The sequence below is a fragment of the Neoarius graeffei genome, chromosome 1, assembly GCF_027579695.1.
Source record: "Neoarius graeffei isolate fNeoGra1 chromosome 1, fNeoGra1.pri, whole genome shotgun sequence".
NCBI classification, from domain to species: Eukaryota; Metazoa; Chordata; class Actinopteri; order Siluriformes; family Ariidae; genus Neoarius; species Neoarius graeffei.
In genome coordinates, this window is record NC_083569.1 from 4,840,181 (window position 1) to 4,912,269 (window position 72,089).

The 72,089-nt window shown below is 42.2% G+C and overlaps 1 protein-coding gene across 1 annotated transcript; it reads left to right on the forward strand.

Annotated features, from left to right (window-relative positions):
• The first annotated feature begins 26,525 nt into the window (after window positions 1-26,525).
• htr5ab (5-hydroxytryptamine (serotonin) receptor 5A, genome duplicate b) lies at window positions 26,526-35,899 on the forward strand. The gene is made up of 2 exons (XM_060921170.1): window positions 26,526-27,322; window positions 35,470-35,899. The coding sequence occupies exons 1-2, from the start codon at window positions 26,615-26,617 to the stop codon at window positions 35,800-35,802; spliced, it is 1,041 nt and encodes a 346-aa protein (XP_060777153.1). The 5' UTR covers window positions 26,526-26,614; the 3' UTR covers window positions 35,803-35,899.
• Window positions 35,900-72,089: the final 36,190 nt, after the last annotated feature.

A 72,089-nucleotide genomic window follows, 5' to 3' on the forward strand; every position in this document is an offset into this window, starting at 1 on the left:
TACGACGAGCTCATGAATATTCCGGCAGACACGTGGCATCACATCATAATTCCTAACGTGCCTCGAGAGAGCGAAAAGATTGTTTAGCTACACTCTGTCTGATTGAGCTCTTCAAAGACTGAACACACACACACACACACACAGACAAACGCCCCCCCCACGTGTGTGCTTGGTTTGATCCGCGCGCAGCTCCCACAGCAGGTACAACACACACTTCACACACGCCGCTCAGTCTACATCTCGCGCAGCAACAACACTCGCTGAAGCAAAAAAGCTGATTATCACGGGAATTGTGAGTAAGTGATGCTTTATTCTTATTGGCCACACCCACTCTAACTCTTACATAATGCGTGCTTTGTGTTATTTTTTGCTATTTTGCGTTCTCGTGATTTGTTCACCAGGAAAACATGATATCATTAGCACGCCATATTATAATTAGGTCATGAGGTTAAACTGCAATAATGAATAATTGACGGATTTTTTTAAAAAATAATGATTTCAAAAAGAGGGAAGGATATTTGAGATGAATGAAATATGTTCAGTGCAGAACAGAACAGTGTGTGTGTGTGTGGGTCCTTTCAAATGAAATAATGTAAAGTGTTATAAGATCATGTAGAATGGGCTCCAAAAGTCTGAGACCATATTAAAATCTGGTGTTTTGTTTAAAAAAACCCCCAGAATTGTTTAGAATTTTGAATTATTCACGAGAAAAAAAAATTAAGCATTCTGCACTATTTCCAGGCCCCTATTTAACTGTAAACAAATCTGTGATATTGACCATGTGAAGTGTTTTTTGTCGAAAAGGTCAGAGTCTCTTCGTGTCTAATCTCTTCTACTGAAGCGTGCGATCAGACGACACCCCGAAGGATTTGATCTCAAGTGGATCATAAGGGTGTTTTTGCAGCTCGAGTGCACACTATCATTCAAGCAAAACAGGGTCGGACCAAATACTAAGAAACCCTCTGGAAGAAAATGTGTGTAAATATTTCAAAGATTCTACTTTTCACTCGAGTTGTTGTCGGTAATATAATACGTAAAGATAACTGGTGGATTAAATTAGAAAAAGGTGCGAACTAGAAACCTAGTGATCTCAGACTTTTGGACCCTGCAGTAATTTGGAAATAATAATAATATTGACTTTTTTGCATGACTGTAATAATGACTACTTTCAAGACTACGATCTTTTTTACACCACAGCACTGTAGGATTCCGGACTCTGATTGGTCAGAAGGTGTTGATTAATCCTCTAGAACAGCAGTTCTGACAGTCGTGCAGGTTTATACGGTATGAACGTGCTCGTTCTGATACGTCACGGTTTCTATTGTAACAGCTCGCTCACTGGCACTTACGATCAATCGGACGCTCCGTATAAACAGATTAAAAACGTGTGTCAGCGTCGACGTGGTGACGTTTATGGAAGGAGTTTCCAGTGTAACAGTCGGAAGTTACAAACATCTTAAAACGGAAACAGTTTCATGGTTTCTTGGTAACATGACACGATGCAGGGATTTTTTCTTTTTTAATTCATGCTAACTTCGAGAGAAAAGTCGTTCCAAGGCGAAGGAACGACTGAGCGTTTATAGCTGCTATAATGTAACTGAGAACAGGAACTAAATATGTCTCCGCAACATTAGGCGTACACTACCGTTCAAAAGTTTGGGGTCACCCAGACAATTTTGTGTTTTCCATGAAAAGTCACACTTTTATTTACCACCATAAGTTGTAAAATGAATAGAAAATATAGTCGAGACATTTTTCTGGCCATTTTGAGCATTTAATCGACCCCACAAATTAATGTGATGCTCCAGAAACTCAATCTGCTCAAAGGAAGGTCAGTTTTATAGCTTCTCTAAAGAGCTCAACTGTTTTCAGCTGTGCTAACATGATTGTACAAGGGTTTTCTAATCATCCATTAGCCTTCTGAGGCAATGAGCAAACACATTGTACCATTAGAACACTGGAGTGAGAGTTGCTGGAAATGGGCCTCTATACACCTATGGAGATATTGCACCAAAAACCAGACATTTGCAGCTAGAATAGTCATTTACCACATTAGCAATGTATAGAGTGGATTTCTGATTAGTTTAAAGTGATCTTCATTGAAAAGAACAGTGCTTTTCTTTCAAAAATAAGGACATTTCAAAGTGACCCCAAACTTTTGAACGGTAGTGTAACTATAAAGGGATAAATAGTATGACGTACACCCATCCACCTGCTGCTTGATGCAGTTCTCAAATCAGTTGATCCCTTGATGCATCAAATCATGCAGATACAAATCAAGAGCTTCGGTTAATGTTTACAATTTTCAAACATCAGAATGGGAAAAATTGTGATCTCACAGTGAAGTGTGACTTTCTTTCTTTCTTTCTTTCTTTCTTTCTTTCTTTCTTTCTTTCTTTCTTTCTTTCTTTCTTTCACTGTGGCATGGGTGTTGGTTTGAGCCAGATGGAGCATGAAGGTTGGAATATTTCAGAAACTGCTGATCTCCTGGGGTTTTCACACACAACAGAATGGTGCCAAAACAAAAAACATCAAGTGAGTGAGTGAGTGAGTGAGTGAGTGACAGTTCTGTGGGTGGAAACAAGAGAGGTCAGTGATCAGAAAATGGACAGATTTGAGGTGGTTTGAGGGTTTTTTTTGGGGGGGGGGGGGGGGGTTGCCAGGAAGGATATAGCAACTCATATATAATCACTCTTTACAACCGTGGTGAGCAGAAAAGCATCTCAGCATGCAAGAGAGAGAGAACACCACATTGGCTTCCACTCCTTCAGCCAAGATCTTAGACTCAACAAGAAGTTCCTATTAAAATGGCCGGGGGGGAGTGTACGGTATAATTCTTTACAATCGTTGCTGGCAATTTGCTGTGGCACAAAACAAAAGGAAAACAACTTGACAGTAACAGTAACGCCACTTCATCACATCACATCACATCACATCTCCGCTGATTCGTTTCCTATAACTGCCTACCATCGAGCTACAACGGCTCCAATTACGAAAGATGATGCGATATTTCTACCTGAGATATTTAATATTTGAATATTTTCCTTCAGTGGAAATCAACTAAATGTTTGAGACTTCCTGAAATAAAAAGCAAAAAAAAAAAGCGAAGGAGCAAAACGAAGTCTTGGCTGCTAATTAAGTCTGCACTGTTACAAATGAGTGGATTTTTACAGCAGATGTTCCACGGGCGAATGTTTTTATTTATAACCGTGTTGCTTGGTAAACAGGAACATCGTGCCAATTTACTTTCACACTACCGGATCGACTGCCTGCTCGACTCTGTGACAGATCTCATGGCTTGGAGTCATACGTTGTTGTTTTTTTTCCATCTATAACCTTATTTTTGACAGGTCTGGGCTCGTCTCTCAAGCTGTGCTGTTCAGTAAGCCTGCCTCTCACCAATGTTCCACTTTCGTCTTCTCGCTCTGATGCCTCGCTTGGAAAGCGTGAACTCCTTCCGCACGTGCTTTTATTTAGTGAATTAATCAATGAATCATTTCCTAATAAACAGAATGCGCCTCTGTGGCTCAGTGGGACATTTTTAACTCTTGGCTACTGATTATACAGATCAGACTTAGGGTTAAATTTGACGTTTTTCCATGTCAGACTTTCTGCATAAAAATGTGTCGGGGGCGGAGCAAAGTCTGACATCACAAAATCACCACGTTGCAATTCAGACTATTCGTTGACGACGTGCTATGCGGAGAAGTTTCGCGATAGAACCTGCGTAACCGAACTTACCGGAAATTAGCGTGAAACAAAATTGCCGTTGCTGTGGTAACCGTTTGGGCTGCGGTTAAATAAATTGCTGAGAAAGTGATGATGCAAAATCAGACTGACACTGAAATCCCCCTCGTGTTGATGTGCGCACAGTGTGAGCTAGTTAATGAGGAGGGACAACAGGCACGTTTGTAGCGTTAACAGCGTATTAATGGTTTTATTATTTTACACAGATTAGCTGGAACATCACGTTCAAGGGTACTTTAACTGTGAGGAGTAGGAGCCTGTATTGTACTTCATTCAAGAAGAGACAGCCAGTGTTGAAGTGTGTGTGTGTGTGTGTGTAGCTGGTATGAGCACCTTGTCAGTGGAATTCTTATCATTCTTATCAACCTTGAGTTTTCTTTCCTTACACTCAGCCAAGCCTACTTCATTGAGACTGATAGGCATTAATGTCACGCCTTCTTTACTCGGATTGACACTCACCCAGGCCACACATTGTTAAGTATGATTGACACTAACTGAAGCTCCGCCTCCTTAAGTAATACTGACAGTCACAAAAGCCACACCTCTTTTACTAAGATTGAGGGTCACACAAGCCACACCTCCTTTTCTAGGACTGGCACTCCCGAAGGCCACACCCTCTTTATTCATATCCACAGTGTCTTGCAAAAGTATTCATCCCCCTTGGTGTTTGTCCTGTTTTGCTGCTTTACAAGCTGGAATTAAAATGGATGTTTTGGAGGGTTGGCACCATCTGATTTACACAACATACCTACCACTTTAAAGGTGAAAATTATTTTTTTTTATTGTGACACAAACAATAATTAAGATGAAAAAACAGACATCTGGAGTGTGCATAGGTATTCACCACGGGCGATTGCTCTAAGACAACGAGGGAGGCTCAGCCTCCTCTAAAAATGGCGAACATCGTGTAGGATGAATTGCGCTAGGCTTATGTTATAGCCGACCTTATAACATTGCTATTTCAGATCCAGAATCATAGAAATATATGTGCTCAACCCAACTACAGTGCGAAATCAAGACGGTTATTGGACAAATACTGCGAAAACGCCCGCCCACCGGACTCCCAGCCTCAGTGGACTTCAATGGCATTTGGGAGCTCTGCGCTTTTCAATCTCAAAATGCAAGATGATTATTGGACAAATACTGCGAAAATGCCTGCCTACGGACTCCGAGCCTCACATGGGAGGGACATGGCAAAGCTTTCCGCGAGGAGACTGGTGATTGGTGAAAGCGGCCGGATATTTTCTTTGATTGACAGCTCGTTTCAAATATAGACAGGCAGCGGTGAATTTCAGTTCAGTCCCATGCGGATTCGCGAGTGCTGTGGTGTATTGTAAGAGATCAGCTTACATTTCTATTTCATTCATTACATACGGTTTCTACCAGCTTTTTTAGTTTGTATATATTTTCATTGTAAATAAAGTGTAAATATAGTGTTGTCAAGTTTGCTATCTTAGTTCCAGAAATTTCATTTATTTGAGTGACTGAACTTGAACTTGAGGGAGCTAGTCAGCTAGCAAGAAAGCTGCGCACGGATGCCAAGCATTGCTGATTTAATTTTGGCGAAGCCATTTGCCAGTCTTCCTTTCGAGGAAAAAATTAAAATTAAAGAGCAGGGTAGACCAACACCTCAAATTGACTTGGTGAAAAAGGTAGGGAATAATACTCGTTCCTTTCAGCTCTCCTGGTACGAGAAAGTGAATTGGCTAACAGCAAGTGACCCACATCAACAACAGTAAATAGGCTACTTTAGTAATATGTCATGGATGGACCAAAAATATAGAATCTATTTAAAATGTTTATGCTGAATATATTATATTGGAATATATATTTTTTCTGGATATGAATTAAACACAGCTACAATTTGGAAAACATTTTTAAACAAAAACACAGCCGAGAACATTTCACACTACAGACCTGGATTAAAAGTGAAGGGTTATCAAAATTGTCAATAAAACATTTCTCAGTCAAAATAAGTAAAATATAGGGAAAGTGTCATTGAATGAAATGTGTGGCACCCAGCTCTATGTTTGGCTCCCCAAGGTCAGTGCTTGTGCCTATTCCAGAACACTCTGCTGTTACTGCTGAGGTTCCTGACAAAGAGCTGCTTTCAATAATGATCAATTTTTAAACAACATGCCACAATTTTAAAATATAAAATGTTAAAATATACCCCCAACACCACCATCATGTATATTGGACAGTAGGCTAATGGGCCAAAAGAACCTGTTATTTCACAGTTTGTGACCCTGCCAACAATCAGCCAGATCAGAGGCAAGAGTATGGGCAAAATTTATGTTTTTTCTTTTTTCTTTTAAAATCTGGAAATATCGTAACCGACCAGCCTCCCCTGTTTGAAAGACTACCAGCCGCCACTGGTATTCACCCCCTAAATAAGAGCTGCTCCAACATTTCACTTCATAAGTCACATAATTAGTTGATTAAGATCCACCTGTGTGCAATCAAAGTGTCACATGATCTGTCACATGATGTCTGTATAAATCAACCTGTTCTGGAAGGACCCTGACTTTGTAACACGACTAAGCAAGCAACATGAAAACCAAGGAGCCTCCAAACAGGTCAGAGACAAAGTTGTGGAGAAGTATAGATCAGGGTTGGGTTATAAAAAATATCCCAAACTTTGAATATCCCACGGAGCTCCATTAAATCCATTATAGCAAAATGGAAAGAATATGGGACCACTACAAACCTGACAAGAGAAGGCCCCACCCACCAAAACTCACAGACCGGGCAAGGAGGGCATTAATCAGAGATGCAACAAAGACACCAAAGATAACACTGAAGGAGCTGCAAAGATCCACAGCGGAGATGGGAGTATCTGTCCATAGGACCACTTTAAGCCATACACTCCACAAAGTAGGGCTTTATGGAAGAGTGGCCAGAAAAAAGCCATTGCTTAAGAAAACACGTTTGGAGTTTGCCCAACAGCATGTGGCAGACTCCCCAAACACATGGAAGAAGATTCTCTGGTCAAATGAGACTAAAATTGATCTTTTTGGCCATCATGGAAAACGCCATGTGTGGCGCAAACCCATCACCCTGAGAACACCATTCCTACAGTGAAGCATGGTGGTGGCAGCATCATGCTGTGGGGATATTTTTTATCTGCAGGGACAGGAAAGCTGGTCAGGACTGAAGGAAAGATGGATGGCACTAAATACAGGGTAATTCTGGAGGAAAACCTGTTTGAATCGGCCAGAGGTTTGAGACTGGGACGAAGGTTCACATTCCAGCAGGACAACGACCCTAAACATACTGCTAAAGCTACACTGGAGTGGTTTAAAGGGAAACATTTAAATGTCTTGGAATGGCCCAATCAAAGCCCAGACCTCAATCCAACTGAGAATCTGTGGCATAACTTGAAGATTGCTGTAGACCAACGCAACCCATCTAACTTGAAGGAGTTGGAGCAGTTTTGCCTTGAGGAATGGGCAAAAATCCCACTGGCTAGATGTGCTAAGCTAATACAGGCATACCCCAAGAGAATTGCAGCAAAAGGTGGCTCTACAAAGTATTGACATTGGCGGGGTGAATACCTATGCACACTCCAGAATTCTGTTTTTCCATCTTAATTATTGTTTGTATCAAAATAAAACAACAATTTTCACCTTTAAAGTTGTAGACATGTTGTGTAAATCAAATGGCGCTAACCCTCCAGAAATCCATTTTAATTCCAGCTTGTAATGCGACAAAACAGGACAAACATCAAGGGGGATGAATACTTTTGCAAGACACTGTTTTCGAGAAAACTAGTTTTCGAGATTATCAAATGGCTACATTTTGATGAGTACATGAGCAGGGGTGTATCATAAATTCAAACTGATGAATCGTTACAGCTGATGCTGTGTGTGTGTGTGTGTGTCCTTAAAGCTCATGAAGTTGTGAGCGTTAACTGGATTAGCTGATTACCCGAAGGAGCTTATTAATTGTACTGTTGGACTTATGGAGCGTGGAAAGCACACTGTCTGCCTCTCTCGCTGTGTGTGTGTGTGTGTGTGTGTGTGTGTGTGTGTGTGTGTGAGAAACAGTGTTTTTTTATGTATTTCACTGTGTATGCACTGATGTTGCTCATCACACTGAGGCACTGGACTTTTCTTGTACAGCAACGTCTGTATCGAGCACATATGTGTCTCTCTGACCAAAAGTTTAACACACCTTGGTATGTGATGTAATGCTTCAGACACACACACACTAAAGCCTTGCCTGATTAATACACACATCCTCTGAAATCTGCAGTGCATTAAAACTGAACATTCTTCTTCTTCTTCCTATTGCTCCCGTGGCTGCAGTAATAAAGTGACAGGCCTCGGAGTGTGTTACATTGCCCGAGGGTAAGTGTCGGTACCCATTAAGGACAAGCTACTAAGAAATAGCAGCTCCCTAGTGAGTGTGTTTGGGTTTCAGAGCCCAAGGCATGGCAGAAGACACTGTGGAAAAGTCAGCGTGTGACATAAAGATGACTTTATTCCATCAGTTACCAAAAATAGCGACTAAACACATTTCTCTCTGAAAAGAATCCATAATTCTTTGCGAATAAAAGTCCCAAGCAGTGTCTTCTTCTTGGCTACAAGTGTGCATTCCAGTTTACCAGGAACGCCAGCAAACTCCACTAAAACACAGACGAGGATGAGAGAAAACGGGATAAGACCCAAACTATTGTCATGATATTGAGGTATTTCACCTGACGTCACAGGGTCACGTGACGCCCCGGTGTCCGCCATTTTGAAGGTCAAGCTAGCTAATGTCAACAACATAGTAGCTAGTATGTTACTGTAGCAATGTTTACGTTCGGTCATTTGGATGACTGTTAAAACCTTTCAGTCTCAAGTTTTTCCTTTACTGTATTTACTAGTTTACTGTAATTATGATCCGGCAGCTATTTACACCGGATCCAGTGTAAATAGCTGCTGGAGCGCGCTCCGGCTTGCTCCCCCTCAAATTAAGCAGTGCGCTCCGGCTTGCTCCCGGAGTGCTCCAGCCGAGGTTCCGGAGCGCGCTCCGGCTTGCTCCCCCTCAAATTAAGCAGCACGCTCCGGCTTGTTCCCGGAGTGCTCCGGCCGAGGTTCTGGAACGTGCTCCGGCTTGCTCCCCCTCAAATTAAGCAGCACGCTCCGGCTTGCTCCCGGAGTGCTCCGGCCGAGGTTCCGGAATGTGCTCCGGCTTGCTCCCCCTCAAATTAAGCAGCACGCTCCGGCTTGCTCCCGGAGTGCTCCGGCCGAGGTTCCGGAGTGCGCTCCGGCTTGCTCCCCCTCAAATTAAGCAGCACGCTCCGGCTTGTTCCCAGAGTGCTCCGGCTGAGCTTCCGGAACGTGCTCCGGCTTGCTCCCCCTCAAATTAAGCAGCACGCTCCGGCTTGCTCCCGGAGTGCGCTGCTTAATTTGAGGGGGAGCAAGCCGGAGCGCGCTGCTTAATTTGAGGGGGAGCAAGCCGGAGCACGCTGCTTAATTTGAGGGGGAGCAAGCCGGAGCGCGCTCCGGCAGCTATTTACACTGGATCCGGTGTAAATAGCTGCCGGATCATAATTACAGTAAACTAGTAAATCCAGTAAAGGAAAAACTTGAGACTGAAAGGTTTTAACAGTCATCCAAATGACTGAACGTAAACATTGCTACAGTAACATACTAGCTACTATGTTGTTGACATTAGCTAGTGCTAACAGCTAGCTGCTAGTACACTGCTACAACACAGACACCGACCCTAATAATACAGTTCTTGGTCATTGCCTGGTAACAGCAAATTTATAACGGGCCATGTCTCAACAGACTAAGAAGTTATTTCAATGACATTTAATAACATTTTGTTTATCCTGAGGACCGAAAGTAAATGAAAATGTGAACAAACCTTAGCTGTAATAAGATGGCGACCACCGGCTCCAGGGACGACCCGCTGATGTAGGCATGTTACCCAGCCTGACACAAAATATTTGTAGGCATCCAAACTCTTATACGCTTTCAGATCAATACCTGTGTATGGCGATGGGTTTTTAACGACATAGGTATACAGATCATGTGGGCCGAAGTCAGGTAAAGACGAGGGCTTCGTGTACTTCCGTACGTCACTGAACAATCCTGGTGGAAGCAGGTAAACGTCGTTCTCTAAGCCTACTAACCTCAATTTTTGCAAATACCTCTCCCTCTGCTCGCCCTGTAAATGCTCTACGTCGCTGGATAGTGAAGGTGTTTTCTGCATCTCGCTTCTTTTTCTTTTATGTTTTTCGTTTGTCACCTTCCTCGCATTCAAACTGATTCGAGCCGTGACGTCCAAAATGGCAGCCTAACGATGCATCACATGACTTGGTCACGTGGGTGAAAAACCTCAATATCTGATCTCGCATCAAACTAAAACACAGCACAACTGTAAACAACAGGATATGAATGATACCCATATAAAATTATAGCAAACAGTCTAAAACACCAAATTACCCATAAGAATTTGAGTAAACAGGCTAGAAATTAACTAACCTAACAGTTTAACACACCATTTCTTATTACCAGCTTCATTATCGTAAATAAACTACAACCCCGATTCCAAAAAAGTTGGGACAAAGTACAAATTGTAAATAAAAACGGAATGCAATAATTTACAAATCTCAAAAACTGATATTGTATTCACAATAGAACATAGACAACATATCAAATGTCGAAAGTGAGACATTTTGAAATTTCATGCCAAATATTGGCTCATTTGAAATTTCATGACAGCAACACATCTCAAAAAAGTTGGGACAGGGGCAATAAGAGGCTGGAAAAGTTAAAGGGACAAAAAAGGAACAGCTGGAGGACCAAATTGCAACTCATTAGGTCAGTGGCGGATTTAGCAAATTGGGGGCCCCAGGCGAAGGTATGTGTGGGCCCCCCCTCACCCGATCCGAAACAAAAAAAAACAAAACAATGTACCGACTGCATGGTGGATAGGCAGGTAAAGCTAATCTTTAGGGAAGTAAAGGTTGGAGAGGAGAAAAAAAACATTCCCCTTTAAACCCTGCATACACTTCTTTACTCCAAAATGAAGATGGAAAGCAGAGAACACACAAAGTGTCGCACTGCACAAACTAATAGTCATGATGGAACCCAACAGAGAATAAGAGTTCAGATAACATCTGTCTTTGCCAAAATGCCAGGAAAACCAGCACTGTTTATTTTTTTAAAGATCAGAACATTTCAAACATTCTATAAATAAAACTATGTACATGATTGTGTGAGTGAGTGAGTGAGTGAGTGAGTGAGTGAGGGGAGGTAAGAAGTGTGGACTGAGAGATGAGGTGGCATTTGGCTCTAAGCAACTCCATATCCATGTGAATGTATGTGTCAGTGAGTGAGTGAGAGAGAATGAGACAGTGTGAGAGAGAGAGAGTGTTGTATGTGTGTGAGACAGAGAGGGTGAGTGAATGAATGAGAGAGTCTATGAGAGAGAAAAGAGAGATTGTTCTCCACATCACAGAGTCCTACTTGTTGATGTCTTCTCACAGGTCTTCACACGTACATGATGCACAGCCAGAGGTAGGAAAATGTAAAATAATAATAATAAAAAAATTGTCACCAACTAACAATATGGTCATCATCATCGGTGTCAAAATGACCATCACTGGATAACTCTTCCACCTCATTTGTGTCAACGTTGACACTGCCGGTGATGGAAGGTGGCAACAACGTGTCTTGCTTGATGTTATCCTCCTCAGCAGCTAGCTGCTGCTGCTCTACCGGCATCATGTTCAACATTTTGAATGACGTTGACGTTGTTGTCACGGTCTCTATTGCTAACAGTAGTTGTAAAAAAGTTTCCCAACTTAAGCAGCATTGTCACATATTTCTCAGCGTCTTTTCGCTTTTTTCTTTTTTTTTTGATCCGCTTGGGTAACTCCTTTTCATTTTCGTGTTGTTCAGACTCTGGTCACTATGTGTTTACCTTTCGCACTGCACTGCGCAGCGTTATGGACTAGTCCATTTCATTGTGAAAGTATGGGGTGTATGTGTAGGGACAGATAACCATGAACTGGACATTTTAACTACTACTTCAACGTATTTCTTAGGAATATTAGTAAAATGTACCATACTTTTGAAGTGTTCATGAATCATGATAAGGGGCTTTTTCTTTTTTTTTTTGAGGTTGGTTGGGGGCCCCCCTATTACGACCGCTGGTGGGGGGCCCCAAGCAGCCGCCTACCTATGCATCTATGGTAAGACCGCCCCTGCATTAGGTCAATTGGCAATAGGTCATTAACATGACTGGGTATAAAAAGAGCATCTTGGAGTGGCAGCGGCTCTCAGAAGTAAAGATGGGAAGAGGATCACCAATCCCTCTAATTCTGCGCCGACAAATAGTGGAGCAATATCAGAAAGGAGTTCGACAGTGTAAAATTGCAAAGAGTTTGAACATATCATCATCTACAGTGCAGAATATCATCAAAAGATTGAGAGAATCTGGAAGAATCTCTGTGCGTAAGGGTCAAGGCCGGAAAACCATACTGGGTGCCCGTGATCTTCAGGCCCTTAGATGGCACTGCATCACATACAGGCATGCTTCTGTATTGGAAATCACAAAATGGGCTCAGGAATATTTCCAGAGAACATTATCTGTGAACACAGTTCACCGTGCCATCCGCCGTTGCCAGCTAAAACTCTATAGTTCAAAGAAGAAGCTGTATCTAAACATGATCCAGAAGCGCAGACGTCTTCTCTGGGCCAAGGCTCATTTAAAATGGACTGTGGCAAAGTGGAAAACTGTTCTGTGGTCAGACGAATCAAAATGTGAAGTTCTTTATGGAAATCAGGGACGCCATGTCATTCGGACTAAAGAGGAGAAGGACGACCCGAGTTGTTATCGGCGCTCAGTTCAGAAGCCTGCATCTCTGATGGTATGGGGTTGCATTAGTGCGTGTGGCATGGGCAGCTTACACATCTGGAAAGACACCATCAATGCTGAAAGGTATATCCAGGTTCTAGAGCAACATGTGCTCCCATCCAGACGACGTCTCTTTCAGGGAAGACCTTGCATTTTCCAACATGACAATGCCAAACCACATACTGCATCAATTACAGCATCATGGCTGCGTAGAAGAAGGGTCCGGGTACTGAACTGGCCAGCCTGCAGTCCAGATCTTTCACCCATAGAAAACATTTGGCGCATCATAAAACGGAAGATACGACAAAAAAGACTTAAGACAGTTGAGCAACTAGAATCCTACATTAGACAAGAATGGGTTAACATTCCTATCCCTAAACTTGAGCAACTTGTCTCCTCAGTCCCCAGACGTTTACAGACTGTTGTAAAGAGAAAAGGGGATGTCTCACAGTGGGAAACATGGCCTTGTCCCAACTTTTTTGAGATGTGTTGTTGTCATGAAATTTAAAATCACCTAATTTTTCTCTTTAAATGATACATTTTCTCAGTTTAAACATTTGATATGTCATCTATGTTCTATTCTGAATAAAATATGGAATTTTGAAACTTCCACATCATTGCATTCCGTTTTTATTTACAATTTGTACTTTGTCCCAACTTTTTTGGAATCGGGGTTGTAATCAGAGCACTATTGTAAATAGAAGGATGACAGAAAACAGCCTGGAAATGAACTAGCATAACAGTCCACACAAGGTAACAAACCATTTATCTTTATAGTAAAGAGGCTAACACACAATATAGCGTTATAGTAAATATTGGTGCTAAAACACCAACTAGCATAGCAAACAAGCTAAATCACAAACTAGCATTATAGCAAACAGGCTAAATCACGAACTAGCATCATAGTAAACAGGCTAAAACACAAATTAGCATTATAATAAACTGGCTAAAACAGTGATTAGCATGATAGTAAATAGGTTAAAACACAAATTAGTATGATAGTACACAGCTAAATCATGAACTAGCATTATAAAAACACACATTATCATGATAACAGGCGAAAACACACATTAGCATTATAGTATACAGGTTAAATCACAAATTAGCCTCATAGCAATGAGGATAAAACACATTTCTGATTCAGTGTCAGTGATATATTAGACTAGGAGGCAATTTCTCAAAGAGACCCAGAAAAAGAGAATCGTTGACACCATAGAATGATAGCATGACGTACTAAAGTGATGCTGGGCCATCATGGTGCTAGGGACCAATTTCCAAGTGATGGTGTGTCCCCTCAGAATTTGGTCCTTTAAATGGTCTCTCTCAAATACACAATTCAAATTTCAAAAACTCTTCATTTAATGATTGAAAAAGATTCAAACTTAGACAAAATGTAAGCTATAGACGTTACGGTTTATTTAGTTTGTCTTAACACGTTGCTAAGGAGATTGCTGATCTGTGTTAACATGAGTCTCGAGCAGAACATCAACCAAATGTCTATAAGAGAAACATTTTTTCAACAAAAAGTCGTAAAAGCACATATATATCATTGTTTTCATGTGAGAAGAACATTTCTTTATATTTTCTATGCAAATATTCTAATTAATAATAGATATCCATCCAGAAACTGTTACTGTCATGTCGAACCCTTTTGACCTGAGTGAAGCTGGCATGGTTATGCCGAACAACTTAACAGATCGACTCCTTGGGTGCTTTGAGACAGGAAAAGAGAAACTATAGGATCTCACAAGAAATAGATTGAACGCAACTAAAGTTTCTTTTTGGAGTACCATCTCAAAAGGGAATGTAAAACCATTTGCTTCCTTGTCCAAAGTTGGTCATATGAAGCGTGCAGTCAAGAAGATCATCACCATTCCAGCCGGCTGCAGCCTATTTGGGAGACTAGTCATTGCTGCGAAGTTTCGTGACATTGATCTTAAAGAAGTCCTAAGTTACGAACTTTCTACAGTGCCGTTTTCTTTAGCACACGCAGATGGTTCGTTAAGGAAAACCACTAAAAGCGTCATTATGGCTGAGATGGAGAAAGTAAGTCAGACAGAAGGAAGACTTCCTGTGAAAGAAATATCTTCAGCCTTTATCATTGATGCAATGGCAATGGTTCAAATGCTGAAATCAGGAGGCGCTCAAACGTTTGGTGAACTTGTAGACAAGCATTACTGTGTGATTTCCGCCCCTTTGCGTGAAGGACAGTGTACGAGAATAGATGTAGACCGATATGACCTTCCCCAGTCAATCAAGGAAAGTGAAAGGGAAAAGCAGGGTTCCAGTAATGCCCTTGAGCTCAAGATTGCTACTAGAAATACACCAGTCCCAAAACAACGGCCTAAATTCATCAGTAATAAGTGCAATAAGATCAATTTTTCTAACTTCCTGTGCTGAGAGTGGTGTGAGATAGGACAGCGGGAGCTACTTGCTGGTCAGCAGCTAATAGTTGCAGGGGTGTGTGAAGATCCAACTGAAGCTCTGATGATTACAAAAGAACGAGTAGATATTCTACAAGAGCTGAGATCAGATCATGAAGAAGCGGATACTAGGATGATCCTCCACGCTTCGCATGTCTCTTCTACCAATAAGAGAATCGTAATTCAGTCTCCCGACACAGACGTTGCTGTTCTTGCTACATATGCTTTTGAAAGAATACACTGCAATGAACTGTGGTTCAAAACCGTTGTAAAAGATAAGGTCCGCTTCATACCTATCCATCTAGTATCGGGAAAGCTTGGTATTAACATCTGTACCACACTTCTAGGATTTCCTGCCCTGACTGACTGTGATTCAACTAGTGGCCTGTTCAATGTCAGCAAGAAGAAGGAGTGGAAGGCCTTCCTAAAAGATGAAATTGCTCATGATCATATCGGTAACCTTGGCACCTCCATCAGCAATCACTCTCCAAGCCTGTGAGGAGTTTGTGTGTTCCTTGTACACAACTGCAAAGAAAGCTGGTGTGACAGCAGATGAAGTAAGGTACTGGATGTTTTGCCAAAGGCAACAGAAGAGTGAGAGCTTATCACCGACAACCGACAGTCTACTGCATCACCTTGAAAGGGCCAATTACAGGCATATGTGTGGCAACGGTCATTAAATGCCATTCAACAACTGCCTTCACCAGTACTTAATGATTGGACTGAAGTGGATGGAGTTTTGGAGCCACTGTTGATGTCCAAAGACGCAGCACCTCAAGGCCTGCTTGAACTGATGGCCTGCAAACGCACAAAATCTTTCTGCAGACAGGATGGCTTGTGCTCTTGCAAAGCTCATGAGATGCCATGCACTGAGGCCTGTCTATGTATGAACGACGAAAGCTGCAAAATACCTACAGACTAGCAGTAAACGGTGAATTGGATAGTACTGACGATGAGTTAACAGATGATGACATCTAGAACTGTTGCAAAACATGGTTGTTTTTTTTTGTTTAAAATTAACTGGAACTATCACAAACATAATAAATTCCTGAGTAACCATTGCTATGGAAGCATCTGTACCATGACCATAGAATTCTCTTTAGAAATGTTCATGACAGTTTCAATCAAGGTGTACAAGGATGTCATTTAACACATTGAGAACAACTTCGAATAGTTTCTGACTATTCTGAAGTGAGTATTTGAAAGGATTTGTCTCCAAGATGTAGTTGCGAAGGGGGATTAAGAAGAAGAAGCCTTTATTTGTCACATGCACACTAAAGCCTAGGTCACAACTGGCCGTACATGCTCCTACGGCCGGTCTACATGCAAAAAATGCAAGAAACGCACGGAGGGTGCGCGTGTGACGTGCTGATTTTCGAGCCGTAGACTGGCCGCAGAGGTCCTTTGTCATGTCAAACAAACTCTACGGGCTTATGTTTTTTTCAGGTTGCAAGACAAACTTACGGCCAACGTGCATCTTTCTCCATGAACAAAAAAAACGCAGCGATTTGGGAAAGGCCAAAAATCGCACGGCCAAAAATTCGTACGTCCGGTTGTGACCTAGGCTTTAAGCACAATGAAATTCATCCTCTGCATTTAACCCATCTGAAGCAGTGAACACGTGCATGCACACCCAGAGCAGTGGGCAGCCACACTACAGCACCCAGGGAGCAGTTAGGGGTTAGGTACCTTGCTCAAGGGCACTTCAGCCCAAGGCTGCCCCATGTTAACTTAACCGCATGTCTTTGAACTGTAGAGGAAACCCGGAGGAAACTCACGCAGACACTGGGAGAACATACAAACTCCACACAGCAAGGACCCTCGTCGGCCACTGGGTTCGAACCCAGAACCTTCTTGCTGTAAGGCGACAGTGCTAACCACTACACCACCATACTGCCAATTAAAACAACAGAACCAGTAAAGGACAGAACTGGCCAGTACAGGGATCAAACCTGTAACCTGGGTTCTGCCTCCTAGTCTATATTGAGAGAAAGAGAAAGAATGAGGCAGAAGAAAGCGTTTAAAAAAAAACAAAAACACATGAATCTGAAAGAGGAGCATGAGGGAGAGTGAATGAGCTTCATGAATGAAGGCAGAAGTTAACAGGGACAAGTCATGATCTTGCCACAACCCTTTCCCTCTCTTCAACCATGAATTGTATGTGTACACACACACACACACACACACACACACAGGTGTGCTAAGCATACACAAGTCCTACGCTACAGAAACCAGGCCTACGTAGCTTGCTATGGTTTATATCACTGAAAGTGTGTGGTTTGGAACTGGTTGTGATGTCATGTCCCAGAAACGATATCCCCAAAGCTTGACTTCCTGTCTCTCATTTCTGATATATAACCAAAGGTCCCTATGGTTTGTGAGGTCTCCAGGGTGTCCTACTCAGCTTGGGTTAGCACTTCACTGGGTACATGACAATGATTTATTTATAGTAATTTCTTTGAACTGTTCTTTTTCTGTGGCAGAATGATCATACAGCATACATCTTTAATAAAAAAAAAAACACTAGAATTTGGTGGACAAGTTTTAATTTTCTCTGGGTTTCCTGAAATCAACACAGGGTCAAAATTATACATACAGGGTCAAAAATTTACATACACTCACTTAGATTATTAATTCCGAGGTGCTGAAACTTCCAAAATTTCTCTTATCTTGCCAAGGCTGAGGTTTCTTATCTTCCTGTTAGTGATCATGATTGACTACAGCTGGTAGCTTCTCTGTGCCTTCATAAAAAGGGTTTGTTTACAGCAATCATTGGATTGACCAACACAAAGTAAAATGGGAAAGTCCAAGGAGCTCAGTGCAGATCTGAGAAAAAGGATCACAGATGTACACAACTCTGGAATGTCTCTTGGAGCCATTTCTAAACAACTGCAAATTCCAAGATCAGTTCAAATAATTGTACCCAAGTTATTGTGATGTGTAGTCACTTTGCCAAACCACTTTGCTTCAAGAAAACCCAAACAGTCACCCTCAGCTGAAAGGAAATTGGTTTGGATGGTCAGGAATAACCTGGGAACCACCATGACACAGCCCTGCCATGAACTGGAAGCTGATGGATCACTGTCTACAGTTCAGATCACCATGGATTAAGAGACTGCTATCCAAGAAATAACCCCCTGCTCCAAAATTGACACCTTCAAGCTTAACTAAACTTTTAAGCTGACCACATGGACAAAGAAAAAGCCTTCTGGAGGGAAGCTGTATGGTCAGATGACACAAAGATTGAGTTGTTTGGCCACAATGACCACCATGTACAGAGGGACACTGTACCAGCTGGTGGTGGTGGTAGGATCATCATGCTCTGGGGCTGTTTTGGTGCCAGTGGAACTGGTTCATCGCACAAAGTGGATGGAATAATGAAGGAGGAGGACTACCTCAGAATTCTTCAGCATAAACCATCAGAAACTTGAACACAACTTGGGACTTGGGAGTTACAACAGGACAATGAACCCAAACACTCATCAGAGCTGGTTGTGGAGGATAAAGCAGGCGAACATTAAGCTTAAAACAAGTCCTGACTTCAACCCTGTTGAAAATATATGGACCGTGCTTATAAGTCGAGTCCATGCCAAGAAAAAAAAATTTAATTGAACTCTACCAATTCTACCATGAAGAGTCGTGAAATATCCAACCAGGATTCTGCCAGAAGCTTGTTCATGGTAAACAAAAATGTTTGGTCAAGGTGAATGTTGCGAAGAGACATTTTACCCAAATATTCGGTGTGCTGTATGTATATTTTTGACCCTGTGTTGATTTCAGAAAACCCAAAGAAAATTAAAACTTGTGCACCAAATTATAGTGTTTTTTAATTAAAGCTGTATGCTGTACAATCATTCTGCCACAGAAAAAGAACAGTTCAAAGAAATGACTTAAAGGCCAAATATTGCCATGACATTCATATCCAAGATGACATTCATGTCACTGTATGTAAACTTCTGACCACAACTGTAACTCTATATCTCTATACAAGTCAAGTCAAGTTTATTTGTATAGCGCTTTTAACAATAAACATTGTCGCAAAGCAGCTTTACAGAATTTGATTGACTTAAAACATGAGCTAATTTTGTCCCTAATCTATCCCCAATGAGCAAGCCTGTGGCGACGGTAGCAAGGAAAAACTCCCTCAGACGACATGAGGAAGAAACCTCGAGAGGAACCAGACTCAAAAGGAAACCCATCCTCATTTGGACAACAACAGACAGCATGACTATAACATTAACAGCTTTAACATCAAGTCAGTTTTGCTGATGTTATAAACTCTTCATTGATGGAAACTTGAGTGCAAAACTGTTCATGACAACTGCAGTCCTAAAGTTAGCAAGTCAACTGTAGTCCTCAGCCATAAAAGCATTACTGTAAGAGTCCAGAGCGTCCTCCAGGTGTGACTTTCAACTGTCCTCATGGGGCCGTCCTCCACAAGAGCGATGCGATAAAACTCCAACCAGACGCAGGGCACCAGGATGGATCAAGCAGGTCCGAGGGGCAGAAGAGGTCAGCATCTTGATCCCAGGACCGACATGTAACTCAAAGGGACAGATTGGGGGGGGGGGAGAGAAAATACAGGTTGTTAGGTATGCCCTAAAAATGACACAAGTATTAAGGCTCACAGAGACGAGAGTCTTGACATCAGGCATAATACACAACAATGGCATGTTAATATGGTTAAAAAATATAATGACCTGCTCTGGCTGGATGCTTGATTGGGTGATGGGAGCACACTCCTCAGCAATGATGGGATGCAGATGGGACCCTTAGGGCTGGCCAAGACAATTCAGTTACATTTCACCAGGTCTGGGACTTGCTACAGAATGTCTGACGGCCGATTCCCTGCAGGCTACGATAGCCAGTCGAGGTCTCCACCCTCTCCACCAAAAGATTTCCTGTTGACTCCATGTAACTCAGAGGGACAGATTTTGGGGGGGGGGGGGTCAGAGTGAGAGAGGGAAAGAAAACACGGGTTGTTAGGTATGCCCAATGTCACCTGAATTTACAGATGTATACAGTACATCTGTAAATTATTTTCCTATATCCACACTTCCTCAAGGGTTTTATTTCAAATGAAATGATTTTTTTTATCCATTTAGAGTAACATTTAATTATGTCCAAAAAACAATTTAATTCCTGTTTTCACTTGCATTATAGCAGTAAACAGTCATTCTAATTTTTCCTCTCTCTCTCGAAGTTAATAAGACAAAAAACAAAACAAAACAAAAACCCACAAAAGCAGCTTGTCATGTTACGGAGAAACCACAAAACGTAAACTCCCCTGTCCTGAAGACATTTAATAAATAAATAAATAAATAAATAAATATCAAGTTATAGCTTCAGCTGCAGCTCTGATCCTGGAGATTCTGTGCATAAATGTTAAATAAATGACTCTTTGGAGAAAACATCACCATATCAGCAATCACACGTTATTTTTTATCCGTTCATATGGCGCATCCGCCATCCAAGTCCCTGTTACTATAGAAACCTGTGATTTGCGCCTGCGCTAGTGTATCAGCGGTTCTATTACCGTTGTTATAGAAAATGAATCCCTTGATTCGGACCAATCGGAACTGAGAACAGTCCGGGATTTGCGGTGTCTGCTTGAAACCTGCGTTGAAAAGGTCAATATATTTACAGTATTTACTCTGAGTTCGATGATTGTACGAGTTGTGTCATGTATGTGTAATGTCAGGCGTTGGAGGTGTTTCTGAAGAGCTGTGTGATGAGAACGGAGTCAGAAATAGCTGCATTTTCGCAGGTTTCCTTGTTACCACAGAATCAAGAGAAGCTTGGGTATGTCTATTAAAAAAAAAAAAAAAACTTTTTCTAAATCAATCATGAAAAGTGATGACGCCGGATTTACAAGTTTATCATCTGGCGTGAACAATCTTCCCGTGAGCAGCATTACTTTCGGGAAATAGGAGTGTCCATCTCTATCTCTGTCTAAAGCCCTAATATTTATCAGTTATTCCATGAAATCAAGTCGTACATGAGCTGATAGCCGACGAGTCTCGTAGCACCGAGCTGACTATAAGCCATGTACGACAAGATTGAGTGGAATAACTGTTTGATTCTATCTACATTCACTGGATTTTGAGCAGGCTTTCGTCTAAACGGGGGAACAGGGGCGCTGCGCCCTCTTATTCTCGGCGTGCGCCCCCTTACCGACTCCGTGAAAACATCCCAGCAACACTATGTGACAATGTGTCTGATCATCAAATACGTTATAATTGCTCCAAAAATATTCCAAACCATAGTAGATACACCGCCAGACAGTGAAAAACAATCCGAATTGGCGTTTTCCAGACTGAGGCGCCATGTTGTTTAGTTGTTTACTTGTCGCGGCTGCTCTCGCGAGATTTGACATGGGTTACATACAAGGTCAGCTGACTTGTAGAGCGAGATTTCTCAAGACTGAATGACCTTTCACCCACCGGCGCGGGAGATTTTGACAGAAGTAGTTCACGAGTTGTTTTTGTTGACACTTGGGCATTTAAAGATGTCATCCCGCGGCACGAAGCGGAAGAAAGCCAAAGACTGTCCGGGGCAGAAGAAGATTACTTCTTTCTTTTTCAATGTTGACAGACAATTTGTTACAATTTCCCTCTCAGATAGCCTCAGAATGTCCCATTGGAGCATTTTTCAAAGGCTTTGCACGGCGGGGGGGGACAACCGGCACCATCTCCCCCCCCGCTTCGTTCCCTCACCATGGTGAGCGCCCTCATACTAAATATTTCTAGAAAAAACCCTGTTGAGAAACAGAGCATTTTTATTTTTTGCAAATTCGATCAATCAAACTTTATGCAAAATGTCTGACAAAATCATTTACGCTTAGAATGTAAACAAACCAGTGAAATGACAGGAGCGATTTGTGAAAAATGTTATAATAATAACAATAATAATAATTCTTTAAAAATTTTTTAAAAGATGCGTTCTTACCACCAAACACTTTCATTCCATATTTGTTGCTTTTTTTTGGTATTTTTGGGGGTTTTGTTTTCGAGTCGAGTTTTTATTTCGTCCTCGGTTGGTTCAGCAACACGCTCCGCCATTTTGTTTTTTTGTACTCACGGTATATGAGCTGATTTCCTGCATTTGACATGCAGGAAATTGTTGATTGCTTTGCCACACCTGCAACCCTCTTTGGATTGAAAATCAATACCACGAAAACAGAACTTCAGTACCAACCCTCACCTGAGCCACAGCCAAGGTCAAACAATGTTGTTTTGGTCAATGAAATGCTTTTTAGGAGTTCTGAGAGTTTCATCTACTTAAGCAGGCAACACAAACTCCTCAGACTTGGAGATAGACCGCCAGATTCAAGCTGCCACCAAAGCCTCCGATGCATTACAAAAGCAACTATGGTCTCGCCATGACATCAAGAGAACCACCAAGTTGAAAGTATACAACTTTGCAGTCTTACCGTGTCTGCTTTACGGCACCGAATGCATGAAACTCTACCGTAAACATTTCAAGAAACTGACCAGGCTACAACTCTGACACCTGCGTCATATCCTCAGAATAAGATGGCAAGACAAGGACTGCAATATAGAAGTCCTCAGGTGAGCCAGTACAGTAAGTGTGGAAGCCCTTATCACAGCCTCCCAACTTCATTGGATTGGACACATCTGGCACACACCTGACACGCGACTACCCAAAGCTGTTTTCTACGGACAGCTGAGCCAAGGAAAGGGGGACAAGGAAGGCAAAACCTGAGGTACAAAGACATCTTGAAGAGGAATATGCCGGAGTTATCGATTAGATGTGGGAAAGTAGCCTGGCAAGCCAGACTAAATGTGAATATTTAGTCTGGTCTCGGTCGTAGACATTTCCGAAGGGTGTGGGTAGGAACAACCCGTTGTCTTTCAAACTGTCTGTGCGTATAGGCCAACGCTCTGACCAATCAGCGCAACAGTGACTGTGACGTAGTCAGAGCGACAGAAAGCAGTGGGGGAGGGTAAACAAACAGCATGTGGAGAGGGACACCATTGGAGTGTCGAGTGTTTTGGTGAAGATTCAGCGATCATGGAGTTTGACTGTTTTTGTCGTTTGTGCCAAAAAGACATGAGAGTAGCCGGTGTACTACTTCCTGCTCATGTTTCAATGAAAACTCCAAGTCTAATTCTTCTAAAACTGATTCCAAAGCGGAGTCAAATGAGCGCTGTTCAATAGCTGTAGACATCTTTCCTGTTGTGCTTTCTCCAGCGTCGTGCAGCCTTGTCATCACTCCTGCAAAAGCCCACCCAAAGAATCCAAACAAAAGCCTTGCGTTGTGATTGGTGGGCACGATTTGATGCCCAGGGTGTGTTGTTGATATGGTCTGAGGCTAGACCCACTCATAGGCAAAAATATTTTTGGCCGCTAGGCGGGTGGGTCTAGTTTACTAGGCTAGTGGGAAAGGGATGCCCCGGATAGAGCAACATGGCGAAGGATAGTTAAAAGCTCAATGTCCACAATCGAGGACAAGCGTCAAAGGGAGTATACAAGGGCTCACGAAACCAGACATTCCATAGCAGTCCGACCATGCCACTGCTGCGGATGACTCTGTTGCTCTAGCATGGGCTTTGCGGCCCATCTGCGTTTCTGCGCATCCTAATGAAGCAGTCATCATCGCAAGCAATGGACAGCCGACGATATCCTAGTAGTAGAGTAGCTAATCAGAGTGCGCGATTGCTCATATCCTGTGGATAAATAAGGCACTGAACCTCAACCTGAACACTGCAATACGATGCACAAGAGCAACACAACACAATACAACACACCAAACACACCGGATGAATCAATTTGTGCCACAGCAAACATTCGAAGCCATTTCCCAGCAAAGTTCTCACTGTAATCCGTAGCAGCTCAATAATACACACAGCTCACGTTGTCAACTCATTGATCACAGGCTTTGCTCTGTTCTCTCCTGCTGCAGTAACTTCATTTACTTCAGAGAGCACCTGAACATCAATACAGGAACTCTCAGCTCTCTCTCTCTCTCTCTCAATCTCTGTTGTTCACTTGACTTGTATCTTTCCAACATTCTTCTCCATCCCCCGCTCAGCTCTTCATTCATCGCTATACAGTGTGCATTTCTGTAGCCGTGGTCTCAGTTATACACAGTCAGTGGGGTATTCAGAGTCAGGGAGTTCAAAGGTACTGACTGCAAAGTCATCTGAAATTTTCAAATAGGAAGGAAGCTTTTCATCGGGAGTGACAAAGTTGGACGGGATTAGAAATGAGTAGGTATATTAGAAGGACAGGGCACGTAGGACAGCTTGGAGACAAAGTGAGAGAAGCAAGATTGAGATGGTTTGGACATGTACAGAGGAGAGATCCAGGGTATATTGGGGGAAAGAATAGAATGCTGGAGATGGTGTTGCAGGAAAAGAGGAAGCCCAAAGATGAGCTTTATGGATGTGGTGAAGGAGGGCATGAGGACGGCTGGTGTGACCGAAGAAGATTCAGAGGACGTTATCCGGCCTAAAGAAGAAGTTGAGAAGAGGCGTGCAAACTTTTGCAACAAAGCAACATGCATCACAGTACTAGCCAAAATGTCCATTTGTCTTCACGCGTCTTCTTCACCGTCATCTGTCCGTGAACTCGGATAAACATCTGTTCACAGGGTGCCGTTTTCTTTTCTCTTGACCTCTAGGTGCCGCTTTGCTGGTTTCTGATGCACGAGCGATGGAGCGACGAGACTCCTTCCTTCAGTGGCTCGGCGTTATCGCGTGAGACGAGCTAGTGAGTCATCGTTCAGCAGGGGTGAAGATTCTATGCGTCCGAGATTATTCTCGCAATTCGGAGAATATTTGGAGAGAAAGAAAGAATCGGAGGATAATTGCTTGCAGGAGCACTGTTTGGAAAAATGTGGGAATGTTTTTCATTTTGTCCTCCTGCAGCTCTTTCCTTTGAACTTTCTGCCAATGACAGTATATTGGCTCATTTAATACATACTAAATGAAGCTATAAATCATCCCCTTTACTGAACATAATTTGATTTGACAGCTCGAGATCTTTTTCGCTGGTGTTGGACATAATTTTCAGCAAAGAGGGGACATCATTTGCTGCCGCAAGGACAGATTAGATCATAACTGGGCATGGTGTGTGCTTGTGTCAGCAAAACGCCAAGCAAAACGACTCAAGCTTGCGACAGGATGATTACACAGTGGAATAATGTAATAATTATCCTTCAGTGATCTCTTACGTAACACTTCAGAAAAACGATCCTGCCTCGTTCGTAATAAAAATTGACGTCTCCAGCAGAGGTCTGGTTTGAGCTCCATAAGTAGCATAGTGTGATGGCGTGAATCCTTTCCCACTCACACTTCTCTTAACTACAGCAGTCAATGCAGGCATGATGACGCTTGTTATTTCCACATCAACCTTGCAGGTCTGTCCGCAGATTTGAGATCAAGACAGACAGAAATGGGAAACGACAGCTGGCTTCTCGTCTCCATCTCCAAGCTTGGCTTTTTTTTTTTCTTCCACTCAGACATATCGTGGTGCTTTGCTCATCAAGAACTTGCTTTCCGAGCAGACAAAGATGTCAGAACACTGCAGGGTATTTTTGGCAAACGTTCAAGTCTGCAGCGCCTCCAGGCTCTGGGAGACGGTTGAAAATTTCATCAGGTCTTGCTGTCGAGAAATCGAGTGATTTATTCTTTTTTGTTATTCAGTTCTGTTTTCTTTTGTGTGTGTTTCAGGATGACCAGCAGCCCGTGTCTACGAAAGAACACGACCAAATCCAGAAGATCAAAACTTTAGACTTCTGCCATGGCTGAACATAATTTGATTGCTCTCTTTAATCAGCTGGAATTACGGCAGCGAGAAGTCATATGGAGTCATAAATCTCGCTGTCAAAAAGGAAGCACGATGCATTCACACCAATGGGTCCCATGCAACGACCGATCATGTGGCTAATCCGAGCAGAATTTCTAATGCTAGTTTATCTGGACATCATTTCTAATAATAATAATAATAAGGAGAATGAAACTCGTCAATAACATCTAATATCTAAGTAAAAGCAATATCTAATGCTAACATATCTTGTATTAAACCAGAACGCTAATTCTCCAAGTTCTACACTTCCAATAACTTTGTTTTCTGGAATTTTCCTTCAATCACTTCATCCACACTAATCTGTACACAGGTTGGCATGTTGGTGCCCAATTCTAAATTTTGAGAAAATCTTCAACCACTCATATGTGACCCAAACACCACCAAGTACTTGATGGACGTTCATGCTAATCCCATGCTAGTTAAACTTGGTGCCTAATTAGAGCCACATTTCAAACGCCAGTCTATCTTAGCATAATTTCAAACGTTAATCAGCTAATCCTTAAACTTTCCTGGGAAAAATGTCAAACCCTGATCTACTTTACTTGCGCATCCTGACCAGCAATCAAACCTGAATGTAGTTTGACAGTCATAATCCAGTGACACCTTAAAGAATATTTTGAACAATATTTCTAATGGTTGTTTTTTTTTCCCCAACCACAACCAGAGCAATGCTTAACCGAAACATCACCAAGAATTCCAGTGTCTTATTATCACTGTAATGCTAATCCGCTAATCTCTTGACTTTCAACATGCCTCATCTCAACGTCACTGCTCTTTTATCGAACTTGACCAACAGACTCGAATCTGGAAACCTGTATCGGCCATTCTCCGTGTTCAGCGTCCTCACACTCACACTTTTAGCCATGCTCGTGGTGGCTACCTTCATTTGGAACCTTCTCATTTTGGTGACCATTTTGAGAGTCCGAACTTTCCACCGTGTCCCTCACAACCTGGTGGCCTCCATGGCCATCTCAGATGTGATGGTGGCTGGACTGGTGATGCCACTGAGCCTCGTTCGAGAACTTTACGACCACCGATGGATCCTGGGAAAAGCCCTTTGCCAAGTTTGGATTTCTTGCGATGTTTTGTGCTGCACGGCCAGCATCTGGAATGTGACCGCCATTGCTCTTGATCGCTATTGGTCCATCACGCGTCACCTCGAATATACACTCAAGACAAGGAAAAGGATCTCCAATGTGATGATTGGACTCACATGGCTGCTCTCGTCCGTGATATCCCTGTCGCCACTCTTCGGTTGGGGCGAGACGTATTCCGAGGAGGATCTAGCGTGTCAAGTGAGCCAGGAACCGTCGTACACAGTGTTCTCCACCTTCGGTGCTTTTTATTTGCCCCTCTGCGTTGTGCTGTTTGTGTACTGGAAGATCTACAAGGCTGCCAAGTTTCGCATCGGATCACGCAAGACCAATACCATCATGCCCATGGCAGAGATTATTGAGGTAAGAAGAAAGCGAGAGTGCATTTTAGATCTGTACTAAATGTGCTACATACACAGCTTTATTTATATTTATATTTGATACATTTTCGAACCAATTGTCATGAGAACAAAATTAATAACCCCCCGAACATTGTAGGAATTTAATGATTACATCGGAATGTACTGTAAATGCAAAAAAAATTAACTGAAATAATTGGCGTTCAAAACTCAGGATCACAATTAGCCTCGGGATAAGGTAGTGCTTGAAATTTATCCACAACACACACACACACACACACACACACACACACACACACACACACACACACTTTCTCTCCCCTAATAGGATTTCTCATTTTACATTCAAGAAAACCACAGTCCCTCATAAAAGGATAGAATTAGCATTTAGTTTGTACCTTGTGTTCTTTATTCGAATTTAGGGCTCAACACACACACACACACACACACACACACACACACACACACACACACACACACAAAAGCTCCTAATTGAGATTCTCTGGTGAATATCAGCAGTAAAGCATATGTGTGGAAAAAAAAAGGAAATGTCCTCAATGTCCCTGTCACTCGAAAGGTAGCTGATTGCTCAAGGCGTGCTGGAGCTACAGTACAAGACGAGATTAGCTTACATGTAGAAACAATAAAGCTCTTTCTGAAATAATTTTTGGAATGAACTTAATTCAAATGACGTTTATACAGTGTCTTGCAAAATTATTCATCCCCCCTGGTGTTTGTCCTGTTTTGTCGCATTACAAGCTGGAATTAAAATGGATTTTTGGAGGGTTAGCACCATTTGATTTACACAACATGTCTACAACTTTAAAGGGGCAAACTGTTGTTTTATTGTGACACAAACAATAATCAAGATGAAAAAAACAGAAACCTGGAGTGTGCATAAGTATTCACCCCCTTTCATATGAAACCCCTAAATAAGAGCTGGTCCAACCAATTCACTTCATAAGTCACTTCATTAGTTGATTAAGATCCACCTGTGTGCAATCAAAGTGTCACATGATCTGTCACATGATGTTTGTATAAATCAACCTGTTCTGGAAGGACCCTGACTCTGCAACACTACTAAGCAAGCAACATGAGAACCAAGGAGCCTCCAAACAGGTCAGAGACAAAGTTATGGAGAAGTATAGATCAGGGTTGGGTTATAAAAAATATCCCACACTTTGAATATCCAACGGAGCTCCATTAAATCCATTATAGCAAAATGGAAAGAATATGGCACCACTACAAACCTGACAAGAGAAGGCCCCGCCCAGCAAAACTCACAGACCGGGCAAGGAGGGCATTAATCAGAGATGCAACAAAGACACCAAAGACAACACTGAAGGAGCTGCAAAGATCCACAGCGGAGATGGGAGTATCTGTCCATAGGACCACTTTAAGCCGTACACTCCACAGAGTGGGCGGGGCTTTATGGAAGAGTGGCCAGAAAAAAAGTCATTGCTTTAGAAAACACATTTGGAGTTTGCCCAACAGCATGTGGCAGACTCCCCAAACACATGGAAGAAGATTCTCTGGTCAAATGAGACTAAAATTGATCTTTCTGGCCATCATGGGAAACGCCATGTGTGGCACAAACCCAACACCCTGAGAACACCATTCCTACAGTGAAGCATGGTGGTGGCAGCATCATGCTGTGGGGACATTTTTCATCTGCAGGGACAGGAAAGCTGGTCAGGACTGAAGGAAAGATGGATGGCACTAAACACAGGGTAATTCTGGAGGAAAACCTGTTTGAGTCGGCCAGAGGTTTGAGACTGGGATGAAAGTTCATGGTCCAGCAGGACAATGACCGTAAACATATTGCTAAAGTGACACTGGAGTGGTTTAAAGGGAAACATTTAAATGTCTTGGAATGGCCTAATCAAAGCCCAGACCTCAATCCAATTGAGAATCTGTGGCATAACTTGAAGATTGCTGTAAACCAACACAACCCATCTAACTTGAAGGAGTTGGAGCAGTTTTGCCTTGAGGAATGGGCAAAAATCCCAGTGGCTAGATGTGCTAAGCTAATAGAGACATACCCCAAGAGACTTGCAGCTGGAATTGCAACAAAAGGTGGCTCTACAAAGCTAACCCTAACCTATGCACACTCCAGAATTCTGTTTTTTCATCTTATTTATTGTTTGTGTCAAAATAAAACAACAACTTTCACCTTTAAAGTGGTCGGCATGTTGTATAAATCAAAGGGTGCTAACCCTCCAAAAATCCATTTTAATTCCAGCTTGTAATGCGACAAAACAGGACAAACACCAAGGGGGATGAATACTTTTTCAAGACCCTGTACAGTATGTGTGGCTTTTTACATGCAGCTTGCTTTTCAAAGGTCACTTACAGTAAAATATACTGGGACACACACACAGAGTTACCGTATAATTAGAGCATCGATTTTACAGTGTCACTTTGCACTCTGGGCGGCACGGTGGTGTAGTGGTTAGCGCTGTCGCCTCACAGCAAGAAGGTCCGGGTTCGAGCCCCGTGGCCGGCGAGGGCCTTTCTGTGTGGAGTTTGCATGTTCTCCCCGTGTCCGCGTGGGTTTCCTCCGGGTGCTCCGGTTTCCCCCACAGTCCAAAGACATGCAGGTTAGGTTAACTGGTGACTCTAAATTGACCGTAGGTGTGAATGTGAGTGTGAATGGTTGTCAGTGTCTATGTGTCAGCCCTGTGATGACCTGGCGACTTGTCCAGGGTGTACCCCGCCTTTCGCCCGTAGTCAGCTGGGATAGGCTCCAGCTTGCCTGCGACCCTGTAGAACAGGATAACGTGGCTAGAGATAATGAGATGAGATGAGACTTTGCACTCTGTTACAAATAGTGACTCTCATTTAATTTGATGATTGGGCAGCATAAGGAGTGACACACACACAACCAGTTTGGTAATGCTGTAAGTACGTAATAAAACTCTGTGTCAGCTGTTGTTCTACTCTTTAACAGCATGTCCTAATAAGTGTTTTATTCATTTTGCACCACACCAATTTAACAACGATTACAATTTTTTGTTTATGATTTACGTCATACTTTTTATCCATTTGTAGCTACATTTAGTGCTGTAGATAACCAGTGTTTTCATTCTCACTTACGTAGTCATCGTGTGACAGGAAACCGCGTAGCGATATCGGAAAAGCGGTTAATCCGTTTACGCGGAACTTCCGCCAAACAAGTTGCCGTGTATGAGCTGTTACTATAGAAACGGTAGCACATTAGCACAGACCCGTGAGCTAATAATTAAAGAGTACAATTTCTTGTAAGAAAGTGTCGCGCTGTTTAAAAGTCTGGCCTCGCTGCTGCGTCACGTCTGTGTTGATGCTAGCGAGGCGGATCTGGGAGATTTTTCCTCGTGGTACTTGACTGCCTGCTGAACGGGGAAAAAAAGATGCCAATTATTCTCAGCAGGAGGGCTTCACCGGAGTCCAAAAAAATTTATTTATCATGTATATATGAGGATAATTTTGCCATCACGCAGGTCTCAGCATCGTAGCGATAGCATGTCGCGTCCTCTGCAGCTGATTTTTTGTGAAAATAACGAGGCAGCGGTGTTAAAGCGACTCCACGCAGAGAAAATGTGCACATTGAAGCTGAGTGATGGAGGAAAAAAAGCATCTCTGCGGCGTTCCGAGTGTTTCCTTCCTGAATAAACAATTCAGGACGTTTATACAACAACTTGACTACAGTCTGCACTGAAGGAACTTGTTGCTCTTGTTGTTCGTCTCTCTATCGATCCATCTTTCTTTCTGTCTCTTAGTCCCTCTCAGCCCCTCTGTCGTTCGTTCTCCAACACTGATTTGACCGTGTTCTGGCTCCCTGTTGAACTTTTGGTTCTTCCTTTCTCTATCACTCCATCATTCCATTCAGAGCATGACAGCCTGCCTCGTTCACTCCTCCCATCCTTCGCTCTCATTCCTTCTCTTGGTTTGTCATCCCTTTTTCGTTCTTTATCTATCCATCCTTTTCTTTCTCCCTCTCCTTTCCTCTGTTTCCTTCTCACTCTTTTGACATCGTCACTTTCTTTCCTTGTCTCTTGTCCTGTCCATTCCTCTTTCTTTCTTTCTTTCTTTCTTTCTTTCTTTCTTTCTTTCTTTCTTTCTTTCTTTCTTTCTATTCCATAAAAGTTCCTCTCGTGCTTTGTTTCTCCCTGCCCATTCTCCTGTCTCCTTCTCTTTCTCAGTCTGTCCATCTCTTTGTCTCTATCTTGCTGTCTTTTTCTTTCTTGCTTGCTTGCTTTTCTTTCTCTTCCCCTCTCCATCCCACTTTCCTCTCTTTCTCACTCTATATCCCACTTTCTTTTTCATTCTTTTCCTGTCCATTCTTTTCCTTCTTTGTATTTCTCCCTGCCGATCACTCTCTTTTTACCCATCCATCCACTTCTTTCTTTCTTTCTTTCTTTCTTTCTTTCTTTCTTTCTTTCTTTTTCTTTCTTGTCCATCCCCTTCTTTCCATTTCTTTCCCCTCTCTCCCCCCTCTCTCCATCACTTTCTTTCCTGTCTCTTGTCCTGTCCAATCTTTCTTTCTTTCCTTCCTTCCATGTCCATACCTTTCATTCCATTTCTTTCCTCTCTCTTTCTCACCATCATTACTTCCTTTTTTTGTCTCTTGTTGTGTCCAATCTTTCTTTCTCTTCCTCTGTCCATCCCACTTTCCTCTCTTTCTCACTGTATACCCCTCTTTCTTTTTTATTCTTTTCCTGTCCATTCTTTTCCTTATTTGTATTTCTCCCTGCCGATCACTCTGTCTGTCTTTTTATCCATCCACCCTTTTCTTTCTTTCTTTCTTTCTTTCTTTCTTTCTTTCTTTCTTTCTTTCTTTCTTTCTATGTCCATCCTTTTCATTCCATTTCTTTCCTCTCTTTCTCTCCATCACTTTCTTTCCTTGTCTCTTGTCCTGTCCAATCTTTCTTTCTTTTCCTTTAAAGTTCCTCTTATTTTTTGTTTCTCCCTGCCCTTTCTGCTGTTTCCTTCTTTTTCTTCGTCTGTCAATCTCTTTCTGTCTCTTGCTCCTTTACCACCCCATGTCTTTCTTTCTTTCTTTCTTTCTTTCTTTCTTTCTTTCTTTCTTTCTTTCTTTCTTTCTCTCCATCCCTTTCTTTCCTCTCTCTCCATCACTTTCTTTCCTGTCTCTTGTCCTGTCTAAACTTTTTCTTTCTCTTCCTCTGTTCATCCCATTTTCCTCTCTTTCTCACTGTATACCCCTCTTTCTTTTTCATTCTTTTCCTGTCCATTCTTTTCCTTCTTTGCATTTCTCCCTGCCAATCAATCTGTCTTTTTATCCATCCACCCTTCTTTCTTTCTTTCTTTCTTTCTTTCTTTCTTTCTTTCTTTCTTTCTTTCTTTCCATGTCCATCCTTTTCATTCCATTTCTTTCCTCTTTCTCTCCATCATCACTTTCTTTCCTTGTCTCTTGTCCTGTCCAATCTTTCTTTCTTTTCCTTTAAAGTTCCTCCTATTTTTTGTTTCTCTCTGCCCTTTCTACTGTTTCCTTCTCTTTCTCAATCTGTCCATCCCTTTCTGTCTCTGTCTCTCGCTCCTTTTGTCTTTCCTTTACCACCCCATGACTTTCTTTCTTTCTTTCTTCATCCACTTTTTTCTCTCACTGTATACCCCCTTTCTTTTTCATTCTATTCCTGTCCATTCTTCTCCTTCTTTGTATTTCTCCTTGCCTATCACTATATTTCTTTCTCCATCCACCCTTTTCTTTCTTACCGCTCTCTCTCTCTCTCTCTCTCTCAGAATGTATTTCAGCTACTATTTCATTCGTCTCTCACACATATAATTACACACACATATCTTGCTGACCGACAAATTCTCACATGTTCTCAACCAGCTTCCTCAATTTCTCTCATGTGTCCCTTAATGTCTAAGTTTAATGAATAAAACAATTGTCAAGTCTTTCTACTGGGTCCAAGATAAATAAAATGTTCTTTCTAGCTTCTCTGTACCACAATAATGACATATTCCTTCTGATTTAGGGATCTAGTTCCTCTTGTCATCTCTCTCCCTCTATTCACTCTGCCTGATTTCTTTTCTTATGCTTTTTCATTTTCCTTTTATTCCACCACAATACTAATCTCCTTCTCTTGAGTAATACAGGCAGGGATGAGGTGTGTAATGAGCTTTTATTTTAAAAAATGAATGCACCAGTTCTTCTTTTAGAATATAATCAGATGAGACAAAGGCTACACACACACACAAACAATTTAGCCGTATTGCATAAAGACAGGTGTGTGTGTGTGTGTGTGTGTGTGTGTGTGTGAGAGAGAGTTAAAAAACAACTTCATCTCAGAAGAAATCCTTACCTTTACAATTAAGGCAAGACTTCAATGCCTCCCAACAAGATATAACCTGGCAACATGGTATCCTTCCAAATATACCCCCAATTGCATACTGCACATAAATGATCAAGAAAATGAAACAGTAGCCCACATATTAACCGGATGTAATTACTACAAGGGACAGTATGTAGCCAGGCATGACCGTCTAGTCAGTTTGGTTGCAAATGATTTAAAAAATATAAATCAAGGAAATGATTGTAATGTTTTTCTACACAGTACTGTAAAAACAAACTGGTTTAATCAAAACACAGATAATGACTATTTCAAAAACATTCCAAATACCCCAGATATTGTGATTGTAAACAAATTAGAGAACTCTGTGCTTATTACAGAAGTGGGGTGCTGCTTTGATTCCTACATGGACACTTGCTATTATTCCAAGCTACTAAAATACCAACCATTACAGGAACGCATCCTCCAGCTGGGATATGAATGCAAGTTAATAGTATTGGTTTTTGGGAGCTTAGGTCATATACATAAGAATGTTGTTAGAGGATTGCAGATAGGGGGACTGCAAAAGGGGGGCGCAAAAGTATTGGCAAAATATTGTTCTGTTTCAGCTATCATTAGTAGCATGCAAATATGGAAACGAAGATGTTTTGTTTATCCTTGAAAGTCGATTGATTTATTAACGACAATATTAGTATAAGTGTGTAAGCCATTAAGATCTGTCAGCCGGTCAATAACCTCTTCCAAGTTATTTGGATCTTGTATTCTTTGTTTTTCTCTTGGGTCCAAATAAAAATAATCAATGTGTGTGTGTGAGAGAGAGAGAGATTAAAGATCTTGTAAATCATGTTGTCAGTGATTTGGTTCTTTTTGTCATTTTCACTTTTACACTGAAAAAAAAATGTGAGGGGAGCAGATCTGAGAAGTCAAATGTATTTTGTACAAGCAGACATGCCAGGAAAAAGTGATAAAGTTGTATGATCCACTCACACTTTAATGATTTCAAGATCAGCAGAAGATATGGAGCTGGGTTAGAAAATTCACTCATTCATTCATTTTATCCTACTCAGGATTGTACACTATTTGTGAACACCAGTTTGTTGGAGGAATTTGGAATTGGCATTACCTACCGTAAATACTATCTGCTCCTAGAGAAGCCCATGGTTTGATGGCTTGGGGGGGCAATACTTTGTGTAGACCAACAAACGGACTGCAGTCAGTAATTATACACTCCTTTTGGCCAGGTTAAAATACAAAACTATGAACAAACTAATGACTAAAACCTCCTGTTAGTCACTACTACCTCAGGTTCTGTAGTTCAGTAAATTCTGTACTGGTTAAAGATGCAAATTCCACATTGAGGAATGACGCTGCTGTCATGTATATCTTTCTTTGATTGGCTCATTATTAAATAAGCTAGCTACTGTTACTGTGAGGAGTATATCAGCTAGTCTGTAAACAGCTACATAAAATAATGCAATTAATAAAGCTAAATTTATTTACAGTTAAATTGCTAACTAGCTAGACTTCTTTCTTCATGATTTTTCAGATGCTTATTTCTTGCTTACTGCCTTTCTTTCATTCTTTGTTTGCTTTTCTTTCTTTTTCACACTGAAGGTGCAAACACTTTAGGGTTCAGTTCAATTGGACTCAGAACTGTATATGTAAAAGAAGCTGTAAGGACAGGTTCCTTCTTGTGGAAGGCAATCCTCTAATTGTGGTCACCAAACAAGAGTTCTGTGAAAGTTTGAAAAACATGGAGGACAGAACCATGATGTAGAGAGTAGAATGTTCTGATGATATCAGGTAAATCATAATAAACTGTACAGTGAATCTAACCTTACTGTGTCTTGGTCCTCAGGTGAAGGAAGCTGTGGAACAGCCTCAGATGGCATTCAGCGTCCGTCATGCGGCCGTGTCGTTCCAGCCCGAGGGTGAGACATGGCGTGAGCAGAAGGAACGCCGTGCTGCGCTGATGGTGGGAATCTTGATCGGCGTCTTCGTGCTCTGTTGGATCCCATTCTTCCTGGCTGAGCTCATCATCCCACTGTGCTCCTGCGACATCCCACCAGTCTGGAAGAGTGTCTTCCTTTGGCTCGGATACTCCAACTCGTTCTTCAACCCACTCATCTACACAGCCTTCAACAAGAACTACAACAGCGCCTTCAGGAACCTCTTCAGCAGGCAGCGCTGACAAATAACCTACAAGTGCCAGTCAGCATCATGCTAAATGACAACATTACTTGGATAAATAACACCACTTCGTAAAGTTCATCTCCATAGCCAAGAACTACAACTGCACTGCTTTGCTAAGGAATATTATTCGTACGTTAAGACGAACTACAACAGCACCTCCTAAACAGGAATCTCCTTCCTGACAAATATAACCTTAAATTAGCATCATGCTAATTTACATGAACGAAGTCTTCAGACTGATTGCTAAATAACACTATGTGTACATCTTCATCGACTCAACCACAACGATGCCCGAAGAAACTTCTTCAGCTGGAAGTGAATTACAACTAATTGGCATCATGCGAACTGTACAAATTATAAAATCATTATACATGGCATTTGTTGGATAAATAACGCTAATTAATCTTCCTGAAACTTTTTCTATACAACCAAGAACTAAACAGCACCTTCAGGGACCTCTTTAGTAGGTGGAAAAGCAACAGAAGCTAAGAACTAGCAATCTGCATCATGCTAATTACCAGAGCATGATACTTTTTGTACATTAACAAGAAAAACTGCGCCTTTAAGAATCTCTGACAACAAATGGATTATGTGTTGAAAGCATCAGACACACATTTGTTTCGCTAAATTATACCATATGTGCATCATGCTAACTGATAGCTGAATAATGTTACGATATGCATAGAGAACGTTTGACAATATCATTCATTGACACAGAAACTTCAGGAACCTTTTTGCGAACTAAGACTAACGAATATCCATCAGTGAGCATCATGCTAATTTACATTACAACATTGTTTTGCTAAGTAATATCATCTGTATAAAAATAAAGTTTGATAAATTAGCTCATGTCCATAGCAATGAATGAAAAAAAAATGCACCTTGAGGAACATGAAGGTGAGTAAAGCCTAGGTCACAACTGGACGTACGATTTTTTGGCCGTGCGATTTTTGGCGTTTCCCAAATCGCTGTTTTTTTTTTGTTCATGGAGAAAGACGCATGTTGGCCGTAAGTTTGTCTTGCAACCTGAAAAAAAAACATAAGCGCCCGTAGAGTTTGTTTGACATGACAAAGAACCTCTGCGACCAGTCTACGGCTCGAAAATCAGCACGTCACATGCGCGCCCTCCGTGCGTTTCTTGCGTTTTTTGCACGTAGACCAGCCGTAGGAGCACGTACGGCTGGTTGTGACCGAGGCTTAAGGGAACAGTATGAACAGCAGGTAGCACAATGCTAATTGAAAGCATTGACATTTTGAAGAACTGAGATACGTGGACTTCAAGAAGTGTTCAAGGAACCCAGATAGCATGAACAAACAGCACGAGCTGGACAAGCTAATGTGCAACTTGTTTGCTAATCTCATCTCATCTTATTATCTCTAGCCACTTTATCCTGTTCTACAGGGTCGCAGGCAAGCTGGAGCCTATCCCAGCTGACTATGGGCGAAAGGCGGGGTACACCCTGGACAAGTCGCCAGGTCATCACAGGGCTGACACATAGACACAGACAACCATTCACACTCACATTCACACCTACGGTCAATTTAGAGTCACCAGTTAACCTAACCTGCATGTCTTTGGACTGTGGAGGAAACCGGAGCACCCGGAGGAAACCCACGCGGACACGGGGAGAACATGCAAACTCCGCACAGAAAGGCCCTCGCCGGCCACAGGGCTCGAACCCGGACCTTCTTGCTGTGAGGTGACAGCGCTAACCACATACAGTACATGTCAACCTTTATGGAATGTCCGTATTTTATACGGATTTGATTCAATAAACATAGTATACGGGCATATAAATAAAGTTCAATATTTATTTAGAGCTATAATCAATTCCCACGATGATAAAAGAGCGCATAACATTTACAAATGTACTGTACACCACAGACAGCCAGTAAAGAGTCTTATGAAATCGCACGTTTTGTGGTAGCGAGACTTCATTCCACTTTTGATCATGCGTACACCGCATTGCGAGAATCCTGCCAACCGTGAAGTCATAGACATATAAACATAGACGCCGCCTTCTGCGTAGAATCATACGTCATCCTCGCCGCCATATTGGATGTGGCAAAGTGGAGATTCTTCAACCGTCTCTGGTATAGCGTCTAGACAGTAGCCGAGAATAAAGATGCCTCATTCATGTGCTGCGTTTAACTGTACCAACAGGTTTACCGTCCAAACGAGATCACATGGGATTACTTTTCACAGGTGAGACTGGAAAAATACTTTTCATTGTATTTGGTCATTATAACGTAATTTTACGAACAGATTTTCCTGACTTTGTGGCTAATATGAAGTCTCGCGCATAATAGCCGCTCGGTGAAACCTGTCTCCAAACAACGAAGTATTTCCTTCGTAACTACGCTGATAACACTTTGTGTTTTTGTCAAACATTGGAGCTTTGTATTCATTCTGAAGGTTTATTGTTATTAATATTGAATAAAAAGTAACTGGGATATATCATTGTTAATTATCATTCAAATTTTAGGTAAATTATTTTAATTTGCATCTTATACGGATTTTATAAGGGAAATACGGATTTTGGAGGTTGGTTATACAGGTTTGATTGACCAAAGGTTGATATGTATGTAACCATTACACCACCGTGCCGCCCCTATGTTTAAAAGCTACTACAAAAAAAAAAAACATTTTACTGACAATGTGTTTTGAAGTACCTGAGAAACATGGACACCTAGCATAAACAAGCTAAGTCTTAACATTGAGCTTGGTAGCACATAGCCATGAACTGCTTTATCTTGACCATTTTAAGCAGAACAAATAATACAAAAGTGCCTGAAATATCAACATTTCCCTCAGAAATGCTCATAAATCACTATGAAAAGACTCTTAAACTAATATCCTGAGGTATTTTATATTTAGCATCAACCGGAAACCAGACCTCGAGGATTTCTGTCACACCCAGTTTTGTCGAAAAGTAATACGAAATTCACAGTGATCACGAAATGGTGTTTACAGTGACGTCTTGTTGATTCGCAAAAACACACTCCATGCTACGTTATTGAGATGTTGTGGAGACTGTGGTATTCCTTCCTGCTAGCTTGTTTTGTTTTGTTGGATGAAATCACACACATGGTTCCATATGTAATTTAAAGGAATGTAGCTGTTTGCTAAAAATCTTGCATTAGCTTGTAAATAATAAGCTACTCTTCCTGTGAGGAGGATATTAGCTCGTCTGGAAACTGTTACATAAAATATGGTGTTATATAAAGCTAGCAGGCTAACGCTACACCTAGGGGTTGTTATAGGAGTGGCGAAACATAAACTGTTAACTAGCTGGGTATTCTTTCTTTCTTTTTAGTGTCCTGTATTTTTTCTTTGTTCTTTATTTCATTGTGATTTTTAATTATTTCTTCTTTCTTTATCTGTCTGTTCTGTCTTTCTGTTCAGCTTCGTGTATTTCTTTCATTCTTTCTTTCTTCATGATTTTTCTTGATATTTCCTTTTTTCTTTATTGTTTTTTCTCTTTCTGTCTTTCTTTCTTTCTTTGATATCTTACATTTCTTTCTCACATCATGTTTCCTTTGTGTCTTTTGATATATTTCGTTCTTGCTTTGGGTCTTTATTTCTTAATTCTTTTTTCTTTCTGATATATTTCTCTCATGTCATGTCTTTTAATAAATCATATTTCTTCTGATATATTTTATTTAATTATTTCTGTCTGTCTTTCTTTCTGATATATTTCTCTTTCTCGTGTAATATCTTTTAATAGATAATTTGTTCATCTCATCTCATTATCTGTAGCCGCTTTATCCTTCTACAGGGTCGCAGGCAAGCTGGAGCCTATCCCAGCTGACTACGGGCGAAAGGCGGGGTACACCCTGGACAAGTCGCCAGGTCATCACAGGGCTGACACATAGACACAGACAACCATTCACACTCACATTCACACCTACGCTCAATTTAGAGTCACCAGTTAACCTAACCTGCATGTCTTTGGACTGTGGGGGAAACCGGAGCACCCGGAGGAAACCCACGCGGACACGGGGAGAACATGCAAACTCCGCACAGAAAGGCCCTCGCCGGCCCCAGGGCTCGAACCCAGGACCTTCTTGCTGTGAGGCGACAGCGCTAACCAAGAAAGAAAGCTAACCACTACACCACCGTGCCGCCCCAGATAATTTGTTTCTTCTGATATATTTAATTCTTTCTTTCTTTCTTTCTGATATATTTCTCTCTCGTGTCATGTCTTTTAATAGATCATTTGTTTCTTCTGATATATTTTATTTAATTCTGTCTGTCTGTCTCTTTCTTTCTTTTTGTCTGTCTGTCTTTCTGATATATTTCTCTTTCATGTCATGTCTTTTAATAGATCATTTGTTTCTTCTGACATATTTTATTTAATTCTTTCTTTCTTTGTCTGTGTCTTTCTTTCTTTCTTTGTCTGTCTGTCTGTCTTTCTGATATATTTCTCTCTCGTGTCATGTCTTTTAATAGATCATTTGTTTCTTCTGACATCTCATCTCATTATCTCTAGCCGCTTTATCCTTCTACAGGGTCGCAGGCAAGCTGGAGCCTATCCCAGCTGACTACGGGTGAAAGGCGGGGTACACCCTGGACAAGTCGCCAGGTCATCACAGGGCTGACACATAGACACAGACAACCATTCACACTCACATTCACACCTACGCTCAATTTAGAGTCATCAGTTAACCTAACCTGCATGTCTTTGGACTGTGGGGGAAACCGGAGCACCCGGAGGAAACCCACGCGGACACGGGGAGAACATGCAAACTCCACACAGAAAGGCCCTCGCCGGCCACGGGGCTCGAACCCGGACCTTCTTGCTGTGAGGCCACAGCGCTAACCACTACACCACCGTGCCGCCCCCATCATTTGTTTCTTCTGATTTATTTATTTATTGTTTTCTTTCTTTGTCTGTCTTCACTCTGTCCATCCTTCCTTCCTTCTTTCTGACTTATATATATATATATCTTTCTCACTTAAAGTCTTTTTTAAATCCTTTCTTGCTTCTGACATATTTTATTGAATTCTTTCTTTCTGTCTTGTGTCATGTCTTCTCATAAATCATTTGTTTCTTCTGATTTATTTATTTATTATTTTCTTTCTTTGTCTGTCTTCATTCTTCATTTTGTCCATCCTTCCTTCCTTCTTTCTGACTTATATATGTATATATTTCTCACTTAAAGTCTTTTTTTAATCCTTTCTTGCTTCTGATATATTTCATTGAATTCTTTCTTTCTCACTTCGTCTTTTTATTTAAAAAATCCATTCTTTCCTCTGATATTTTTATTGAATTCTTGTTTCATCTCTTTTGTCTTCATTTTCTTTCATTCCTTCTTGTTTCATGGACGTTTTTTTGTTCCACGTCACCCAGTAGATCTTTCCTTTCTCCCTTTGTCACATTCAGCTCTGTGAAAGTTCATGATTTTATTCAAACAGTAATGTGTGTGTTGAGTTTATCACTGATTGATACGTTATTTAAAGCCCTGCCCTGTAAAGAACAGACACGATAAACACAGAGATGAAACTGGTGGTGAAAAAGTCTGAGTGTTGGGATGAGAATAAAAAGAGGCCGATATCGCAGCACTGCGCACAGCAGGATGACCATCAGCAGCTGCTTCTTCACAGAGGGAAGTGTGTGTGTGGAGAAGGGAATGAAGTTATCATCACACAGCCTGATGAATGAACTCTGTGTGTGTGTGTGTGTGTGTGTGTGTGTGTGTGTGTGTGTGTGTGTGACAGAGAGAGAGAGAGAGAGCTCATCAAACACATTACTGAATAAATGTGCTGAACAGTAGAAGTCTGAGAGTTCAGTAACCTCATGGTGTGTGATTCTGTTTATCTGCATGGAAATTTATTCCGAACTCGTTTGAGACGTCGCCGAACCTCACGGTAATTCCTGTTCTCGGATCTGAGGAATGATAAACACAATGGCTTTCAAAAGGACAAACCAGGCTAATTATGCTGAGACAGATGAAATTTTAGAGCTCGCACTTCATTCATTTAGAAAGGAAGGATTGGATTTCTAATTATACTGGTCAGACAGACAGACAGACAGACAGACAGACAGACAGACAGATGGTAATGGAACAGTTTCCAGCTTTCACTTCTTTAATATGATTGAAACCAAGTGACACCTCGAACATCTGTGGAGTGAGTACAGATGTGATTTCACAACAGAGCTCTCAATGTAGATCAGAGAGGGAGGGAGAGAGAGAGAGAGAACTTGAATAAGAGAAGCTGGTGCATGAATGAAAGCTCACAGAGAGACAGACAGAAATGGAGGAGAGGAGAGAGAGAGACAGAAAGAGATGGAGGAGAGGAGAGAGAGACAGACAGCTTGAATAAGAGAAGCTGAAGTGTGAATGAAAGCTCACAGAGAGACAGATAGATGGAGGAGAGAGAGAGATGGAGGAGAGGAGAGAGAGATAGACAGACAGCTTGAATAAGAGAAGCTGATGCGTGAAATAAAGCTCACAAACAAAGACAGATGGAGCAGTGAGAGAGAGAGAGAGAGACAGAGAGACAGACAGACAGACAGACAGACAGACATGGAGGAGAGGAGAGAGAGACAGACAGCTGGAATAAGAGAAACTGGTGTGTGAATGAAAGCTCACAGAGAGACAGACAGAAATGGAGGAGAGGAGAGAGAGAGACAGACAGACAGCTTGAAAAAGAGAAGCTGATGTGTGATTGAAAGCTTACAGAGAGACAGACAGAGATGGAGGAGGAGAGGAGAGAGAGACAGAGATGGAGGAGAGGAGAGAGAGAGATAGACAGACATGCAGCTTGAATGAGAGAAGTTGATGTGTGAATGAAAGCTCACAGAGAGACAGACAGAGATGGAGGAGGAGAGAGAGAGACAGACAGAGATGGAGGAGAGGAGAGAGACAGACAGCTTGAATAAGATAAGCTGATGCATGAATGAAAGCTCAGAGAGAGACAGACAGAGATGGAGGAGAGGAGGAGAGAGACAGACAGACAGCTTGAATAAGAGAAGCTGATGCGTGAAATAAAGCTCACAGAGAGACAGACAGATGGACGAGAGAGAGACAGACAGACAGACAGACAGACAGACAGATGGATAAGAGGAGAGAGAGACAGACAGCTGGAATAAGAGAAGTTGATGTGTGATTGAAAGCTCACAGAGAGACAGACAGAGATGGAGGAGAGGAGAGAGACAGACAGACAGACAGCTTGAATAAGAGAAGCTGATGCATGAATGAAAGCTCAGAGAGAGACAGACAGAGATGGAGGAGAGGAGGAGAGAGACAGAGACAGCTTGAATAAGAGAAGGTGATGCGTGAAATAAAGCTCACAGAGAGACAGACAGATGGACGAGAGAGAGACAGACAGACAGACAGACAGACAGAGATGGATAAGAGGAGAGAGAGACAGACAGCTGGAATAAGAGAAGCTGATATGTGATTGAAAGCTCACAGAGAGACAGACAGAGATGGAGGAGGAGAGAGAGAGACAGACAGCTTGAATAAGAGAAGCTGATGTGTGATTGAAAGCTCACAGAGAGACAGACAGAGATGGAGGAGGAAAGAGAGAGAGACAGACAGACAGCTTGAATAAGAGAATCTGATGTGTGAAATAAAGCTCACAGAGAGACAGACAGAGATGGAGGAGAGGAGAGAGACAGACAGCTTGAATAAGAGAAGCTGATGCGTGAAATAAAGCTCACAGAGAGACAGACAGATGGACGAGAAAGAGAGACAGACAGACAGACAGACAGAGATGGACGAGAGGAGAGAGAGACAGACAGCTGGAATAAGAGAAGCTGATGTGTGATTGAAAGCTCACAGAGAGACAGACAGAGATGGAGGAGGAGAGACAGACAGACAGAGATGGAGGAGAGGAGAGAGACAGACAGCTTGAATAAGAGAAGCTGATGCATGAATGAAAACTCACAGAGAGACAGACAGAGATGGAGGAGAGGAGAGACAGACAGACAGCTTGAATAAGAGAAGCTGATGCGTGAAATAAAGCTCACAGAGAGACAGACAGATGGACGAGAGAGAGACAGACAGACAGACAGACAGACAGACAGACAGAGATGGACGAGAGGAGAGAGAGACAGACAGCTGAAATAAGAGAAGCTGATGTGTGAATGAAAACTTACAGAGAGACAGACAGAGATGGAGGAGGACAGAGAGAGACAGACAGAGATGGAGGAGAGGAGAGAGACAGACAGACAGCTTGAATAAGAGAAGCTGATGCATGAATGAAAGCTCACAGAGAGACAGACAGAGGTGGAGGAGGAGAGACACAGAGAGAGAGACAGCTTGAATAAGAGAAGCTGATGTGTGAATGAAAGCTCACAGAGAGACAGACAGATGGAGGAGAGAGAGAGACAGAGAGAGACAGACAGAGATAGAGGAGAGAAGAGAGAGATAGACAGACAGACAGCTTGAATAAGAGAAGCTGATGCGTGAAATAAAGCTCACAGAGAGAAAGACAGATGGAGGAGCGAGAGAGAGACAGACAGACAGACAGACAGAGATAGAGGAGAGGAGAGAGAGAAACAGACAGACTGACAGACAGATGGAGGAGAGGAGAGAGAGACAGACAGCTTGAATAAGAGAAGCTGATGTGTGAATGAAAGCTCACAGAGAGACAGACAGAGATGGAGGAGAGGAGAGAGAGAGACAGCTTGAATAAGAGATGCTGGTGTGTGAATGAAAGCTCACAGAGAGAGACAGAGGAGGAGAGGAGAGGAGAGGAGAGGAGAGGAGAGGAGAGGAGAGAGAGACAGCTTGAATAAGAGAAGCTTATGTGTGAATGAAAGCTCACAGAGAGACAGACAGAGATGGAGGGGAGAGAGAGAGAGAGAGAGAGAGAGAGAGAGAGAGAGAGACACACAGCTTGAATAAGAGAAGCTGATGCATGAATGAAAGCTCACAGAGAGACAGACAGAGATGGAGGAGGAGAGACAGAGAGAGAGACAGACAGAGATGGAGGAGGAGAGGAGAGAGAGAGAGACAGAGAGAGACAGACAGAGATGGAGGAGACGAGAGGAGAGACAACTTGAATAAGAGAAGCTGGTGCGTGAATGAAAGCTCACAGAGAGACAGACAGAGATGGAGGAGAGAGAGAGAGAGAGACAGACAGCTTGAATAAGAGAAGCTCATGTGTGAATGAAAGCTCACAGAGAGACAGACAGAGATGGAGGAGAGGAGAGAGATAGACAGACAGACAGCTTGAATAAGAGAAGCTGATGCGTGAAATAAAGCTCACAGAGAAAAAGACAGATGGAGGAGTGAGAGAGAGACAATCAGACAGAGATGGAGCAGAGGAGAGAGACAGCTTGAATAAGAGAAGCTGATGCATGAATGAAAGCTCACAGAGAGACAGACAGACAGATGGAGGAGAGGAGAGAGACAGACAGACAGACAGACAGACAGACAGACAGCTTGAATCAGAGAAGCTGATGTGTGAATGAAAGCTCACAGAGAGACAGACAGAGATAGAGGAGGAGAGGAGAGAGACAGCTTGAATAAGAGAGATGGAGGAGGAGAGAGAGAGACAGACAGCTTGAATAAGTGAAGCTGATGCATGAATGAAAGCTCACAAAGAGACAGACAGACAGACAGACAGACAGACGGAGGAGAGGAGAGAGAGAGAGACAGACAGACAGCTTGAATCAGAGAAGCTGATGTGTGAATGAAAGCTCACAGAGAGACAGACAGAGATAGAGGAGGAGAGGAGAGAGAGAGAGAGAGAGAGAGAGAGAGAGAGACAGCTTGAATAAGAGAAGCTGATGCGTGAATGAAAGCTCACAGAGAGACAGACAGATGGAGGAGAGAGAGAGCACAGATAGATGAAATTTCTCTCCATCAATCTGTCACCATCTATCTTTTCTTCCTTCTCCCTCTCATCCCTCCGTCTCTGTCTGTCAGGTTGGTTAATTCACATCATCAGGAAATATCTCACTTCACTGTGAGAAACTCATGGGAGATGCATGTGTGTGTGTGTGTGTGTGTGTGTGTGTGTGTGTGTGTGTGTGAGAACAGTAAATAATGTCTTTAATCAAACACTTCACAGAGTAATTTGAATTCGTCTGAACGAATCGGAGCTTGAAGTGCAGGTAAGGCACACGGTACAGAATTCCATCACCTCGCCTTCGTTTCTGTGCGTCATTTGGTTGACATTCTCTCTCGATAATTTCCTCATGCTGTGACGGTTAATGCCTTAATAATAATAATAATAATAATAATAATAATAATTATTATTATTATTATTATTATTATTATTATTATTATCTCTCTAATCTATGATCGTTTCTTGCTGAAACACTGACGAGCCCTGGTTTAGATCTTACACTGGTGGAACATCTCTCGCTCACTCTCTCTGAAGCAACACTCGCAATGGCACCAGCACACACAAACACACTCTCGTTCTCTCTCTCTCTCTCTTTCACACACACTCTCTTTCCCTCTAAGGGGCAGAACAAAAGGGCAAACAGATGCACTCCATTCCCCGCAGAGACTAGAGGGCAGAGGAGAACAGAAGATGAAGAGAGAAAGAGAGAGGAGAACAGAATAAGAAAGAAATGGTCAAGAGACAGGAAGGATGAGAAGAACAGAAGAAGAGACAGAAAAAGAGAAGAAGAAAGAAGGGACAGAGAGAACAGTTGAGGACAGAGACAGAAAGAGAGCCCGAACAAGACAGAAAGAGTGCCCAAACAAGACAGAAAGAAAGACAGAAAGAGAGAGAAGAAGATAGACAGAAGAGACAGAAAAAGAGAGGAAAGACAAAAAGAGAGACCAAACAAGACAGAAAGAGAGAGAAGAGAGACAGAGAGACTGAACAAGACACAAAGAAAGGCAGAAACAGAGAGGAGAGAAAGTGAGAGAAGAAAGACAAAAAGAGAAAGAAAGACAGAGAGAGACCGAACAAAACACAAAGAAAGACAGAAAGAGAGAGAAGAGAGACAGAAGAAAAATATGGAGAGAGAAGAAGAGAAACAGAAAGAGACCAAGCAAGACAGAAAGAGAAAGAAGAGAGACAGAGGAAGAGACAGAAAAAGAGATATGAAGAGAGAGAAGAAGAGAGAGAAGAGGAGAAGAAGAGAGAAAGAAGAAGAGACAGAAAGAGACAGAAGAAGAGAGAAGAAAAAAACATCAGGTGAAAGTTCACTGTGTGGAGGAGACCACCACAGAAGCAGGTTAATATGATTAAAACTAAAACTAGCATCCATCCATTATCTGTAACCGCTTATCCTGTACAGGGTCGCAGGCAAGCTGGAGCCTATCCCGAGTGACTATGGGTGAGAGGTGGGGTTCACCCTGGACAAGTCGCCAGGGCATCGCAGGGTTGACACATAGAGACAAACAACCATTCACACTCACATTCACACCTACGGTCAATTTAGAGTCACCAGTTAACCTAACCTGCATGTCTTTGGACTGTGGAGGAAACCAGAGCACCCAGAGGAAACCCACGCGGACACGGGGAGAACATGCAAACTCCACACAGAAAGGCCCTCGCCGGCCACAGGGCTCAAACCCAGGACTTTCTTGCTGTGAGGCGACAGTGCTAACCACTACACCACCGTGCCACCACGAATCTCATCTCATCTCATTATCTCTAGCCGCTTTATCCTGTTCTACAGGGTCGCAGGCAAGCTGGAGCCTATCCCAGCTGACTACGGGCGAAAGGCGGGGTACACCCTGGACAAGTCGCCAGGTCATCACAGGGCTGACACACAGACACAGACAACCATTCACACTCACATTCACACTTACGCTCAATTTAGAGTCACCAGTTAACCTAACCTGCATGTCTTTGGACTGTGGAGGAAACCGGAGCACCCGGAGGAAACCCACGCAGACACGGGGAGAACATGCAAACTCCGCACAGAAAGGCCCTCGCCGGCCACGGGGCTCGAACCCGGACCTTCTTGCTGTGAGACGATAGCACTAACCACTACACCACCGTGCTGCACCACCACGAATAATAATGATTAATAATTTGTTCAATTTACACTACCGTTCAAGTTTGGGGTCACTTTGAAATGTCCTTATTTTTGAAAGAAAAGCACTGTTCTTTTCAGTGAAGATCACTTTAAACTAATCAGAAATCCACTCTATACATTGCTAATGTGGTAAATGACTATTCTAGCTGCAAATGTCTGGTTTTTGGTGCAATATCTCCATAGGTGTATAGAGGCCCATTTCCAGCAACTCTCACTCCAGTGTTCTAATGGTACAATGTGTTTGCTCATTGCCTCAGAAGGCTAATAGATGATTAGAAAACCCTTGTACAATCATGTTAGCACAGCTGAAAACAGTTTAGCTCTTTAGAGAAGCTATACAACTGACCTTCCTTTGAGCAGATTGAGTTTCTGGAGCATCACATTTGTGGGGTCGATTAAATGCTCAAAATGGCCAGAAAAATGTCTTGACTATATTTTCTATTCATTTTACAACTTATGGCGGTAAATAAAAGTGTGACTTTTCATGGAAAACACAAAATTGTCTGGGTGACCCCAAACTTTTGAACGGTATAGCGCCTTTCTCACACCCAAGGTCGCTTTACAATTATGGAAAAGGGAAAAAAAAAAGAGTCCACTCAAAGAAGGTCAGGATGTAATTCCAATGGTGTAGCTACCCATAGTCCCACCAAAAGGTGCACGAAGATAAATCCCACACTGCCTGCAAAGCCGCCATGACACCACCAGGCAACATCGCTTGGAACACCGCACCATGGATCCACAAAGTGAGCACAGAAGCACCGCCACACAGAGTGCTGGTATGTCCCAAACTGCCTGCACAGCCACTGCAACACCACCGGGCAACATCACTCTGAGCACCACACCAAGCACAGAAGCACCGCCACACAGAGCGCTGACAAGTATGATGTTAAAACAGCAACGAGCTCACTGCAGTCCATAGTGAGGAGCACAGGCATCACCCACAGCAGACCAACGCCTGAAGGGAATCGATGTCCAAAACTTGGTCTGGAGCTATGCCACAACTGGTGGACAAAACATTCAAACAAAAAACCCCCCAAACATCAAATTATACAAACACAAAAAGAGAAAAAAAAAGAAAAAGAAAAAGCTCCAGTGAGAAGCAGCAGCATACTCTCAACCGGAAACAGAAATGACTCACCGAAGTCAAGCTCAGTCCTCAATCCCAGTCCACATCAGCTGTCAGATCAGCTGATTCCCTTCGATGTATTCTATTGGCAAATCTCTCATCGAGCATCTTATTTAAGCTGCTTTAACCTGCCTAACTTTGCTGCTTCCTCTGCAAGCCAGCACCATTTCCATTCGCTGGAGCTCTCGTTTGGGAAGTAGAAATCCTCTGCTCCATGGATAAACGAATGGCCTGCGCCCAGGCTCCTGGAAATTGTGTTAACAAATAGCATCACAGCTCCAGTCAGAGCTTCCCTCAAGGAACTCTTTGCATTGTTGCAGGGGGGGCATCCACATTGAGCCCCCAGCTGCAGATCTCTTCAGCTCCTCTGCTCCTAGGAAAGCTGGCGAAAACGGCAGGCACTGCCCGCACCTCCACACAGTCCCAGCTCTGGCCACTCTGCCACCCGAGAATGCGAGTCTAAGCCCCAGCAGCCACACCTGTGGACCCTAATTAGTCCTTGTCAGCCTTGTCCAACATCCAGCATCACTTGCCACCATGAACTCCAGAACCCAAGCCCTGGAGTCTGGTCTCCTCCCTCTACAAGTCTGCATTTCCCAGTAACAGCAGGTTTGTTTACATCCTCCATGCTCCCAAATTCACTGCGGAGCAGTGCCTGCATTACAGAACAATGATGTCACCACCAAACTACTCAATTTGTTAACTCGCGTTAACCCTATACTGTAAGATAGCGCCCCATAAATATTTTGGAGAAGAAAAAGAAAAGCCTAATAATCGATTTATCTGCTCTTTGTAATGACAAAGCTCAAAGCATCAATGAACAGTTTATAACTTCAACAAAACAGGTCTCATTTTAAAATGATAGTGTCTTGCAGAAGTATTCATCCCCCTTGGTGTTTGTCCTGTTTTGTCGCATTACAAGCTGGAATTAAAATGGATTTCTGGAGGGTTAGCACCCTTTGATTTACACAACATGCCGACCACTTTAAAGGTGAAAATTGTTGTTTTATTGTGACACAAACAATAATTAAGATGAAAAAAAACAGAAATCTGGAGTGTGCATAGACATTCTTCTCCAAAGTCAATACTTTGTAGAGCCACCATTTGCTGTCTCTTGGGGTATGCCTCTATTAGCTTAGCACATCTAGCCACTGGGATTTTTGTCCATTCCTCAAGGCAAAACTGCTCCAACTCCTTCAAGTCAGATGGGCTGTGTTGGTATACAGCAATCTTCAAGTTATGCCACAGATTCTCAACTGGATTGAGGTCTGGGCTTTGATTAGGCCATTCCAAGACATTTAAATGTTTCCCTTTAAACCACTCCAGTGTAGCTTTAGCAGTATGTTTAGGGTCGTTGTCCTGCTGGAATGTGAACCTTCGTCCCAGTCTCAAACCTCTGGCTGACTCAAACAGGTTTTCCTCCAGAATTGCCCTGTAGTTAGTGCCATCCATCTTTCCTTCAGTCCTGACCAGCTTTCCTGTCCCTGCAGATAAAAAACATCCCCACAGCATGATGCTGCCACCACCATGCTTCACTGTAGGAATGGTGTTCTCAGGGTTTGCGCCACACATGGTATTTCCCATGATGGCCAAAGAGATCAATTTTAGTCTCATTTGACCAGAGAATCTTCTTCCATGTGTTTGGGGAGTCTGCCACATGCTGTTGGGCAAACTCCAAATGTGTTTTCTAAAGCAATGACTTTTTCTGGCCACTCTTCCATAAAGCCCCGCCCACTCTGTGGAGTGTACGGCTTAAAGTGGTCCCATGGACAGATACTCCCATCTCCGCTGTGGATCTTTGCAGCTCCTTCAGCGTTGTCTTTGGTGTCTTTGTTGCATCTCTGATTAATGCCCTCCTTGCCCGGTCTGTGAGTTTTGGTGGGCGGGGCCTTCTCTTGTCAGGTTTGTAGTAGTGCCATATTCTTTCCATTTTGCTGTAATGGATTTAATGGTGCTCCATGGGATATTTTTTATAACCCAACCCTGATCTATACTTCTCCACAACTTTGTCTCTGACCTGTTTGGAGGCTCCTTGGTTTTCATGTTGCTTGCTTAGTAGTGTCGCAGAGTCAGGGTCCTTCCAGAACAGGTTGATTTATACAAACATCATGTGACAGATCATGTGACACTTTGATTGCACACAGGTAGATCTTAATCAACTAATTACGTGACTTATGAAGTGAATTGGTTGGAGCAGCTCTTATTTAGGGGTTTCATACGAAAGGTGGTGAATACCTATGCACACTCCAGATTTCTGGTTTATTTTTTCACCTTAATTATTGTTTGTGTCACAATAAAACAACAATTCGCACCTTTAAAGTGGTCGGCATGTTGTGTAAATCAAATGGTGCTAACCCTCCAAAAATCCATTTTAATTCCAGCTTGTAATGTGACAAAACAGGACAAACACCAAGGGAGATGAATACTTTTGCAAGACACTGCATAATGAATTTCCTGGTTACATAGTTATACTTGTGACTATATAGGACACCATTACAGAAGCAAATTATTTATAATCATGCTATCTGTTATCACCCAAATGAGGATGGGTTCCCTTTTGAGTCTGGTTCCTCTCAAGGTTTCTTCCTCATGCCGTCTGAGGGATATTTTCCTTGCCACAGTCACCAGAGGCTTGCTCATCAGGGATAAATTAGGGTTAAAATTAGTTCATGTTTAAAGTCTTTAATTTTCTGTAAAGCTGCTTTGCGACAATGTCTGTTGTTAAACACACTATACAAATAAACTGACTTGACTATAGAATTTCTCGGCATCACCTTAGACAGCAACCAGATGCAAGCATCACTGCCTCTCGAAAAAAATCAAATCATTTCACAGAGGTCATGAGAAGCGCAGGAGGCAATAGCAATTTCAAAAGGGAATTGTTTCTATGTTTGGGCATCTTATTGACGCAATGCATGTTATTCCCCAGGGACACTCCTCTGTGGAAAATAATCAACCATGAGGTGAAGTCACTTACCACGTCTACCATTATTATTTTCCTCACAGAACTTCTTTGCCATATCAATAACGGCACACGGTTTTGAATCTGTTTATTTCGAGTGTCTATTTGTTGTTACGATAGAAATGATAAGGTATGTACGAAATAAACTTGTGATTTGAGTTACAGCCCGATATTCTGTCAGAGCTGCTGTAATAGAAAATTAAACACTTTCTGACCAATCACAGTCCAGAATCTGCTCAAATGTGACTTTGTAGGAACGTTTCTAAAACAGACAGACTTTAAGTTCCAAGAGCCACAATGTAAACAAAAAACATCAATCTATCCATCCATCTGCCTATCAGACATTCATCCATACATCTCCATCCATTCATTCATCCATCCATTTGCCTATCATACATCCATACACGTCTCTCTATCCATCCATCCATCCATCCATCCATCCATCCGCCTATCATATATTCATATGTCTCTCCATTCATCATCCATCTATAATTCATCCATGTACATCTCTCCATCTATACACATCCATCCATCCATCCATCCATCCATCCATCCATCCGCCGATCATTCATCCATACACATCTCTCTATCCATCCATCTATCTGCCTATCATACATCCATACACATCTCTCCATGCATCCAACCATCCATATATGTCTCACCATCCATCCATCCATCCATCCATCCATCCATCCATATGTCTCTCCATGCATCTCTCTATCCATCCATCTATCCATCCATACACATCTATCCATCCATCTATCATTCATCTATACACATCTCTCCATCCATCCATCTATCTGCCTATCATTCATCCATACGTCTCTCCATCCATCCATCCATCCATTCATCTGCCTATCATTCATCCATATATGTGTCCATCCATCCATCCATCCATCCATCCATCCATCCATCCATCTTTCATTCATCCATACATCTGCCTATCATTCATCCATACACTTCTCTCATCCATCCATCCATCATTCATCCAGACACATCTCTCCATCCATCCTTCCAACTGCCTATCATTCATCCATACACATCTCTCCATTCATCCATCTGCCCATCATTTATCCATCCACATGTCCATCCATCCATCCATCCATCCATCCATCCATCCATATGTCTCTCCATGCATCTCTCTATCCATCCATCTATCCATCCATACACATCTATCCATCCATCTATCATTCATCTATACACATCTCTCCATCCATCCATCTATCTGCCTATCATTCATCCATACATGTCTCTCCATCCATCCATCCATCCATCCATTCATCTGCCTATCATTCATCCATATATGTGTCCATCCATCCATCCATCCATCCATCCATCCATCCATCTTTCATTCATCCATACATCTGCCTATCATTCATCTATACACTTCTCTCATCCATCCATCCATCCATCCATCCATCCATCATTCATCCAGACACATCTCTCCATCCATCCTTCCAACTGCCTATCATTCATCCATACACATCTCTCCATTCATCCATCTGCCCATCATTTATCCATCCACATGTCTCTCCATCCATCCATCCATCCATCCATCCATCCATCCACTACCAATACCACTTACCCCTCAGGGTCACACAACCATTCACACTCACATTGACACCTATGGGCAATTTAGAGTAGAGTAACCAGTTGACCAAATGCACATGTCTTTGGACTGTTGGAGGAGACCAGAGCACCTGAGGAAAACCCACACAGGCATGAGGAGAACATGCAAACTTCACACAGAAAGACCCCAGCTGACCATGAGGTTCGAATCCAGAACCTTCTTGCTATGAGGCCACAGTGATAACATCTGCACTATTGTGCTGCCCACAATTTGTAAATGCATGCACTGATTACAAAACATAATATAATGCAACCCATAGAAAAGTAATTGCAGAGGAAAATGAAGCCCCAGTTTCGCATTACTGATTGAATATAATGTTCAGAGAAGTGCATCCAGGTTCAGTTCTTTGAAGAAATGAATAGTTCTTCTCCAGATTATGGAGCTACTGCAGTGAAGAGCCCTTTGAAGAATCTAAAAGAAGAACAAGTTTTGAATTTCCTTCTTGCTGTAATGGGGAGCGAGTGCACTGACCTCAATACAGAGGAACTCTGTGAGAGTATGAAGCGATTCTGAAATGCTGTGTACAGCTAGAAGCCTCTGTAGCTAGAGTTAGTATGGGAAGCCAGCAAAGGTCATATCAAAACATTCTTAGCTGTGTTGCCTCCTTATTACACACTGACAGACTTATTTGTACAGACCACACCATCCTCTACTAGATAATGGCATGTCTTGCGTATCAAGAGTGCTGTCTGTCTTTCAGACGAGCGCTGATTGGTTAGTGTCTCTGGTTGTGGACTTGCAGGTTGCATAGATTTTACCAAGGGTTTCTGAGTGATATTGTATTTAAATACATCTCAAATGGAAACAATAAAACTTCAAATGATGTGTAAACAACCTAGAGGTACAAGACGCACATGTTCTTGTGCTCCCCAGCCGCCTTTTTTTTTCCTTCGAAACATACAAGTGAAAATACTTCAGAAATGCTTTTGCTGAGAATATTGTCTTTGCAAGGTTTCTTTTCATTACCCCAGCATTTTACAAAACAAAATGGTTGTGTCTGGTTGTATGTGGTTCATGTGACGCTGCCCCTAGTGGACATGCTCATGTTTCTTATGAAGACCTCACACTATCCTTGACTTGCAAGTGACGTCAAAGCAAAATAGAAACCCAGATGTCGGCCATGTTGGTGGAGATACAAATACGGGGTCAAGCGACATTCCATACAAAACAGTCACGCGTGCGCAACTCTCTTTGTTTTTCCACTGCTTTAAGAGTTCTTTTAGCTATTCCATATGTTTGTGTTGTATATGGTTGTGGTCACAACAGGACTCATGACCGTGGCACGTTCCGATTTTTTAGAATTCCGTCCATGATTCGGAAAGAGGACGAGGAAACTCTGAGGCTTAGTGCGGAGAGGACATGAGGGGATCAGGACACTTCGTCCAATGATCGTTCCAGATGATAGTTAAGACATTCCGTCCAACGCCTTTTCATACGCACTATAAATTATTTTGAGGCAGTAGATGACAGGCTCCGAGACCAGCAGGCAGGTTTTCGTAAGAACAGGTCTTATGTTGACCAGATAGCCACCCTGCGCATCATAGTGGAGCAGTCACTGGAGTGGAACTCCCCCCTCTACATTAACTTCATAGACTTTGAAAAGGCTTTTGACAGTGTGGATAGGGAGATACTATGGAAGCTAATGAGGCACTATGGGGTACCCCAGAAGATCATCTCCATAATCAAGGGAACATACAAGGACATGACATGTAGAGTATCCCATGCAGGACAACTGTCAGACAGTTTTGAAGTAAAGACAGGAGTACGGCAAAGATGTCTACTGTCACCTGTCCTGTTCATCCTGGCAATAGACTGGATGATGAGGACTACCACAGAGGGAAGGAACAACAGAATACAGTGGCTACTGGGGAGACAGCTAGACGATCTGGACTTTGCTGACGACCTAGCACTCCTTTTGCACTACCACAGTCAGATGCAGGACAAAACTATCCGCTTGGACTCAACATCCGCCAGAGTGGGACTTAAGATCAACAAGAAGAAAACAGAAGTCCTAAAGGTCAACGACACCACTAACATCCCCATTACAGTAGGTGGAGAGACAATCAAGGAGGTGGAGTCCTTTGTGTACCTGGGAAGTGTGATGGGCCAACAGGGAGGCACAGAACAGGATGTCACAGCCAGGATTGGCAAGGCAAGAGCAGCCTTTGTCATGCTGAAGAACATCTGGGCCTCCAGGGAAATCCACATGGACACCAAGGTGCGCATCTTTAACTCCAATGTCAAGTCAGTCTTGCTATATGGATCAGAGGCATGGAGAATGAACAAGACAACACAACACAAGATACAAACATTCATCAACAACTGCCTCAGATGCATCTTCAACATCAGGTGGCCAGAGAAGGTCAGAAACGAAGAGCTGTGGTGTAGGGCAGGACAGGAACCTGTTGCCAAACAGATCCTGAGAAGGAAATGGGGGTGGATTGGTCATACCCTCAGGAAGTCAGATGACGGTACCACCAGGCAGGCACTGACCTGGAACCCCTGAGGCAAGAGAAGGAGGGGCTGCCCTAGAAACTCCTGGAGGCGAGACACGGAGCGGGAGCTGATTGGACTGGGGATGCGTTGGGAAGATCTGGAGAGGGAAGCCCAGAACCGAGCTGGATGGAGGAAGATCATCGGTGGCCTATGCTCTGCATGGAGCCAAGGGCCCAAGTAAGTAAGTAAGTAATAAATTATTTTATATTTCAGGTATTCCAGTGTTTGCAAACGAAAGCCCTGTGAGAGCGCTGCTTGGAGCCTAAAGATTTAACATGATCCAGCCAGCTTTAAAAATTAATAACTTGGTCAACGGAACTCAAAGCGAAGCCAAATTTTACAGGCACCTCCCTCTAAGCTGCCCACTTCGAAAGACCATGGTCTCGGGTTGGTAGGACTGCACCTTGGCCCAGGATTCACAAACAAAGCACCCGCAAGAGCACTGCTTAGCACCTAAAGATTTATTATGATCCAGCCGGAAACATATACATGCAAGCAAGCGGTCTGCAATGACAAGGGAGTCAAACTCATCCCAGGGTCAGCAAGTGGCACAGGCCGACATGGTTACCCCCCCCCCCCTTAGTACGCTCTTTAGTGTCGAAGCGCACGTACTATGGCACTCACTTGCTTTACAAAAATGTTTTGCTTCGGTGAAATTCCATTAATTCCTCCTTTTTTTGAAAAAACAAATACCGGAATTATAAAATAATTGATATGAAAAAGGCTTTGGATGAAATGTCTTAACCATTGGACAAAATGGTTATTGGACGAAATGACCTGTATTCATACTCGATGGTCGGTAGAAGCATCTTATCATCAGAAAAGTCTGACTTTTTAAATAATGCACACACGTATCTTCTCTTTGTATCGAATCTTCGCCCGACCGTTCAAATCGTGGTAATACTGAGAAAATTCAGCATTGTTTACAGACACACTTTCAGTGGCTGCCATCCTAGTTGCTTTCTATATCCACCATCATGGCGGACGCTCATGATGTAGCACATTTTGATCACGTCGTTGCAAGTCATCTACAGTGCTGAGCGTAAATGAGTACACCCCCTTTGAAAAGTAACATTTTAAACAATATCTCAATGAACACAAACAATTTACAAAATGTTGACAAGTTTAATATAACATCTGTTTAACTTATAACGTGAAAGTAAGGTTAATAATACAACTTAGATTACACATTTTTCAGTTTTACTCAAATTAGGGTGGTGCAAAAATGAGTACACCCCACAACAAAAACTACTCCATCTAGTACTTTGTATGGCCTCCATGATTTTTAATGACAGCACCAAGTCTTCTAGGCATGGAATGAACAAGTTGGCGACATTTTGCAACATCAGTCTTTTTCCATTCTTCAACAATGACCTCTTTTAGTGACTGGATGCTGGATGGAGAGCGATGCTCAACTTGTCTCTTCAGAATTCCTCGTAGGTGTTCGATTGGGTTCAGATCAGGAGACGTACTTGGCCACTGAATCATTTTCACCCTGTTCTTCTTCAGAAATCCAACAGTGGCCTTAGATGTGTGGTTAGTCATGTTGGAAAAGTGCACGACGACCAAGGGCATGGAGTGATGGTAGCATCTTCTCTTTCAGTATAGAGCAATACATCTGTGAATTCATGATGCCATCAATGAAATGCAGCTCCCCGACACCAGCAGCACTCATGCAGCCCCACATAAGGACACTGCCACCACCATGTTTCACTGTAGGCACCAGGCGTTTTTCTTTGTATTCCTCACCTTTGCGACGCCATCAGTTCCAAAAACATTTATATTGGTCTCATCACTCCAGAGTATAGAGTCCCAGTAGTCTTCATCTTTGTCAGCATGGGCCCTGGCAAACTCTAGGCAGGCTTTTTTGTGCCTGGGCTTTAGGAGAGGCTTCTTTCGTGGATGGCGTCCATGCATGCCATTCCTCTGCAGTGTACGCCGTATTGTGTCATGGCAAATAGTCACCCCAGTTTGGCTTTCTACTTCTTTAGATAACTGCAGTGAACTTGCATGCTGATTGTCTTCAACCCTTCTCATCAGAAGACGCTCCTGTCGAGGTGTTAACTTCTGTGGACGACCTGGACGTCTCTGTGAGATGGTTGCAGTTCCACCTTTCTTAAATTTTTGGACCACTTTTGCTACAGTATTCTGACTGATAAGTAAAGCTTTGCTGATCTTCTTGTCGCCTTCACCTTTGTGGTATAAAGAAGTTATTTTCTTTGGGGAATTCTGAAGAGACAAGTTGAGCATCGCTCTCCATCCAGCATCCAGTCACTAAAAGAGGTCGTTGTTGAAGAATGGAAAAAGATTGATGTTGCAAAATGTCACCAACTTGTTCATTCCATGCCTAGAAGACTTGGTGCTGTCATTAAAAATCATGGAGGCCATACAAAGTACTAGATGTAGTCATTTTTGTTGTGGGGTGTACTTATTTTTGCACCACCCTAATTTGAGTAAAACTGAAAAAATGTGTAATCTAAGTTTATATTATTAACCTTACTTTCACGTTATAAGTTAAACAGATGTTATATTAAACATTGTCTTTTCAACATTTTTGAAATTCTTTGTGTTCATTTAGATATTGTTTAAAATGTTACTTTTCAAAGAGGGTGTACTCATTTATGCTGAGCACTGTATATAGCGTCCAAGGATAGCATCCTGACGTACAAATCTGTCTTAAAAAGCGGGAGAACTTGGACCGGAGTTCTAGGAGGGTTCTGCGAGACATCCAGGCCCCTGATTGGGTGTTGACCTGATAGGGAGTTCCTTTTACCACCAAAAAGTTGGCTGTTTTCCAATAACAGCACATCCTAAAGTATTTTATTGCTGTTATTTAGAGTTTAAAGTTGCATTTGATGTTGTGGAACAACCTGTTCACACTTTCATTATAGCAGCTATAAACAGTCATTCCCACACTAAATTTTCTCTTGAAGTTAATAAGACAAAAAAAAAAAAGCCCCTGAGAAGGAGCGCATTAATAACAAACCAAGTTAAAATGTTAATCTGATATGAAGAATTCAACAGCACTGAGCTGAAAAGCATCATCAGTGAAGTCATGGGTGCACTTCTTAAGTACAGGTATATGACTGTACTTGGTGAAAAAAGGAAAGAAATTCATCTGTCATCCAATGACGTCTGCAGTCACGTCCAATCAAGACCACTGGAGATCATGTGGTGAAGTGTGGATGGTAGCCTGTTGGTTTGAGTGGACAGGTTGTCAGACAATTTGTGGTGATGAGTGTCAGGTTCCTTGATGCAGCGATGGAGAATGATGTGGTTTGACGTGGGTTTGAGACAGGTATGCTGAATTAGCAATGAGAAAAGACCGTTGTGTCATTAGCAACCGAAAAGAACAATGTGGCTAAACAAGCCCTTATATCATTGACCAAGTCAAACCTCATTTTGTTCAGTTTGGACCAGCGTGTCAAAAGTGACGTATGTATAGATTTTTCTTTCTAAGTAGATAGAAATGATGGATGTGTGTCTCAGACTTACCTTCTGGAAAACGAGTGTAAATCTAGGAGTGAACTAATGAACTACACACAGACACAAAACACACACATGAAAACCTGCAGGGTATCCTTGACAACCACTTGTTCATGAAGGACACTATCTCTCTCTCACCACACACCACACACACACACACAGAGTCTCTATCACCCTGTGTGATTATGAAAGTGGCTATTTTAAATGCATGTGTTCCAGGAAAGTGTTTGATATCATTGATTGTGTGGGCAATTACTGATCTCAACGGGCAGTGTGTAAGTGCATGTGTGTGTGTGTAAGACAGATAGACAGGGAGAGAGATCCTGCAAATGAAAGTTAGGATCATCTCATGAGCACTAGCTATGATCTCATGATCTGTCACTGCAATAAGAGTGGCCTAATGAGAGAGAAGGAACACGAGAAACAGAGGGGGGAAAGAGGAAGAGACAGAGAGGCAAAAAGACATCTGAGAAAGAAAAAGAAAAGATGCTTTCAAGATTAATCATACAGCTCTATTCATAAACACACAGCTCTAGACTAAACACACAAAGCTCGAGACCAAACACACAATTCTAGGTGAAACACTGCTCTAGACTAAACACACAAAGCTCTATTCATAAACAAGCACAGCTCTAGACTAAACAGCTCTAGACTAAACATACACAGATCGAGACTAAACACACACAGCTCTAGTTCAAAAACACACAGCTCTAGACTAAACACACAGCTCTAGACTAAACACACAGCTCTAGTTCAAAAACACACAGCTCTAGACTAAACACACAGCTCTAGTTCAAAAACACAGCTCTAGACTAAACACACACCAGCTCTATTTGTAAAAACAGCTCTAGACTAAACACACAAAGCTCGAGACCAAACACACAATTCTAGGTGAAACACTGCTCTAGACTAAACACACAAAGCTCTATTCATAAACAAGCACAGCTCTAGACTAAACAGCTCTAGACTAAACATACACAGATTGAGACTAAACACACACAGCTCTAGTTCAAAAACACACAGCTCTAGACTAAACACACAGCTCTAGACTAAACACACAGCTCTAGACTAAACACACAGCTCTAGTTCAAAAACACACAGCTCTAGACTAAACACACACCAGCTCTATTTGTAAACACAGCTCTAGACTAAACACACAAAGCTCGAGACCAAACACACAATTCTAGGTTAAAACACTGCTCTAGACTAAACACACAAAGCTCTATTCATAAACAAGCACAGCTCTAGACTAAACAGCTCTAGACTAAACATGCACAGATCGAGACTAAACACACACAGCTCTAGTTCAAAAACACACAGCTCTAGACTAAACACACAGCTCTAGACTAAACACACAGCTCTAGACTAAACACACAGCTCTAGACTAAACACACAGCTCTAGACTAAACACACACCAGCTCTATTTGTAAACACAGCTCTAGACTAAACACACAAAGCTCGAGACCAAACACACAATTCTAGGTTAAAACACTGCTCTAGACTAAACACACAAAGCTCTATTCATAAACAAGCACAGCTCTAGACTAAACAGCTCTAGACTAAACATACACAGATCGAGACTAAACACACACAGCTCTAGACTAAACACACACCAGCTCTATTTGTAAACACAGCTCTAGACTAAACACACAAAGCTCGAGACCAAACACACAATTCTAGGTTAAAACACTGCTCTAGACTAAACACACAAAGCTCTATTCATAAACAAGCACAGCTCTAGACTAAACAGCTCTAGACTAAACATACACAGATCGAGACTAAACACACACAGCTCTAGTTCAAAAACACACAGCTCTAGACTAAACACACAGCTCTAGACTAAACACACACCAGCTCTATTTGTAAACACAGCTCTAGACTAAACACACAAAGCTCGAGACCAAACACACAATTCTAGGTTAAAACACTGCTCTAGACTAAACACACAAAGCTCTATTCATAAACAAGCACAGCTCTAGACTAAACAGCTCTAGACTAAACATACACAGATTGAGACTAAACACACACAGCTCTAGTTCAAAAACACACAGCTCTAGACTAAACACACAGCTCTAGTTCAAAAACACACAGCTCTAGACTAAACACACACCAGCTCTATTTGTAAACACAGCTCTAGACTAAACACACAAAGCTCGAGACCAAACACACAATTCTAGGTTAAAACACTGCTCTAGACTAAACACACAAAGCTCTATTCATAAACAAGCACAGCTCTAGACTAAACAGCTCTAGACTAAACATACACAGATCGAGACTAAACACACACAGCTCTAGTTCAAAAACACACAGCTCTAGACTAAACACACAGCTCTAGACTAAACACACACCAGCTCTATTTGTAAACACAGCTCTAGACTAAACACACAAAGCTCGAGACCAAACACACAATTCTAGGTTAAAACACTGCTCTAGACTAAACACACAAAGCTCTATTCATAAACAAGCACAGCTCTAGACTAAACAGCTCTAGACTAAACATACACAGATCGAGACTAAACACACACAGCTCTAGTTCAAAAACACACAGCTCTAGACTAAACACACACAGCTCTAGTTCAAAAACACACAGCTCTAGACTAAACACACAGCTCTAGACTAAACACACAGCTCTAGACTAAAAACACACCAGCTCTATTTGTAAACACAGCTCTAGACTAAACACACAAAGCTTGAGACCAAACACAATTCTAGGTTAAAACACTGCTCTAGACTAAACACACAAAGCTCTATTCATAAACAAGCACAGCTCTAGACTAAACATACACAGATCGAGACTAAACACACACAGCTCTAGTTCAAAAACACACAGCTCTAGACTAAACACACACAGCTTGAGACCAAGCAAACAATTCTAAGTTAAACACTGCTCCAGACGAAACACACACAGCCCAAGACTAAACACACAAAGCTCTATTTGTAAACACACACATCTCTAGATGAAACAAACATGGCTCTATTCGTAAACACACAGCTCTAGACTAAACACACACAGCTCTATTCATAAAACACACATAGCTCTATTTATAAACATGTACAGCTCTAGACTAAACATACACAGCTCGTTTCATAAACACACACAGCTCTAGACTAAACACATACAGCTCTATTTGTAAACACACACACAGCACTTCACTAAACACACACAGCTCTAGACTAAACACCCACATACTTTAGAACAATTCTCATAATTGTTCTAAAGTATGTGTGTGTTTAGTCGATATAATTTTCTATAACAGAAGCTTGGCAGGTTTATGTTAATGTGCTTATTCTACTATAATATTTTGTCGTTTCTATAGTAACAGCTCATTCACAGGGACTTGTCCTGCGGATGCGCCACAAAAACAGATTACAGTTTTTCTCGTTTGGACGCACACTGTAAGTGAATGAATACACTACATAACTGAGTCCTTATTCTCAAATCCCACAATCAATATAAAACAATATTACGATATTAAACATATTCTCATTGATTCAGCGTCGTTTGCAGTTCTCCTGCAATCATTCTGCAAAATTCCATACACACTTTTCAACACACACGCTACTTCTTGGTAACACAGCTGTTTCAGTTTCCTGAACACTGGAGTCACCAATCAATGTCGAGTTTCCCAAAACCATTGTAGCACAAAGATCATCATTAAATGGTAGAGCGAGCAGCACAATGAACACTCTCTCTCCTAGTTAAGCTGCTTTTAGCGTTAAGAGGCTTTTGGGAAACCCACCACAGAACTCTAATCTCAAACACCAAATCTCAGCTGTGAAAACTCAATTCATCAAAAGTATCTACTCTGGTTTCCTAATTGCCTGGGGCATATAAACTCTGCCCCTTCACACTGGTTCCAGAAGAAGCAAACCAAAATATGGAACAAGATAAGAAAGACCACAGAAAGGAAGCAGATGGGGAAGATGAAGAAATATTTCTAATGACATTCGAGCAACCATCAACCATGGAATGAGCATGAGGGAAGCTGGGCAGCGAGCACAACCTCAGTTATATCGTCACACTGGCTGTAGACAACACCACCTATGTTGTTATATGGGACAATGTCAGTTTCCACCATGCACATGACATACAAGAAGGGTTCCCACACATCCAGATGATACTCCTTCCACCATATTCTACACTTGTGAAAGTACAAATGTTTGACTGTTACTCGGTGTGTACAACGTGTAAGGCTAGAACTGGCATCGCTGGCATTCGTTTTCCACTTGGGCTGCTCTTATAAATACGACATCATTTACAGAAATGAATAACTAACATCAATCAAAAGCAGGCAGTGTGAAACCTGCAATAGAAATGCTAATACATTCTGGTTCATCACACCTCTACAAAAGCTGAGGGAGATTCAGTGCCTGCCATAACAGATGTGTTAGTATATTTCCATCCAGGAAACATGGTTTCAATCAGACATTTTGGCACAGAGCGTATTTGTACAGCAGATTGTTGCAAAGTGCAATTCCACAGAGATAAAGCCATCAGACTGTTTCTTTAGCACTGACAAAATGCATGAGGGCTACAGATGGCGGATGAAGATGAGGAAATGAATCCTTAACACCAGGGCTTAATTTGAGCCAGAACATGACGGAACAAGATCCGGAACCTCCGTCATCGGATCCGGCAGCTATTTTCATTTCATTCGGTGTTCCGGCAGCTATTTAAATGGATCAGATCACCTCCGTGACCATCACAAAGGGAAAAAAATCACACACATCACATCACATTATCTCTAGCCGCTTTATCCTTCTACAGGGTCGCAGGCAAGCTGGAGCCTATCCCAGCTGACTACGGGCGAAAGGCGGGGTACACCCTGGACAAGTCGCCAGGTCATCACAGGGCTGACACATAGACACAGACAACCATTCACACTCACATTCACACCTACAGTCAATTTAGAGTCACCAGTTAACCTAACCTGCATGTCTTTGGACTGTGGGGGAAACCGGAGCACCCGGAGGAAACCCACGCGGACACGGGGAGAACATGCAAACTCCGCACAGAAAGGCCCTCGCCGGCCCCGGGGCTCGAACCCAGGACCTTCTTGCTGTGAGGCGACAGCGCTAACCACTACACCACCGTGCCGCCTGGGAAAAAAATCAAACAATAAATTAAATAAATAAGTAAATAAAAATGTGTTTAGTGATCGGTTTTGATTTTGATATCTGTTGTTGATTTCTCTCCTATGACATCCACAAAATCTATGCGAAAGGGGAAGGGGGGGGACATGGGCTCTATACTTCCGCTCAATAGAACACCGGGTTTTTTGTAGCCGTTAGCTTGCGTTGTGGAAAAAATGGCAAAAAAACATTACTAAAATTTTTCAAAGTCCCAGGACAGCCGGATCCTAAACGACCTAAAATGGACGACGTTGGACACAGTGACACTGCACCAGCACCTGCTGCAAGTGTACCAGTCCGTGGGAACGATCAAAAAGAAGACGAGAAGAATGATGATGGCGGTGAAGCTAGAAGTGTTAGCACACCAGGCGTGTGTGCGTAAAGTTATAGTAAACCGCCCCCCGCCTTTTTTTTTTTTTTTTGAGTCGTCGGACCCACCCACCTCCTGCGTTCCGGGACCTCCCACTTCACAAATTAAGCACTGCTTAACACCACCAAATCCACAGAAATGCCGTGTAAAACCTTCCAAGTGTTTGTAAGGTTCCCAACTTGACTGTTGTATTAAAATCTCCAGCAAAGTTTGAATTAAAAAAAAAAAAGTTCCCAAACAACAGCTAAAGCTGTCTGTTTTATTCTAATGGGCATGGCCTAATATTCCAGTTAGCCTGCTAGCTATGCACCACACATAGAACTAAACACAACTACGTAAGCTATTAAGTAAAAATCTGAATTGTTAACACCAGATGTACAAACTGACACTGACAATTTTCAGCCACCTTTAATTGTCAAAGACAAAAAAAACATAAACAAAAGAATTCTTTGTCTGTGAATTAAGAAAGTTTTAGAAGTGCCAGTGCAACCAAATGTGAGATTTTTTTTTTTAATTAAAATCTCAGTGTGTGCAATGGTACAATATCTAAAAGCCACCAATAAGAGGAAGTCAAACTCATGGAACAGCTACACTACCATTCAAAAGTTTGGGGTCACCCAGACAATTTTGTGTTTTCCATTAAAAGTCATGCAAGAGGCGAGGTGGCCAAGTGGTTAGAGCGCTTGACCGCCAAGCGAACAGTCCCCAGTTTGAGCCTTGCCTCGGACGGTGATCTGGGGCTCGCCTCCTGTCCACCCAGCAGTGAATGGGGACCTGGTGGAAACACTGGGGAAGTTAAAGGCGGCGAGGAAATGGACCGGCCACCCTACCTCACCATGCTGACGGCCTAGACAGAGTGTGCTCTCTAACAGGCACTCCCCAACGTATGTACGAAAAAACGTATATGGGACACTTTGATGAAAAGCCACACTTTTATTTACCACCATAAGTTGTAAAATGAATAGAAAATATAGTCGAGACATTTTTCTTGCCATTTTGAGCATTTAATCGACCCCACAAATGTGATGCTCCAGAAACTCAATCTGCTCAAAGGAAGGTCAGTTTTATAGCTTCTCTAAAGAGCTCAACTGTTTTCAGCTGTGCTAACATGATTGTACAAGGGTTTTCTAATCATCCATTAGCCTTCTGAGGCAATGAGCAAACACATTGTACCATTAGAACACTGGAGTGAGAGTTGCTGGAAATGGGCCTCTATACACCTATGGAGATATTGCACCAAAAACCAGACATTTGCAGCTAGAATAGTCATTTACCACATTAGCAATGTATAGAGTGCATTTCTGATTAGTTTAAAGTGATCTTCATTGAAAAGAACAGTGCTTTTCTTTCAAAAATAAGGACATTTCAAAGTGACCCCAAACTTTTGAACGGTAATGTACAAATATGGTAATGGCGATGATGAAACATGACAATGGATAGAAAAAAAAATCTCCTTCAAATTGTACCACCGGCACAATTTGAAGAATGAAGAATTTGAAGAAGGACACTTTTTCCAGGGAATAAAAACATGTGTTCTATTCCCTTCTAGTGGGTTTATTGATGGCATGCAATATTGTTATCATATCGCTTATCCTCCATGTATTACGCCACTCTCCCCAATGGAGAATGAGCGTGTTATATTGTCGTGTCAAGACAACACGACGTCACACATCGGAGCTCATGCAAAGATCCAATGACAAAATTTTTCTGCTGCACATGCGCACAATCATTTCTTTGTTGGCTGGGAGAGCGAGAAGACGAGGTTAATTCAGTGCTCGGTTTAAGCACTAAATAAATAAACTGAAAATTGAAAATAAAGGTGTGTTGAACACCCGAAAGGCTACCAAAACTTCATTTTATATTCTTCATGCATATTTAAAAGAGAAAAACATACCAATGGACATAGAAAAACTGGAAAAGAGACACGTCGGAGATGTAAAACTTCCACGCTAGCGAGTGACTGACAGTTTGTACACAAACATGGCTGCAAGGTTTGCTTCATTCAAAGCAGACGCTTTAGAGAGAATTTTGAAAGCCAAAGACGCACTGAACACCCAAAAGGCTACCAAAACTTCACTGGATATTCTTCACGCATATTTACAAGAGAAAAACATACCAACGGACATCGAAAAACTGGAAAAGAGTGCAATAGTGGAAATATTGTCAAAGTTCTACTTGGAGGTGAGGAAAGAGGGCTTCACTTGTGGACTTCACTCAGCAAAGCCCTTTTGTTTTGAACAACTGCAATGTAACAATTAACTACGACCAAAAGTAACTTTGAACTTCAACTTTCAACTTGTATATAAGTTGGGTTGTTGTTCAGGCTTTTTGGACTTGTACCATTTTTATTGTTAGAACTTTGACTTTGTACAGTACGTTGGCTTGACAGAACATTGAATTACATTCGATCAGCATTCAATATTGGTAAGTTACCCCCTGTTCTTAACTTTTTGTTAAATCTATAATTGTTCCATCAAATGTGTATGTATAATAATAATATTATTATTGGCTGTCTTTTTTCGTGGTCTATCAGATATATTCCATTCAGCTACTCGTCTTCGATGCGTTCAATATCATGCTAGCTGAATGGAATATATCTGATATACCACTCAAAGCCAGCCAATATTATTTAAATGTTGGTTAACATGCTAGTGTATGCTCACTAGTCAGCTATTTCTTTTGGTTCCGCTAACAAATAGTTTTGATAAAAGCTGTATGAGTAACATTAACATTAGCACTGTGATTGCTGAGGTGGAATCTTCCCAAACATTCTCCAGGATTAGCCCTACCAACTTTATATTAAACGTATGATTGAATGCATTTATCCAGGACCTTAAATTGTTCTCTGATGTCTGAATATAAAGTATGTGAATTTGATCAGGGGCAAAAAAATAATAATACCCAGATGTGGTTTTACAGTGGTCATTTTCAACCCTATGATTTGGCCCTCGAATGAAACAAGTTGCTTTACCTTTTTTTGGTGGTATCATTAATATGTTGAGCTCTTATTGGCTGGTTTGCAGCAGGTGTTCATCATTAGGGTGTGATTGCATCGTCCTGATTAATATGACAATGCAGGCCAGTTCATCCAGTTCTGAATGTCACATGAACTTGCTGAAGCCATACTATGCCCATGTGGTGTCTAGAGTTACTGAAAAAAAATTAATGCAAGAGATCCGAGGTTCAAATCCCAGACAAGCCCTCATTCTGTATCAACCTGGCCATGCCAAAGACGGGAGACACACGCAAGATGACGGAGAGGGTCAACGACCCTTCTTAGGATTGCTTTTGGTCCACTAGAGGATAAATACCTGGAACTCCCCACTAGTCAGACAGAATTGAAGAAGTCTTTCGGATGAGAGGTGAGATGTCTTCAAGGATTTCAAACAAGCCCAGTTGCCTTCTTTAGCACCTACAGATCAGGAAGGATCCAGCATGCAGGCAAGGCGAGGAACCACAATCTTTGAGAAATGCAGGTTTTTATAACCAGCCAACGTAAGATGATTTGGCTTTACTTGTCAAAAAGTAAATAAAATCACACAGCACGGCTAGTTATTTACAGTTGTGGTCAGAAATTTGGTCTTTCAGTAATTTCTTTGAACTGTTCTTTTTCTGTGGCAGAATGATTGGACAGCATACATATTTAATTAAAAAAAAACACTCGAATTTGGTGCACAAGTGTTAATTTTCTTTGGGTTTTCTGAAATCAACACAGGGTCAAAATTATACATACAGGGTCAAAAATGTACATACGCTCACTTAGATTATTAATTCTGAGGTGCTGAAACTTCCAAAATGTCTCTTATCTTGCCAAGGCCGAGCTCTCTTAACTGCCTGTTAGTGATCATGATTGACTACAGCTGGTAGCTTCTATGCACCTTCATAAAAAGGGTTGATTACAGCACTCATTGGATTGATCAACACACAGTAAATTGGGAAAGTCCAAGGAGCTCAGTGCAGATCTGAGAAAGAGGATCACAGATTTATACAACTCTGGAATGTTTCTTGTAGCCATTTCTAAACAACTGCAAATTCCAAGATCAGTTCAAACAATTGTATCCAAGTTACTGTGAGATGTAGTCACTTTGCTTCAAGAAAACCCAAACAGTCACCCTCAGCTGAAAGGAAATTGGTTTGGATGGTCAGAAACAACCTGGGAACCATCATGGCACAGCCCTGCCATGAACTGGAAGCTGATGGATCACTCAGTGCGTTTACATGCACATAGAGAAAATCGAATTTCTGCCGTAGCGCAACTGAAATCGAGGTTCTAAATGCCATGGAAACACCTTAGCTCAGCTGAAATCGAACCGAACTGGATTTCTCGTAATCGAGCTACGCGACCTAGATTATGTGATTGTAGCCGAGCTACTTAGTGCATGTAAACCCTATCGAGCTACGTAGTCGAGCTACTTACTTCAGCACTGCCCCTTCCAGAAGTGACGAATGACGAGACCACAAGCAGGAAACACAACAGCCTCGGTCGGCATGACAACAGTAGTAGAAACGTGCACTTCTGGAGCAATGAGGAGATAGAGTTCATGCTCATTCAGCTTAAGGAGTTGAATATATCTCGATGTTGCTGTCCTCATCGTCGTTCTTCTTGTGAACACGGAACTGATAACTTTGTTTATACTCTTGAATAGCTCTTCTTCATGATGACAACTGGAAGTGTACCAACACGATGGGGCGTGTAGCGCCACCTGTGGCTCGGGTGCACAATGTACCTCACACAATAGCTCGATTTCCTTGTGTGCATGTAGGAATGGATTTCTCTGGCACCCCTGCTGGGACCCTTAGCTCGATTACCGACAGTAGCTCGATTTGGATGTGCATGTAAACGCACTGAGTTTTACATCACCATGGACTAAGAGGCTGCTATCCAAGAAATAACCCCCTGCTCCAAAATTGACACCTTCAGGCTTAACTAAAGTTTGAAGCTGATCACATGGACAAAGAAAAAGCCTTCTGGAGGAAAGCTGTATGGTCAGATGAGACAAAGCTTGAGTTGTTTGGCCACAATGACCACCATGTACAGAGGGACACTGTACCAGCTGGTGGTGGTGGTAGGATCATCGTGCTCTGGGGCTGTTTTGCTGCCAGTGGAACTGGTTCATTGCACAAAGTGGATGGAATAATGAAGGAGGACTACCTCAGAATTCTTCAGCATAAACCATCAGAAACTTGAACACGACTTGGGACTTACAACAGGACAATGAACCCAAACACGCATCAGAGCTGGTTCTGGAGGATAAAGTAGGTGAACATTAAGCTTAAAACAAGTCCTGACTTCAACCCTGTTGAAAATATATGGACCGTGCTTATAAGTCAAGTCCATACCAAGAAAAGAAAAAAAACATTTAATTGAACTCTACCAATTCTACTATGAAGAGTCGTGAAATATCCAACCAGAATTCTGCCAGAAGCTTGTTCATGGTAAACAAAAATGTTTGGTCAAGGTGAATCTTGTGAAGAGACATTTTACTCAAATATTAGGTGTGCTGTATGTATAATTTTGACCCTGTGTTGATTTCAGAAAACCCAAAGAAAATTAAAACTTGTGCAACAAATTCTAGTGTTTTTTTTTAATTCAAGATGTATGCTGTACATTCTGCCACAAAAAAAAAATAGTTCAAAGGAATGACTGAAAGGCCAAATATTGCCATGACATTCATATCCAAGATAGCATACATGTCACTGTATGTAAACTTCTGACCACAACTGTACCTCCTCCTTGGTTTTCTGGGGTGTGTGGTGAAAAGTCAGGTAGCTCCACCACGGCTTCAGGTGTAGTTTCATTTAACGACATCTCACTGAAGCAGAAAGTAAATGTTGTTAAAAAGTCCCTTGTCATTCTTGGCAGCAGTTTCAGCTCATCCATTTTGTTTCTGAGTGAGCACACATTGGAGATAAGTATGCTGGAGAACACCACTCGAAAGCCACATCACCATTACATCTCCTGTGAGCTCTCTGCCTTGGCTATGCTAGATTGCGGGAGGACAGCTCATGATTTCCTCAGTGAGTTTGTCAAATTTGTCATTTGTCACAAACAGAACACCACATTTTGTTCATCACAATACCTGCAGAATTGTTGTGTAGATCCTGGATGGATGGATGGATGGATGGATGGATGGATACTTTTTGATCTTGAAGGAAATTTAGGACAGAACTACTGGCTAGGCAGTCTTTGGTGCTGGCACCAGAAACGGAAGTAAAATATCCTGGGCTCGGATGTGGGCTGGTGTAGGTAAATTTTGGTGCATGAATATTAATGAGCCTCAACTGTTACAAAACACTTCAGGATTTCTGAAATGGCCCATTTTACTGCCCTCTTTTGCATATTCGGGATTTGCATTTGAAGGACAAGACAACAGTGTTTGAGGCTCATGGTATTTCAGTTCCATGTATCAAACTCTCCTTTTTCCACTAAGCTAACTATGCTCATCTCATCTCATCATCTCTAGCCACTTTATCCTGTTCTACAGGGTCGCAGGCAAGCTGGAGCCTATCCCAGCTGACTACGGGCGAAAGGCGGGGTACACCCTGGACAAGTCGCCAGGTCATCACAGGGCTGACACATAGACACAGACAACCATTCACACTCACATTCACACCTACGGTCAATTTAGAGTCACCAGTTAACCGAACCTGCATGTCTTTGGACTGTGGGGGAAAACGGAGCACCCGGAGGAAACCCACGCGGACACGGGGAGAACATGCAAACCCCACACAGAAAGGCTCGCTGGCCACGGGGCTCGAACCCAGACCTTCTTGCTGTGAGGCGACAGCGCTAACCACTACACCACCATGCCGCCCGCTAACTATGCTAAGCAAGTTTAAAAGAAAGAAATTCTTGTGACATTCTTGTCGCTGTTAGGAAGTCAGGAGTGGAGAACTAATTATGGATTTAGCTTTAAGAAATGTCAGGAATTTGGGGTGTAGTTTGAAGTTATTTGTTACCGATATATTTATCGGACGGCACAGTGGTGTAGTGGTTAGCACTGTCACCTCACAGCAAGAAGGTTCTGGGTTTGAGCCCAGTGGCTGACGGGGGCCTTTCTATATGAAGTTTGCATGTTGTCTGTGTGGGTTTCCTCTGGGTGCTCTGGTTTCCCCTAC

Coding starts and splice junctions, on each gene's coding strand:
- htr5ab (XM_060921170.1), top strand. CDS start 26,615: ATGCCTCATCTCAACGTCACTGCTCTTTTATCGAACTTGACCAACAGA. Junction 27,323..35,469: donor CCATGGCAGAGATTATTGAG/GTAAGAAGAAAG, acceptor CTTGGTCCTCAG/GTGAAGGAAGCTGTGGAACA.